The following is a 72,089-nucleotide window of genomic DNA, read 5'->3' on the forward strand; positions in this document are numbered from 1 at the left end:
TACTCTACAATAATATTCTTTTCTTTCATTAGAAACAACAGGAACAACGACAACAGGGTCCACAGTTAGTACCACATCAGGTTAGTAATATAACATTTCTCATCACCAAACTTTACGTTCACCTTCTGCATCTCATTGCTAGATTCTATGAGGTTGAATTGCACATAAAATGTGGAAGAAACAGTTCTATATCCTCTCAATAAAAATTACAAACTCTCAGTGTGCAAATATCAAAATGGTAAATAAATTGATCAGGTGCCCTCTGGAAAAGACTGCACTCTCTACTTTGAAAGCAGCATTGTGCATGGCACAATTGATTGGACACAAAAGTGAAATTTCACTGAGAATGACTTTGCGATAAAATATCTCCTCCCTCCAACTAACATGCTGTGGACATTAACCAACACCAGGATTTCTGAATTTATCACATTTGCAGGTAACTGCTAAATAACTTATTGTCAAAGACTCGGTACATTCATTCCTCAGCGAACCACAACCAACTTCTCAAATGCAGTCATTAAAGGAAAGTCTTTAACCTTCCCTGACCAAGTTTCGTTTCACAGTTCAGCACATGCCCACATAATAAATATCTCATTGGACATCCACTTAAATATCCTGAATAAATTCCTGCACCCACAGATTACATGCTTGCCAAATACCGCTCACGAGATCTTTGACAAAACAAGAATCGACTGGTCTCTCAATATAACCTGATTGCATGTTCTTCAATAGATCTTCAAATTGTCAAATCAGTCTAAATACTCTTTCTTGACTTAAAACAAAACTGACAACTTGCTCTTGTAACTTAAGATTCCTGCTTGAGTTGAAACACAATTGTACTTCTTCTCCAGGGACAGCACCAACAACAACATCTGGTACAACAGCGTCCACAGCAAGTTCCACCACAGGTAAAGAAAGTCATTTCAGTAAAGAACACAACATTTTTGGACAATGTGTGGATACCTGCACTACATTTTACCTCAGTTCCATTGCTTCATTTTTACCACTGTAGCTCCAAATAAAGGCAAACAATTCTTCCCTCATTTGGCTCTGTATTTTGGACATAAGCCCTCTAAATAATATTGGATACTGACAGTAAATTAATGATCTGTCAATGACTTCGAGACATTCTGCTGCAACAACCAACACTTGTTTGCTGTGATTGAGTATTATATCCTTTTTTCTTATTACTAACACAACCAATCACATCAACAACAGGAACCACAGTCAGTCCCATATCAGGTGAGGAATATCATTCGCAAACCATTCCTTTCTACTTCAGAACTTGTCTGCTGGATATCACAACATTACATTAAATCCACATTTGGGAACAGTAGGTGATAGTGCTTCTGACTACAATTACAACACATTACTGCCAAAACACTGGAATACCTTATGAATTCAGCAGGGCTTGAGGGATTGCACTGCCCTCAGTATTCTTCAAATAAGCACTGAGCATGACAGTATTTGGTGGACACGAAAATTAAATGATAGGGCCTGTGACGTTTCAGTGCAGTAGTTTCTCGGACTTCAAAACATGCTGTAGATCTTAAATAACTGTGAGATTTCTGAATATAAAGTCAACGAAGAGCTGGAGCATTCTTTTATCACAAAATGCTCATCCAAACTGGCAGACTCAGTTATTGAAAAAGAAAATTTATCCTGCTTTTACCAAATTGCCTTCATACGTTCCTACCGGGCCATGTAATAAATACATTATTCAAATTCAAGGAAAGTTTTCCAAACCTATTCATATACTCATAGATGACATAAATATTGTGTATTAGATCAATGGCAAAACAGGAATCGATTTCTCCCTTACAATAATCTAGCTAAGGTTTCCAGAACAGCAACTGAAAAATTAATATTTGTTGATTTATATTCTGAGCTTCCTGATCCAGCTGAAATACATTCTACTTCTTCCATAGGAACAACATCACCAACAACTGTGTCCACCACCACTTCCACAACAGGTAAGGAATATTCCTCAAGTAAATATCAACTAATTTAAGATAATGATTTGATATGTCTCCAACAGCTAACCCCTAGTTTACGATCTTCTTTCATACCATTTGCTCTCTGTATACAGATTTCAGTCTCTCCGATTATAGCTCAAAATTACCAGACCAAGATATTGTGAAAACTGAAAAACCATTGAATAAATATGAAGTATATTCGTTGCTATTATTCTCTATCTTAGATGCTGGCAGCAGCAACACTGAAAGTTTGCCTAACATACTCTACAATAATATTCTTTTCTTTCATTAGAAACAACGGGAACAACGACAACAGGGTCCACAGTTAGTACCACATCAGGTTAGTAATATAACATTTCTCATCACCAAACTTTACATTCACCTTCTGCATCTCATTGCTAGATTCTATGAGGTTGAATTGCACATAAAATGTGGAAGAAACAGTTCTATATCCTCTCAATAAAAATTACAAACTCTCAGTGTGCAAATATCAAAATGGTAAATAAATTGATCAGGTGCCCTCTGGAAAAGACTGCACTCTCTACTTTGAAAGCAGCATTGTGCATGGCACAATTGATTGGACACAAAAGTGAAATTTCACTGAGAATGACTTTGCGATAAAATATCTCCTCCCTCCAACTAACATGCTGTGGACATTAACCAACACCAGGATTTCTGAATTTATCACATTTGCAGGTAACTGCTAAATAACTTATTGTCAAAGACTCGGTACATTCATTCCTCAGCGAACCACAACCAACTTCTCAAATGCAGTCATTAAAGGAAAGTCTTTAACCTTCCCTGACCAAGTTTCGTTTCACAGTTCAGCACATGCCCACATAATAAATATCTCATTGGACATCCACTTAAATATCCTGAATAAATTCCTGCACCCACAGATTACATGCTTGCCAAATACCGCTCACGAGATCTTTGACAAAACAAGAATCGACTGGTCTCTCAATATAACCTGATTGCATGTTCTTCAATAGATCTTCAAATTGTCAAATCAGTCTAAATACTCTTTCTTGACTTAAAACAAAACTGACAACTTGCTCTTGTAACTTAAGATTCCTGCTTGAGTTGAAACACAATTGTACTTCTTCTCCAGGGACAGCACCAACAACAACATCTGGTACAACAGCGTCCACAGCAAGTTCCACCACAGGTAAAGAAAGTCATTTCAGTAAAGAACACAACATTTTTGGACAATGTGTGGATACCTGCACTACATTTTACCTCAGTTCCATTGCTTCATTTTTACCACTGTAGCTCCAAATAAAGGCAAACAATTCTTCCCTCATTTGGCTCTGTATTTTGGACATAAGCCCTCTAAATAATATTGGATACTGACAGTAAATTAATGATCTGTCAATGACTTCGAGACATTCTGCTGCAACAACCAACACTTGTTTGCTGTGATTGAGTATTATATCCTTTTTTCTTATTACTAACACAACCAATCACATCAACAACAGGAACCACAGTCAGTCCCATATCAGGTGAGGAATATCATTCGCAAACCATTCCTTTCTACTTCAGAACTTGTCTGCTGGATATCACAACATTACATTAAATCCACATTTGGGAACAGTAGGTGATAGTGCTTCTGACTACAATTACAACACATTACTGCCAAAACACTGGAATACCTTATGAATTCAGCAGGGCTTGAGGGATTGCACTGCCCTCAGTATTCTTCAAATAAGCACTGAGCATGACAGTATTTGGTGGACACGAAAATTAAATGATAGGGCCTGTGACGTTTCAGTGCAGTAGTTTCTCGGACTTCAAAACATGCTGTAGATCTTAAATAACTGTGAGATTTCTGAATATAAAGTCAACGAAGAGCTGGAGCATTCTTTTATCACAAAATGCTCATCCAAACTGGCAGACTCAGTTATTGAAAAAGAAAATTTATCCTGCTTTTACCAAATTGCCTTCATACGTTCCTACCGGGCCATGTAATAAATACATTATTCAAATTCAAGGAAAGTTTTCCAAACCTATTCATATACTCATAGATGACATAAATATTGTGTATTAGATCAATGGCAAAACAGGAATCGATTTCTCCCTTACAATAATCTAGCTAAGGTTTCCAGAACAGCAACTGAAAAATTAATATTTGTTGATTTATATTCTGAGCTTCCTGATCCAGCTGAAATACATTCTACTTCTTCCATAGGAACAACATCACCAACAACTGTGTCCACCACCACTTCCACAACAGGTAAGGAATATTCCTCAAGTAAATATCAACTAATTTAAGATAATGATTTGATATGTCTCCAACAGCTAACCCCTAGTTTACGATCTTCTTTCATACCATTTGCTCTCTGTATACAGATTTCAGTCTCTCCGATTATAGCTCAAAATTACCAGACCAAGATATTGTGAAAACTGAAAAACCATTGAATAAATATGAAGTATATTCGTTGCTGTTATTCTCTATCTTAGATGCTGGCAGCAGCAACACTGAAAGTTTGCCTAACATACTCTACAATAATATTCTTTTCTTTCATTAGAAACAACAGGAACAACGACAACAGGGTCCACAGTTAGTACCACATCAGGTTAGTAATATAACATTTCTCATCACCAAACTTTACGTTCACCTTCTACATCTCATTGCTAGATTCTATGAGGTTGAATTGCACATAAAATGTGGAAGAAACAGTTCTATATCCTCTCAATAAAAATTACAAACTCTCAGTGTGCAAATATCAAAATGGTAAATAAATTGATCAGGTGCCCTCTGGAAAAGACTGCACTCTCTACTTTGAAAGCAGCATTGTGCATGGCACAATTGATTGGACACAAAAGTGAAATTTCACTGAGAATGACTTTGCGATAAAATATCTCCTCCCTCCAACTAACATGCTGTGGACATTAACCAACACCAGGATTTCTGAATTTATCACATTTGCAGGTAACTGCTAAATAACTTATTGTCAAAGACTCGGTACATTCATTCCTCAGCGAACCACAACCAACTTCTCAAATGCAGTCATTAAAGGAAAGTCTTTAACCTTCCCTGACCAAGTTTCGTTTCACAGTTCAGCACATGCCCACATAATAAATATCTCATTGGACATCCACTTAAATATCCTGAATAAATTCCTGCACCCACAGATTACATGCTTGCCAAATACCGCTCACGAGATCTTTGACAAAACAAGAATCGACTGGTCTCTCAATATAACCTGATTGCATGTTCTTCAATAGATCTTCAAATTGTCAAATCAGTCTAAATACTCTTTCTTGACTTAAAACAAAACTGACAACTTGCTCTTGTAACTTAAGATTCCTGCTTGAGTTGAAACACAATTGTACTTCTTCTCCAGGGACAGCACCAACAACAACATCTGGTACAACAGCGTCCACAGCAAGTTCCACCACAGGTAAAGAAAGTCATTTCAGTAAAGAACACAACATTTTTGGACAATGTGTGGATACCTGCACTACATTTTACCTCAGTTCCATTGCTTCATTTTTACCACTGTAGCTCCAAATAAAGGCAAACAATTCTTCCCTCATTTGGCTCTGTATTTTGGACATAAGCCCTCTAAATAATATTGGATACTGACAGTAAATTAATGATCTGTCAATGACTTCGAGACATTCTGCTGCAACAACCAACACTTGTTTGCTGTGATTGAGTATTATATCCTTTTTTCTTATTACTAACACAACCAATCACATCAACAACAGGAACCACAGTCAGTCCCATATCAGGTGAGGAATATCATTCGCAAACCATTCCTTTCTACTTCAGAACTTGTCTGCTGGATATCACAACATTACATTAAATCCACATTTGGGAACAGTAGGTGATAGTGCTTCTGACTACAATTACAACACATTCCTGCCAAAACACTGGAATACCTTATGAATTCAGCAGGGCTTGAGGGATTGCACTGCCCTCAGTATTCTTCAAATAAGCAATGAGCATGACAGTATTTGGTGGACACGAAAATTAAATGATAGGGCCTGTGACGTTTCAGTGCAGTAGTTTCTCGGACTTCAAAACATGCTGTAGATCTTAAATAACTGTGAGATTTCTGAATATAAAGTCAACGAAGAGCTGGAGCATTCTTTTATCACAAAATGCTCATCCAAACTGGCAGACTCAGTTATTGAAAAAGAAAATTTATCCTGCTTTTACCAAATTGCCTTCATACGTTCCTACCGGGCCATGTAATAAATACATTATTCAAATTCAAGGAAAGATTTCCAAACCTATTCATATACTCATAGAAGACATAAATATTGTGTATTAGATCAATGGCAAAACAGGAATCGATTTCTCCCTTACAATAATCTAGCTAAGGTTTCCAGAACAGCAACTGAAAAATTAATATTTGTTGATTTATATTCTGAGCTTCCTGATCCAGCTGAAATACATTCTACTTCTTCCATAGGAACAACATCACCAACAACTGTGTCCACCACCACTTCCACAACAGGTAAGGAATATTCCTCAAGTAAATATCAACTAATTTAAGATAATGATTTGATATGTCTCCAACAGCTAACCCCTAGTTTACGATCTTCTTTCATACCATTTGCTCTCTGTATACAGATTTCAGTCTCTCCGATTATAGCTCAAAATTACCAGACCAAGATATTGTAAAAACTGAAAAACCATTGAATAAATATGAAGTATATTAGTTGCTATTATTCTCTATCTTAGATACTGGCAGCAGCAACACTGAAAGTTTGCCTAACATACTGTACAATAATATTCTTTTCTTTCATTAGAAACAACAGGAACAACGACAACAGGGTCCACAGTTAGTACCACATCAGGTTAGTAATATAACATTTCTGATCACCAAACTTTACGTTCACCTTCTGCATCTCATTGCAAGATTCTATGAGGTTGAATTGCACATAAAATGTGGAAGCAACAGTTCTATATCCTCTCAATAAAAATTACAAACTCCCAGTGTGCAAATATCAAAATGGTAAATAAATTGATCAGGTGCCCTCTGGAAAAGACTGCACTCTCTACTTTGAAAGCAGCATTGTGCATGGCACAATTGATTGGACACAAAAGTGAAATTTCACTGAGAATGACTTTGCGATAAAATATCTTCTCCCTCCAACTAACATGCTGTGGACATTAACCAACACCAAGATTTCTGAATTTATCACATTTGCAGGTAACTGCTAAATAACTTATTGTCAAAGACTCGGTACATTCATTCCTCAGCGAACCACAACCAACTTCTCAAATGCAGTCATTAAAGGAAAGTCTTTAACCTTCCCTGACCAAGTTTCGTTTCACAGTTCAGCACATGCCCACATAATAAATATCTCATTGGACATCCACTTAAATATCCTGAATAAATTCCTGCACCCACAGATTACATGCTTGCCAAATACCGCTCACGAGATCTTTGACAAAACAAGAATCGACTGGTCTCTCAATATAACCTGATTGCATGTTCTTCAATAGATCTTCAAATTGTCAAATCAGTCTAAATACTCTTTCTTGACTTAAAACAAAACTGACAACTTGCTCTTGTAACTTAAGATTCCTGCTTGAGTTGAAACACAATTGTACTTCTTCTCCAGGGACAGCACCAACAACAACATCTGGTACAACAGCGTCCACAGCAAGTTCCACCACAGGTAAAGAAAGTCATTTCAGTAAAGAACACAACATTTTTGGACAATGTGCGGATACCTGCACTACATTTTACCTCAGTTCCATTGCTTCATTTTTACCACTGTAGCTCCAAATAAAGGCAAACAATTCTTCCCTCATTTGGCTCTGTATTTTGGACATAAGCCCTCTAAATAATATTGGATACTGACAGTAAATTAATGATCTGTCAATGACTTCGAGACATTCTGCTGCAACAACCAACACTTGTTTGCTGTGATTGAGTATTATATCCTTTTTTCTTATTACTAATACAATGAATCACATCAACAACAGGAACCACAGTCAGTCCCATATCAGGTGAGGAATATCATTCGCAAACCATTCCTTTCTACTTCAGAACTTGTCTGCTGGATATCACAACATTACATTAAATCCACATTTGGGAACAGTAGGTGATAGTGCTTCTGACTACAATTACAACACATTCCTGCCAAAACACTGGAATACCTTATGAATTCAGCAGGGCTTGAGGGATTGCACTGCCCTCAGTATTCTTCAAATAAGCAATGAGCATGACAGTATTTGGTGGACACGAAAATCAAATGATAGGGCCTGTGACGTTTCAGTGCAGTAGTTTCTCGGACTTCAAAACATGCTGTAGAACTTAAATACCTGTGAGATTTCTGAATATAACAACAACGAAGTGCTGGAGCACTCTTTTATCACAAAATGCTCATCCAAACTGGCAGACTCAGTTATTGAAAAAGAAAATTTATCCTGCTTTTACCAAATTGCCTTCATACGTTCCTACCGGGCCATGTAATAAATACATATTTCAAATTCAAGGAAAGTTTTCCAAACCTATTCATATACTCATAGATGACATAAATATTGTGTATTAGATCAATGGCAAAACAGGAATCGATTTGTCCCTTACAATAATCTAGCTAAGGTTTCCAGAACAGCAACTGAAAAATTAATATTTGTTGATTTATATTCTGAGCTTCCTGATCCAACTGAAATACATTCTACTTCTTCCATAGGAACAACATCACCAACAACTGTGTCCACCACCACTTCCACAACAGGTAAGGAATATTCCTCAAGTAAATATCAACTAATTTAAGATAATGATTTGATATGTCTCCAACAGCTAACCCCTAGTTTACGATCTTCTTTCATACCATTTGCTCTCTGTATACAGATTTCAGTCTCTCCGATTATAGCTCAAAATTACCAGACCAAGATATTGTGAAAACTGAAAAACCATTGAATAAATATGAAGTATATTCGTTGCTATTATTCTCTATCTTAGATGCTGGCAGCAGCAACACTGAAAGTTTGCCTAACATACTCTACAATAATATTCTTTTCTTTCATTAGAAACAACAGGAACAACGACAACAGGGTCCACAGTTAGTACCACATCAGGTTAGTAATATAACATTTCTCATCACCAAACTTTACGTTCACCTTCTGCATCTCATTGCTAGATTCTATGAGGTTGAATTGCACATAAAATGTGGAAGAAACAGTTCTATATCCTCTCAATAAAAATTACAAACTCTCAGTGTGCAAATATCAAAATGGTAAATAAATTGATCAGGTGCCCTCTGGAAAAGACTGCACTCTCTACTTTGAAAGCAGCATTGTGCATGGCACAATTGATTGGACACAAAAGTGAAATTTCACTGAGAATGACTTTGCGATAAAATATCTCCTCCCTCCAACTAACATGCTGTGGACATTAACCAACACCAGGATTTCTGAATTTATCACATTTGCAGGTAACTGCTAAATAACTTATTGTCAAAGACTCGGTACATTCATTCCTCAGCGAACCACAACCAACTTCTCAAATGCAGTCATTAAAGGAAAGTCTTTAACCTTCCCTGACCAAGTTTCGTTTCACAGTTCAGCACATGCCCACATAATAAATATCTCATTGGACATCCACTTAAATATCCTGAATAAATTCCTGCACCCACAGATTACATGCTTGCCAAATACCGCTCACGAGATCTTTGACAAAACAAGAATCGACTGGTCTCTCAATATAACCTGATTGCATGTTCTTCAATAGATCTTCAAATTGTCAAATCAGTCTAAATACTCTTTCTTGACTTAAAACAAAACTGACAACTTGCTCTTGTAACTTAAGATTCCTGCTTGAGTTGAAACACAATTGTACTTCTTCTCCAGGGACAGCACCAACAACAACATCTGGTACAACAGCGTCCACAGCAAGTTCCACCACAGGTAAAGAAAGTCATTTCAGTAAAGAACACAACATTTTTGGACAATGTGTGGATACCTGCACTACATTTTACCTCAGTTCCATTGCTTCATTTTTACCACTGTAGCTCCAAATAAAGGCAAACAATTCTTCCCTCATTTGGCTCTGTATTTTGGACATAAGCCCTCTAAATAATATTGGATACTGACAGTAAATTAATGATCTGTCAATGACTTCGAGACATTCTGCTGCAACAACCAACACTTGTTTGCTGTGATTGAGTATTATATCCTTTTTTCTTATTACTAACACAACCAATCACATCAACAAAAGGAACCACAGTCAGTCCCATATCAGGTGAGGAATATCATTCGCAAACCATTCCTTTCTACTTCAGAACTTGTCTGCTGGATATCACAACATTACATTAAATCCACATTTGGGAACAGTAGGTGATAGTGCTTCTGACTACAATTACAACACATTACTGCCAAAACACTGGAATACCTTATGAATTCAGCAGGGCTTGAGGGATTGCACTGCCCTCAGTATTCTTCAAATAAGCAATGAGCATGACAGTATTTGGTGGACACGAAAATTAAATGATAGGGCCTGTGACGTTTCAGTGCAGTAGTTTCTCGGACTTCAAAACATGCTGTAGATCTTAAATAACTGTGAGATTTCTGAATATAAAGTCAACGAAGAGCTGGAGCATTCTTTTATCACAAAATGCTCATCCAAACTGGCAGACTCAGTTATTGAAAAAGAAAATTTATCCTGCTTTTACCAAATTGCCTTCATACGTTCCTACCGGGCCATGTAATAAATACATTATTCAAATTCAAGGAAAGTTTTCCAAACCTATTCATATACTCATAGATGACATAAATATTGTGTATTAGATCAATGGCAAAACAGGAATCGATTTGTCCCTTACAATAATCTAGCTAAGGTTTCCAGAACAGCAACTGAAAAATTAATATTTGTTGATTTATATTCTGAGCTTCCTGATCCAGCTGAAATACATTCTACTTCTTCCATAGGAACAACATCACCAACAACTGTGTCCACCACCACTTCCACAACAGGTAAGGAATATTCCTCAAGTAAATATCAACTAATTTAAGATAATGATTTGATATGTCTCCAACAGCTAACCCCTAGTTTACGATCTTCTTTCATACCATTTGCTCTCTGTATACAGATTTCAGTCTCTCCGATTATAGCTCAAAATTACCAGACCAAGATATTGTGAAAACTGAAAAACCATTGAATAAATATGAAGTATATTAGTTGCTATTATTCTCTATCTTAGATACTGGCAGCAGCAACACTGAAAGTTTGCCCAACATACTCTACAATAATATTCTTTTCTTTCATTAGAAACAACAGGAACAACGACAACAGGGTCCACAGTTAGTACCACATCAGGTTAGTAATATAACATTTCTCATCACCAAACTTTACGTTCACCTTCTGCATCTCATTGCTAGATTCTATGAGGTTGAATTGCACATAAAATGTGGAAGAAACAGTTCTATATCCTCTCAATAAAAATTACAAACTCTCAGTGTGCAAATATCAAAATGGTAAATAAATTGATCGGGTGTCCTCTGGAAAAGACTGCACTCTCTACTTTGAAAGCAGCATTGTGCATGGCACAATTGATTGGACACAAAAGTGAAATTTCACTGAGAATGACTTTGCGATAAAATATCTTCTCCCTCCAACTAACATGCTGTGGACATTAACCAACACCAAGATTTCTGAATTTATCACATTTGCAGGTAACTGCTAAATAACTTATTGTCAAAGACTCGGTACATTCATTCCTCAGCGAACCACAACCAACTTCGCAAATGCAGTCATTAAAGGAAAGTCTTTAACCTTCCCTGACCAAGTTTCGTTTCACAGTTCAGCACATGCCCACATAATAAATATCTCATTGGACATCCACTTAAATATCCTGAATAAATTCCTGCACCCACAGATTACATGCTTGCCAATTAATGTGCATGAGATCTTTGACAAAACAAGAATCGACTGGTCTCTCAATATAACCTGATTGCATGTTCTTCAATAGATCTTCAAATTGTCAAATCAGTCTAAATACTCTTTCTTGACTTAAAACAAAACTGACAACTTGCTCTTGTAACTTAAGATTCCTGCTTGAGTTGAAACACAATTGTACTTCTTCTCCAGGGACAGCACCAACAACAACATCTGGTACAACAGCGTCCACAGCAAGTTCCACCACAGGTAAAGAAAGTCATTTCAGTAAAGAACACAACATTTTTGGACAATGTGTGGATACCTGCACTACATTTTACCTCAGTGCCATTGCTTCATTTTTACCACTGTAGCTCCAAATAAAGGCAAACAATTCTTCCCTCATTTGGCTCTGTATTTTGGACATAAGCCCTCTAAATAATATTGGATACTGACAGTAAATTAATGATCTGTCAATGACTTCGAGACATTCTGCTGCAACAACCAACACTTGTTTGCTGTGATTGAGTATTATATCCTTTTTTCTTATTACTAACACAACCAATCACATCAACAACAGGAACCACAGTCAGTCCCATATCAGGTGAGGAATATCATTCGCAAACCATTCCTTTCTACTTCAGAACTTGTCTGCTGGATATCACAACATTACATTAAATCCACATTTGGGAACAGTAGGTGATAGTGCTTCTGACTACAATTACAACACATTACTGCCAACACACTGGAATACCTTATGAATTCAGCAGGGCTTGAGGGATTGCACTGCCCTCAGTATTCTTCAAATAAGCAATGAGCATGACAGTATTTGGTGCACACGAAAATCAAATGATAGGGCCTGTGACGTTTCAGTGCAGTAGTTTCTCGGACTTCAAAACATGCTGTAGAACTTAAATACCTGTGAGATTTCTGAATATAACAACAACGAAGTGCTGGAGCATTCTTTTATCACAAAATGCTCATCCAAACTGACAGACTCAGTTATTGAAAAAGAAAATTTATCCTGCTTTTACCAAATTTCCTTCATACGTTCCTACCGGGCCATGTAATAAATACATATTTCAAATTCAAGGAAAGTTTTCCAATCCTATTCATATACTCATAGATGACATAAATATTGTGTATTAGATCAATGGCAAAACAGGAATCGATTTGTCCCTTACAATAATCTAGCTAAGTTTTCCAGAACAGCAACTGAAAAATTAATATTTGTTGATTTATATTCTGAGCTTCCTGATCCAGCTGAAATACATTCTACTTCTTCCATAGGAACAACATCACCAACAACTGTGTCCACCACCACTTCCACAACAGGTAAGGAATATTCCTCAAGTAAATATCAAATAATTTAAGATAATGATTTGATATGTCTCCAACAGCTAACCCCTAGTTTACGATCTTCTTTCATACCATTTGCTCTCTGTATACAGATTTCAGTCTCTCCGATTATAGCTCAAAATTACCAGACCAAGATATTGTGAAAACTGAAAAACCATTGAATAAATATGACGTATATTAGTTGCTATTATTCTCTATCTTAGATACTGGCAGCAGCAACACTGAAAGTTTGCCCAACATACTCTACAATAATATTCTTTTCTTTCATTAGAAACAACAGGAACAACGACAACAGGGTCCACAGCTAGTATCTTATCAGGTTAGTAATATAACATTTCTCATCACCAAACTTTACGTTCACCTTCTGCATCTCATTGCTAGATTATATGAGGTTGAATTGCACATAAAATGTGGAAGTAACAGTTCAATATCCTGCAAAGAAAAATTACAAACTCTCAGGGCCCAAATATCAAAATGGCAAATAAATTGATCAGGTGCCCTCTGGAAAAGACTGCACTCTCTACTTTGAAAGCAGCATTGTGCATGGCACAATTGATTGGACACAAAAATGAAATTTCACTGAGAATGACTTTGCGATAAAATATCTTCTCCCTCCAACTAACATGCTGTGGACATTAACCAACAACAAGATTTCTGAATTTATCACTTTTGCAGGTAACTGCTAAATAACTTATTGTCAAAGACTCGGTACATTCATTCCTCAGCGAACCACAACCAACTTCTCAAATGCAGTCATTAAAGAAAAGTCTTTAACCTTCCCTGACCAAGTTTCATTTCACAGTTCAGCACATGCCCACATAATAAATATCTCATTGGACATCCACTTAAATATCCTGAATAAATTCCGGCACCTACAGATTACATGCTTGCCAAATACCGCTCATGAGATCTTTGACAAAACAAGAATCGACTGGTCTCTCAATATAACCTGATTGCATGTTCTTCAATAGATCTTCAAATTGTCAAATCAGTCTAAATACTCTTTCTTGACTTAAAACAAAACTGACAACTTGCTCCTGTAACTTAAGATTCCTGCTTCAGTTGAAACACAATTGTATTTCTTCTCCAGGGACAGCACCAACAACAACATCTGGTACAACAGCGTCCACAGCAAGTTCCACCACAGGTAAAGAAAGTCATTTCAGTAAAGAACACAACATTTTTGGACAATGTGTGGATACCTGCACTACATTTTACCTCATTTCCATTGCTTCATTTTTACCACTGTAGCTCCAAATAAAAGCAAACAATTCTTCCCTAATTTGGCTCTGTATTTTGGACATAAGCCGTCTAAATAATATTGGGTACTGACAGTAAATTAATGATCTGTCAATGACTTTGAGACATTCTGCTGCAACAACCAACACCTGTTTGCTGTGATTGAGTATTATATCCTTTTTTCTTATTACTAACACAACCAATCACATCAACAACAGGAACCACAGTCAGTCCCATATCAGGTGAGGAATATCATTCGCAAACCATTCCTTTCTACTTCAGAACTTGTCTGCTGGATATCACAACATTACATTAAATCCACATTTGGGAGCAGTAGGTGATAGTGCTTCTGACTACAATTACAACACATTACTGCCAAAACACTGGAATACCTTATGAATTCAGCAGGGCTTGAGGGATTGCACTGCCCTCAGTATTCTTCAAATAAGCAATGAGCATGACAGTATTTGGTGGACACGAAAATTAAATGATAGGGCCAGTGACGTTTCAGGGCAGTAGTTTCTCGGACTTCAAAACATGCTTTAGATCTTAAATAACTGTGAGATTTCTGAATATAACGTCAACGAAGAGCTGGAGCATTCTTTTATCACAAAATGCTCATCCAAACTGACAGACTCAGTTATTGAAAAAGAAAATTTATCCTGTTTTTACCAAATTTCCTTCATACATTCCTACCAGGCCATGTAATAAATACATATTTCAAATTCAAGGAAAATTTTCCAAACCTATTCATATACTCATAGATGACATAAATATTCTGTATTAGATCAATGGCAAAACATGAATCGATTTGTCCCTTACAGTAATCTAGCTAAGGTATCCAGAACAGCAATTGAAAAATTCGTATTTGTTGATTTATATTCTGAGCTTCCTGATCCAGCTGAAATACATTCTACTTCTTCCATAGGAACAACATCACCAACAACTGTGTCCACCACCACTTCCACAACAGGTAAGGAATATTCTTCAAGTAAATATCAACTAATTTAAGTTAATTGTATGATATGTCTCCAACATCTAACCCCTAGTTTACGATCTTCTTTCATACCATTTGCTCTCTGTATACAGATTTCAGTCTCTCCGATTATAGCTCAAAATTACCAGACCAAGATATTGTGAAAACTGAAAAACTATTGAATAAATATGAAGTATATTAGTTGCTATTATTCTCTATCTTAGATACTGGCAGCAGCAACACTGAAAGTTTGCCTACCATACGCTACAATAATATTCTTTTCTTTCATTAGAAACAACAGGAACAACGACAACAGCGTCCACAGTTAGTACCACATCAGGTTAGTAATCTAACATTTGTCATCACCAAACTTTACGTTCACCTTCTGCATCTCATTGCTAGTTATTATGAGGTTGAATTGCACATAAAATGTGGAAGAAACAGTTCTATATCCTGCAAAGAAAAATTACAAACTCTCAGGGCCAAAATATCAAAATGGCAAATAAATTGATCAGGTGCCCTCTGGAAAAGACTGCACTCTCTACTTTGAAAGCAGCATTGTGCATGGCACAATTGATTGGACACAAAAGTGAAATTTCACTGAGAATGACTTGGCGATAAAATATCTTCTCCCTCCAACTAACATGCTGTGGACATTAACCAACAACAAGATTTCTGAATTTATCACATTTGCAGGTAACTGCTAAATAACTTATTGTCAAAGACTCGGTACATTCATTCCTCAGCGAACCACAACCAACTTCTCAAATGCAGTCATTAAAGGAAAGTCTTTAACCTTCCTTGACCAAGTTTCGTTTCACAGTTCAGCACATGCCCAGATAAAAAATATCTCATTGGACTTCCACTTAAATATCCTGAATAAATTCCTGCACCCACAGATTACATGCTTGCCAAATACCGCTCACGAGATCTTTGACAAAACAAGAATCGACTGGTCTCTCAATATAACCTGATTGCATGTTCTTCAATAGATCCTCAAATTGTCAAATCAGTCTAAATACTCTTTCTTGACTTTAAACAAAACTGACAACTTGCTCTTGTAACTTAAGATTACTGCTTGAGTTGAAACGCAATTGTATTTCTTCTCCAGGGACAGCACCAACAACAACAACTGGTACAACAGCGTCCACAGCAAGTTCCACCACAGGTAAAGAAAGTCATTTCAGTAAAGAACACAACATTTTTGGACAATGTGTGGATACCTGCACTACATTTTACCTCAGTTCTATTGCTTCATTTTTACCACTGTAGCTCAAAATAAAGGCAAACAATTCTTCCCTCATTTGGCTCTGTATTTTGGACATAAGCCCTCTAAATAATATTGGATACTGACAGTAAATTAATGATCTGTCATTGACTTCGAGACATTCTGCTGCAACAACCAACACTTGTTTGCTGTGATTGAGTATTATATCCTTTTTTCTTATTACTAACACAACCAATCACATCAACAACATGAACCACAGTCAGTCCCATATCAGGTGAGGAATATCATTCGCAAACCATTCCTTTCTACTTCAGAACTTGTCTGCTGGATATCACAACATTACATTAAATCCACATTTGGGAACAGTAGGTGATAGTGCTTCTGACTACAATTACAACACATTACTGCCAAAACGCTGGAATACCTTATGAATTCAGCAGGGCTTGAGGGATTGCACTGCCCTCAGTATTCTTCAAATAAGCAATGAGCATGACAGTATTTGGTGGACACGAAAATTAAATGATAGGGCCAGTGACGTTTCAGTGCAGTAGTTTCTCGGACTTCAAAGCATGCTGTAGATCTTAAATAACTGTGAGATTTCTGAATATAACGTCAACGAAGAGCTGGAGCATTCTTTTATCACAAAATGCTCATCCAAACTGACAGACTCAGTTATTGAAAAAGAAAATTTATCCTGCTTTTACCAAATTTCCTTCATACGTTCCTATCGGGCCATGTAATTAATACATATTTCAAATTCAAGGAAAATTTTTCAAACCCTATTCATATACTCATAGATGACATAAATATTGTGTATTAGATCAATGGCAAAACATGAATCGATTTGTCCCTTACAATAATCTAGCTAAGGTTTCCAGAACAGCAATTGAAAAATTAATATTTGTTGATTTATATTCTGAGCTTCCTGATCCAGCTGAAATACATTCTACTTCTTCCATAGGAACAACATCACCAACAACTGGAACAACAGTGTCCACCACCACTTCCACAACAGGTAAGAAATATTCTTCAAGTAAATATCAACTAATTTAAGATAATGATTTGATATGTCTCCAACAGCTAAGCCCTAGTTCACGATCTTCTTTCATACCATTTGCTCTCTGTATACAGATTTCAGTCTCTCCGATTATAGCTCAAAATTACCAGACCAAGATATTGTGAAAACTGAAAAACCATTGAATAAATATGAAGTATATTAGTTGCTATTATTCTCTATCTTAGATACTGGCAGCAGCAACACTGAAAGTTTGCCTAACATACTCTACAATAATATTCTTTTCTTTCATTAGAAACAACAGGAACAATGACAACAGGGACTACAGTTAGTACCACATCAGATTAGAAATATAACATTTCTCATCACCAAACTTTACATTCACCTTCTGCATCTCATTGCTAGATTCTATGAGGTTGAATTGCACATAAAATGTGGAAGAAACAGTTCAATATCCTGCAAAGAAAAATTACAAACTCTCAGGGCCCAAATATCAAAATGGCAAATAAATTGATCAGGTGCCCTCTGGAAAAGACTGCACTCTCTACTTTGAAAGCAGCATTGTGCATGGCACAATTGATTGGACACAAAAATGAAATTTCACTGAGAATGACTTTGCGATAAAATATCTTCTCCCTCCAACTAACATGCTGTGGACATTAACCAACAACAAGATTTCTGAATTTATCACTTTTGCAGGTAACTGCTAAATAACTTATTGTCAAAGACTCGGTACATTCATTCCTCAGCGAACCACAACCAACTTCTCAAATGCAGTCATTAAAGGAAAGTCTTTAACCTTCCTTGACCAAGTTTCATTTCACAGTTCAGCACATGCCCACATAATAAATATCTCATTGGACATCCACTTAAATATCCTGAATAAATTCCGGCACCTACAGATTACATGCTTGCCAAATACCGCTCATGAGATCTTTGACAAAACAAGAATCGACTGGTCTCTCAATATAACCTGATTGCATGTTCTTCAATAGATCTTCAAATTGTCAAATCAGTCTAAATACTCTTTCTTGACTTAAAACAAAACTGACAACTTGCTCCTGTAACTTAAGATTCCTGCTTCAGTTGAAACACAATTGTATTTCTTCTCCAGGGACAGCACCAACAACAACATCTGGTACAACAGCATCCACAGCAAGTTCCACCACAGGTAAAGAAAGTCATTTCAGTAAAGAACACAACATTTTTGGACAATGTGTGGATACCTGCACTACATTTTACCTCATTTCCATTGCTTCATTTTTACCACTGTAGCTCCAAATAAAGGCAAACAATTCTTCCCTCATTTGGCTCTGTATTTTGGACATAAGCCCTCTAAATAATATTGGGTACTGACAGTAAATTAATGATCTGTCAATGACTTTGAGACATTCTGCTGCAACAACCAACACCTGTTTGCTGTGATTGAGTATTATATCCTTTTTTCTTATTACTAACACAACCAATCACATCAACAACAGGAACCACAGTCAGTCCCATATCAGGTGAGGAATATCATTCGCAAACCATTCCTTTCTACTTCAGAACTTGTCTGCTGGATATCACAACATTACATTAAATCCACATTTGGGAACAGTAGGTGATAGTGCTTCTGACTACAATTACAACACATTACTGCCAAAACACTGGAATACCTTATGAATTCAGCAGGGCTTGAGGGATTGCACTGCCCTCAGTATTCTTCAAATAAGCAATGAGCATGACAGTATTTGGTGGACACGAAAATTAAATGATAGGGCCAGTGACGTTTCAGGGCAGTAGTTTCTCGGACTTCAAAACATGCTTTAGATCTTAAATAACTGTGAGTTTTCTGAATATAACGTCAACGAAGAGCTGGAGCATTCTTTTATCACAAAATGCTCATCCAAACTGACAGACTCAGTTATTGAAAAAGAAAATTTATCCTGTTTTTACCAAATTTCCTTCATACATTCCTACCGGGCCATGTAATAAATACATATTTCAAATTCAAGGAAAATTTTCCAAACCTATTCATATACTCATAGATGACATAAATATTCTGTATTAGATCAATGGCAAAACATGAATCGATTTGTCCCTTACAGTAATCTAGCTAAGGTTTCCAGAACAGCAATTGAAAAATTCGTATTTGTTGATTTATATTCTGAGCTTCCTGATCCAGCTGAAATACATTCTACTTCTTCCATAGGAACAACATCACCAACAACTGTGTCCACCACCACTTCCACAACAGGTAAGGAATATTCTTCAAGTAAATATCAACTAATTTAAGATAATGATATGATATGTCTCCAACATCTAACCCCTAGTTTACGATCTTCTTTGATACCATTTGCTCTCTGTATACAGATTTCAGTCTCTCCGATTATAGCTCAAAATTACCAGACCAAGATATTGTGAAAACTGAAAAACCATTGAATAAATATGAAGTATATTAGTTGCTATTATTCTCTATCTTAGATACTGGCAGCAGCAACACTGAAAGTTTGCCTACCATACGCTACAATAATATTCTTTTCTTTCATTAGAAACAACAGGAACAACGACAACAGCGTCCACAGTTAGTACCACGTCAGGTTAGTAATATAACATTTGTCATCACCAAACTTTACGTTCACCTTCTGCATCTCATTGCTAGATATTATGAGGTTGAATTGCACATAAAATGTGGAAGAAACAGTTCTATATCCTGCAAAGAAAAATTACAAACTCTCAGGGCCAAAATATCAAAATGGCAAATAAATTGATCAGGTGCCCTCTGGAAAAGATTGCACTCTCTACTTTGAAAGCAGCATTGTGCATGGCACAATTGATTGGACACAAAAGTGAAATTTCACTGAGAATGACTTGGCGATAAAATATCTTCTCCCTCCAACTAACATGCTGTGGACATTAACCAACAACAAGATTTCTGAATTTATCACATTTGCAGGTAACTGCTAAATAACTTATTGTCAAAGACTCGGTACATTCATTCCTCAGCGAACCACAACCAACTTCTCAAATGCAGTCATTAAAGGAAAGTCTTTAACCTTCCTTGACCAAGTTTCGTTTCACAGTTCAGCACATGCCCAGATAAAAAATATCTCATTGGACTTCCACTTAAATATCCTGAATAAATTCCTGCACCCACAGATTACATGCTTGCCAAATACCGCTCACGAGATCTTTGACAAAACAAGAATCGACTGGTCTCTCAATATAACCTGATTGCATGTTCTTCAATAGATCCTCAAATTGTCAAATCAGTCTAAATACTCTTTCTTGACTTTAAACAAAACTGACAACTTGCTCTTGTAACTTAAGATTCCTGCTTGAGTTGAAACGCAATTGTATTTCTTCTCCAGGGACAGCACCAACAACAACAACTGGTACAACAGCGTCCACAGCAAGTTCCACCACAGGTAAAGAAAGTCATTTCAGTAAAGAACACAACATTTTTGGACAATGTGTGGATACCTGCACTACATTTTACCTCAGTTCTATTGCTTCATTTTTACCACTGTAGCTCAAAATAAAGGCAAACAATTCTTCCCTCATTTGGCTCTGTATTTTGGACATAAGCCCTCTAAATAATATTGGATACTGACAGTAAATTAATGATCTGTCATTGACTTCGAGACATTCTGCTGCAACAACCAACACTTGTTTGCTGTGATTGAGTATTATATCCTTTTTTCTTATTACTAACACAACCAATCACATCAACAACATGAACCACAGTCAGTCCCATATCAGGTGAGGAATATCATTCGCAAACCATTCCTTTCTACTTCAGAACTTGTCTGCTGGATATCACAACATTACATTAAATCCACATTTGGGAACAGTAGGTGATAGTGCTTCTGACTACAATTACAACACATTACTGCCAAAACGCTGGAATACCTTATGAATTCAGCAGGGCTTGAGGGATTGCACTGCCCTCAGTATTCTTCAAATAAGCAATGAGCATGACAGTATTTGGTGGACACGAAAATTAAATGATAGGGCCAGTGACGTTTCAGTGCAGTAGTTTCTCGGACTTCAAAGCATGCTGTAGATCTTAAATAACTGTGAGATTTCTGAATATAACGTCAACGAAGAGCTGGAGCATTCTTTTATCACAAAATGCTCATCCAAACTGACAGACTCAGTTATTGAAAAAGAAAATTTATCCTGCTTTTACCAAATTTCCTTCATACGTTCCTATCGGGCCATGTAATTAATACATATTTCAAATTCAAGGAAAATTTTTCAAACCCTATTCATATACTCATAGATGACATAAATATTGTGTATTAGATCAATGGCAAAACATGAATCGATTTGTCCCTTACAATAATCTAGCTAAGGTTTCCAGAACAGCAATTGAAAAATTAATATTTGTTGATTTATATTCTGAGCTTCCTGATCCAGCTGAAATACATTCTACTTCTTCCATAGGAACAACATCACCAACAACTGGAACAACTGTGTCCACCACCACTTCCACAACAGGTAAGAAATATTCTTCAAGTAAATATCAACTAATTTAAGATAATGATTTGATATGTCTCCAACAGCTAAGCCCTAGTTCACGATCTTCTTTCATACCATTTGCTCTCTGTATGCAGATTTCAGTCTCTCCGATTATAGCTCAAAATTACCAGACCAAGATATTGTGAAAACTGAAAAACCATTGAATAAATATGAAGTATATTAGTTGCTATTATTCTCTATCTTAGATACTGGCAGCAGCAACACTGAAAGTTTGCCTAACATACTCTACAATAATATTCTTTTCTTTCATTAGAAACAGCAGGAACAATGACAACAGGGACTACAGTTAGTACCACATCAGATTAGAAATATAACATTTCTCATCACCAAACTTTACATTCACCTTCTGCATCTCATTGCTAGATTCTATGAGGTTGAATTGCACATAAAATGTGGAAGAATCAGTTCTGTATCCTCCAAAGAAAAATTACAAACTCTCAGGGCGCAAATATCAAAATGGCAAATAAATTGATCAGGTGCCCTCTGGAAAAGACGGCACTCTCTAATTTGAAAGCAGCATTGTGCATGGCACAATTGATTAGACACAAAAATGAAATTTCACTGAGAATGACTTTGTGATAAAGTATCTTCTCCCTCCAACTAACATGCTGTGGACATTAACCAACACCAAGATTTCTGAATTTATCACATTTGCAGGTAACTGCTAAATAACTTATTGTCAAAGACTCGGTACATTCATTCCTCACGGAATCACAACCAACTTCACAAATGCAGTCATTAAAGGAAAGTCTTTAACCTTCCCTGACCAAATTTCATTTCACAGTTCAGCACATGCCCACATAATAAATATCTCATTGGACTTCCACTTAAATATTCTGAATAAATTCCTGCACCCACGGATTACATGCTTGCCAATTAATGTGCATGAGATCTTTGACAAAACAAGAATCGACTGGTCTCTCAATATAACCTGATTGCATGTTCTTCAATAGATATTCAAATTGTCAAATCAGTCTAAATACTCTTTCTTGACTTAAAACAAAACTGTCAACTTGCTCTTGTAACTTAAGATTCCTGCTTGAGTTGAAACACAATTGAATTTCTTCTCCAGGAACAGCACCAACAACAACATCTGGTACAACAGCGTCCACAGCAAGTTCCACCACAGGTAAAGAAAGTCATTTCAGTAAAGAACACAACATTTTTGGACAATGTGTGGATACCTGCACTACATTTTACCTCAGTTCTATTGCTTCATTTTTACCACTGTAGCTCCAAATAAAGGCAAACAATTCTTCCCTCATTTGGCTCTGTATTTTGGACATAAGCCCTCTAAATAATATTGGATACTGACAGTAAATTAATGATCTGTCAATGACTTTGAGACATTCTGCTGCAACAACCAACACTTGTTTGCTGTGATTGAGTATTATATCCTTTTTTCATATTGCTAACACCACCAATCACATCAACAACAGGAACCACAGTCAGTCCCATATCAGGTGAGGAATATCATTCGCAAACCATTCCTTTCTACTTCAGAACTTGTCTGCTGGATATCACAACATTACATTAAATCCACATTTGGGAACAGTAGGTGATAGTGCTTCTGACTACAATTACAACACATTACTGCCAAAATACTGGAATACCTTATGAATTCAGCAGGGCTTGAGGGATTGCACTGCCCTCAGGATTCTTCAAACAAGCAATGAGCCTGACAGTATTTGGTGGACACGAAAATTAAATGATAGGGCCAGTGACATTTCAGTCAGTTGTCTCTCGGACTTCAAATCATGTTGTAGATCTTAAATAGCTGTGAGATTTCTGAATATAGCATATTCCCTGATACCTGCTGAATACAACTTTGACTAAGTGCTGCAGCATTCTTTAATCCCAAAATTCTCATCCAAACTGACAGACTCAGTTATAGAAAAAGAATCTTTATCCTGTTTTTACCAAATTTCGGTCTATGTAATAATATAACCTCTTACTGCCAATATATTCAATTAGCTTATGAATTCAGCAGGGCTTGAGGGATTGCACTACCCTCAGTATTCTTCAAAGCAGCAATGAGCACGACAGTACTTTTTTTTGGACATGAAAGCTATCTTTGAAATATGCTGAGGATAGTGAATAACAGATGGATTTCTGAATGTAGCCCATTGCCCAATAACTGCCAAATACTACATCACCTAAGACATGGAACATTCCTTCCTCGGGGAATACACCTCCAAATTTTCAGATCCATTCAAGGAAAGCGAATCTGTATCCTGCTCTTCCCAAAATTCCCCAAATATCTTCTCACTGGTCCATGTAATATATATCGTTTTAGAATTGCAGGAGAATTTTCCAAATATATTTATATACTGACAGACAACATGCTTACTAAATGGTGTGTATTAAAGCATTGACAAAACAGGAATCGATTGGTCCCTTTAAATTATCTGGCTATGGTTTCCTCAGCAGTAATTGATAAATTCAAACCAGTCTGATTCATATTTGCTGATTGATATTTTAAACTTCCTGATCCCACTGAAACACAATGTACTTTTTTTCCAGGAACAACATCATCAACAACTGGTACTACTGTTTCCACCACCAGTTCCACGACAGGTAAGGAATATTCTTCCAGTAAATATAAACTAATTTCAGACAATGACTTGACAGTTCTGCAACAGTACACATCGAGTTGAAAATTTTCTTTGATACCATTTCTGCTGTCTATACAGATTTCAATCTCATACTTCAGCTCAAATTCATCAGACAAAGTATTTGTGAAATCTGAAAAAAAAATTGAGGGAATGTGAAGTATGGCTGGTGGTGTTCTCTGCCTTTGATACAGTCAGAGGTAACAATGAAAATTTGCCGGCCATACTTGACAATAATATTCTTTTCTTTCTTTAGAAACAACACCAATGACAACAACAGAGACCACAGTTAGTACCACATCAGGTTATTTACAACATTTCTCAAAACCAACCATTACCTTCTTCTTCTGCACCTCATTGCTCGAATCAATTATGTTGAATTTCACATAACATGTGGAACCATGTCATAGCACTTTTAAAAACCATTTGCCTCTCCTTCAGCATCTCTCTGCTGGATATAATAACATTGCATTAAATCTAACTTCAGGAATATTTGGTTCTCTTTTTCTGAATTAAATTAGAACCTCTCACTACAAAAATATCAGAATAGCTTATGAAATGACCAGGTGCCTTGCGGGATCACACTACTTGCAGTATTCTCAAAATCAGCTATGAGCATGGCTCACTTTGGTGGACATGAAAACTGAAGTTCAGTCCCAATGACTTTTCAGCACAGTGATCTCTCCATCCTTAAAACATGCTAAAAATATTTAATAACAGGTAGATTTCTGAATATAGCACATTTCCTGATAACTACTGGATACTATAGCGACAATGAGATGGAATGTTCTTTCCTCAGGGAATGCCCCTACAAGTTCTCAGACTGAGTCAGTGAAAGAGAATTTTTGACCTGCTCTTCCCAAAATTCCCTCCACACCTTCTCACCAGTCCACATAATAAATATCTATTCAGAATTCCATTAAAATTAAACTACAGGAACGGTCGGTTATATTTCTTCTCAAAAAATTATTACAAAAACTAAATTTCAGTGCCAATTATTTTTCAGTAAAGAGCCCGCTGTCTCCTAGAAACATGCTGAGGATGTTGAATAACAACTAGATTTCTGAATATAGCGCATTTCCCGGTAACTACTGAAAACTATACTGATGAAGAAATGGAACACTCATTCCTCAGTGAATGCACCTCCAACTTCTCGTACTCAGTCAGTGAAGGAGATTGTTTATCCTTCTGTTCCGAAAATCCGCTTCATACTTTCATACTTGTCCATGTCACTAGTATCCATTTAGAATTTCAGTAAAATATTCTGAATATATTCCAACACCCACAGATGACGTGCTTTCCAAATGGGGTGCAGTTGATCATTGTCAAAACCCTTAATATGATCTGGTTATGTATTCCTCAATCGAACTTGATAAATTCAAGCCAGTCTTATTATTCTTTGCTGACGTACACCAAAAGTAACCCCTTGCTCTTGATACTTAACATTGCTGATTGAGTTGCAACATAATTGTACTTTTTCTCCAGGAACAACATCAACAACAGGTACAACTGTGTCCACCACAAGTTCCACAACAGGTAAGGAAACTCCTTTCAGTAAACATCACAAAAACTTATGACAAGGAGTGGATACCTATAGTAAATGTTACCTCTATTATTATAGTTCAATTTTTAATTTATTAGCTCAAAATAAATGTATAAGATTGTCATATATTTTGGCTCAAAAATATTCAACCAAAGTACTATGGAAATCTTGGTAATGGACTGTAATTAAACTGGGTCTTTGATACATTTTACTGCAACAAGTAACACTTGTTTGCCTCGCTTTTCTTTCATTAGAAACAACACCAACGACATCAACAACAGGGACCACAGTCAGTACTACATCAGGTTAGTAATAATACTACTGCAACCCTGAATAAAATTACAACATTCCACTGGAAAAATTGAGGAAACGCTTCTGCATACCAGGTGCCTTGCAGGACTACACTACCCTCAGTATTTTCAAAAGCAGCAATGAGCAAGGCTCACTTTGGTGGACACGGAAACTAAAATTTCAATGCCAATAACTTTTCAGCAAAATCATCTCTCCATCCTCAAGACATGCTGAAAATAGTTAATAATAGCTAGATTTCTGAATACAGCACATTGTGAAATAACTACTGAATATTATATCGACATAGAGATGGAATGTTCTTTCTTCAGGGAATGCACCTCAATTCTCAGACACAGTCAGTGAAAGCGATTATTTATCCTACTCTTCCCAAAATTACCGTCACACCGGTCCATGTAATAAATATCTACTTAGAACAGCGAAAATTTTCCAAGTATATTCATATACTCATACATGACATGCTAACTAAATGGTGTGTATTAGAACATTGACAGAATAGGTTACTGATTGGTCCCTTAAAATAATTGGGATATAGTTTACTCAATAGTACTCAATAAATTCAAGCCAGCCTGCTTAATATTTGCTGACTCATGTTTTAAGCTTTCTGATCCAGCTGAAACACAATGTACTTTTTCTCCAGGAACAACATCATCAACAACTGGAACAACTGTGTCCACCACCGGTTCCACAACAGGTAAGGAAAATTCTTTCAGTAAATATAAATGATTTTTAAGACAAAGAGTTAACACTTCTAATATAATTAATATTTACCTGCCATACTTAACAACAATATTCTTTTCTTTCATTAGAAACAATACCAACAACATCAACAACAGCTTTTGAACTGAACAGGTGTCTTGCAGGATCACACTGCCCTCAGTATTTTCAAAAGCATCCATGAGCATGGCACACTTTAGTGGACATGAAAACTAAATTTCAGTGCCACTAACTTTTCAGTGACTTTTTCTCTCCTCCAAGGAACATACTGAGGATATTTAATAATTGCTAGGTTTCTGAATATAGCCCATTGCCCAGTAGCTACTGGATGCTATCTGTACAGATAGATGGAACGTTCCTTCCTCACGGATTGCAAACACAGAAATATAGAAAACCTACAGCACAATACATATAGTTTCCACATCCTTGCTGTAGTGAAGCGACCAGAACTGAGCACAGTACTCCAAGTGGGGTCTGACCAGGGTCCTATTATAGCTGTAACATCACCTCTCGTCTCTTGAACTCAATCCCACGTTTGAGGAAGGCCAATACACCATATGCCTTCTTAACCACACAATCAACTTGCGCAGCAGCTTTGAGTACCCTATGGACTCAGACCCAAGATCCCTCTGATCTTCCACACTGCCAAGAGTCCTACAATTAATACTATATTCTGCCATCATATTTGGCCTACCAAAATGAACCACCTCACACTTACCAACTCACAGATGAGTTGAACTCCATCTGCCACACTAATGAAAATGTGTGGATACCTGGAAAATATTTCATTTCTATTATGACACTTTATTTTTTACATACAAGCTACAAATAAATACAAGAGATTGTCAGCAATTTTGACCATAAAATATAAGATTAACATACTTTGAAAGTTTCCAAAATCATTGGACTTGTACAACCAATGATTGGCTGCTGTGGTTGAGCATAATATACTTTTCTTTTTATAAAGAACAACACTGACGACATCAACAACAGGGACCAGTCAGTTCCCCATCAGATTAGTAATAAGACCATAAAGATCATAAGATATAGGAGCTGAATTGGGCTATTGGGCCCATTGAGTCTGCTCCGTCATTTAATTGTGGCGATCCAATTTTGCTCAGAGCCCCATTCCCCTGCCTTCTCCCTGTATCCCTCCATGCCTTGATCAATCAAGAATCTATCAACCTCTGTCTTAAATATACATAAAGACTTGGCCTCCACAGTAGCGTATGGCAAAGAATTCAACAGATTTACCTCCACATCTCTGTTCTAAATGGACGCCCACTATTCTTAAGGCCTCTTCCACATAAGAAACATCCTCTCCTCATCCACTTATCAAGGCTTTTCTTCATTAGATAGATTTCAATGAGGTCACCTCTCATTCTTCTGAATTCTAGATCCCCAGAGCCATCAAATGTTCTTTCAGTCCTGGAATCATTTTCATAAATCTCCTTTGAACCCTCTCTAGTTTCAGCACATCCTTCTAAGAAAAAGGTCCTACACTGTTCATAATACTCCAAGTAAGGCCTCGTCCAGGCTTTATAAAGTGTCAACATTACATCCTTGGTTTTATGTTCTAAAGTGCATGACCATACACTTTCCGACACTGTATTCCATCTGCCATTTCTTCGCCCATTCTCCTAATCTGTCCAAGTGCTCCTATAGCCTCTACGATTTCCTCAAAACAACCTGCTTCTCCACTTACTTTCATATCATCTGCAAACTTTTCAACATAGCTATCCATTCCATCATCCAAATCATTGACATATAATGTAAAAATAATTGCTTCCAACACAGACACCTGTGGAACACCATTAGTCACCAACAGCCAGTCAGAAAGGATCCTTTTATTTGCACTCTTTGTCTCCTGCCAATCAGCCACTGCTTTATCCATGCTGGAATCTTTTCTGTAATACTGCTTTTTATTTCTTCAGTGAATTCCACCAGATTTTTCGGGCAAAATTTTCCCTTAAAGAAACTTTGCTGACTATGACTATGACCTATTTTATCATGTGCCTCCAAGTACCCTGAGCCCTCATACTTAATAATCAGCCTGCTGCCCCAGCACACAACAGCAAACATGATAGTACTGGCCACCACAGACTCGTAGAACATCCTCAGCATCGTCCAGCAGATGTGAAAGGACCTCAGGAAGTAAAGACGGCTCTGACCCTTCTTGTAGACAGCCTCAGTGTCCTTTGACCAGTCCAGTTTATTGTCAATTCGTACCCCCAGGTATTTGTAATCCTCCACCATGTCCACACTGACCCCTTGGATGGAAACAGGGGTCACCGGTGCCTTAGCCCTCCTCAGGTCCACCACCAGCTCCTTAGTCTTTTTCACATTAAGCTGCAGATGATTCTGCTCACACCATGTGACAAAGTTTCCCACCGTAGCCCTGTACTCCGCCTCATCTCCCTTGCTGATGCATCCAACTATGGTAGAGTCATCAGAAAACTTCTGAAGATGGCAAGACTCTGTGCAGTAGTTGAAGTCCGAGGTGTAGATGGTGAAGAGAAAGGGAGACAGGACAGTCCCCTGTGGAGCCCCAGTGCTGCTGACCACTCTGTCTGACACACAGTGTTGCATACTTTCATATTACATCTTTACCTTCTTAATGAATTTTCTGTTGCCTTCTGTTGGTTTTTTAAATCTTCCCAATCCTCTAGTTTTTCACTAATTTTTGCTCTATTATATATGCTCTTATTGGCTTTTATGTTGGCTTTGACTTCTCTTGTTAGCCACAGTTGTGTCATTTTTCCATTAGAACATTTCTTCCTGATTTGGGATGTATATATCCTGCGCCTTCCAAATGGCTTCCAGAAATTCCAGCCATTGCTGTCATCCCTGCCGATGTTCTTTTCCAATCAGTTCTAGCCAACTCCTCTCTCATGGCTCTCTCATTCCCTTTACTCCTCTGTAATACTGATAGATCTAACTTTAGGTTCTCTTCAGATTTCAAGGTGAATTCTATCATATTGTAGTTGAGCCCACTAGAGGATCCAGAATTGTTGATCCTCTAGTGGGCTCAACCACAAGCTGCTCTAAAAATCCAAAAAATCCATCTGTGTACTAACTGCAGACACCCCAAAATATCTCTCTTTTGTTATAGTGTTGAAGGATGGTACCTTGAATATATATAAGTTTGAGTGACAGAACAGATCTGTCCTGGCCTCTACATTAAGTGGCACGGATACATCTTTAATGAAGTACTAAAGCAGGAGTATTCATCTATAGTTTTTTTCCTATGTAGTTTCAATGGGGCCATAATTAGAGTACCTGACACCCATGGAACAAATTATCAGTTGGAAGCCAAATCGTGTACAGTTTTTTATTTCATGAAAACTGATTCTCATATTAGTTGATCCACAATGTCATAGCCCCAGAATGATCCCTAACAAGCTGCAACAAGCAAAACTTGGTTGCTGTGTTTGTGTGTAATATTCAAGAACATCAACTGCAACAACCACACTAGATTTGTAACAACATCTTTCAAACACATTTCCACCTTCAGTATGTCTCTGCTAGGGGTTTGATGATTAACTCTAACTTCAGGAACTGTTGTTTATAGTTTGTTCAAAAAGTTACAACTTCCCACTGTGAAAATTTGGGGATAGCTTATGAATTCAAGAGGTGTCTTGGAGTTCCCACTGCCCACTGACATGGTTAGTGGACAGGGATTTCAGTGCCAATCACTTTTCATAAAACTCTTCTCTCTGTCCTACAGACATCTTGAGAATATCTAATAATAGCTAGAATGTTGAATATATTACATTACCAGATGACTCCTGGTTAATAAATGATAATGAGATTTAAGGTACAAAGGTAGATTGCTTTATCTCCTTCTTATCTAACTCGGTCAATGAAGCAGCATCAGTCCCAACATCAAATTCTCTCCTTCATATCTGTCCATATAACATATTAATTCAGGTTTGCATAAAATGTTCTGAAAATGTTCATATTCTCATGCATCACATCTCCATTAAGTGCTGTATTTCAGATCATTAATGAAACAGAAATCAAGTAGTCCCTGGACATAACCTGGTTAAGGATGCATAACCAAGATTTGATAAATTCAAGCCTGTCCAATTAATATTTGCTGACTCACTCCAAACTGACCCTCTGTTCTTGCAATTTAAGGTTCCTGTATCAGTCGTAACACATGTGTACTTTTTCTCCAGGAACATCACCATCAACAACTGGTACAACCAAGTCCACCAGCGGTTCCACAACAGGTAAGTAAAAATCCTTTCAGTAAATATTAGCAATTAATTTAGATCACTTTGTAGAGATATGCTTTCACTTTGACATGAATGAGTCTTTTTCTGTTAATCAGCGTCAAAAAATGGCAAATTAAATCCACTGTGATTTAATGTTGTAAAGCAATAAAATATGAAAACTAATGGGAGGGGTGTGGTGAATACTTCTTATAGCTACTGTTCCTGACTAGAAGTATCACTGAAATTTATGATTCAAATATTCTGATAAAGATCATCATCTCCTGGATTACATGCTAACTAAATGTGCATCTGAGAGACAGAGAGATTGACATCACAGAAATCCTGTATTTTCCTGGATAAATTCAGGGCACATATGTGAGATCAAAAGTATTAAGCCCAGTTTCTCTTACAAAAACTAACTCATACCAAACCCGACATGCAGTCATGCAATTCAACTGCATTCTGTAAGTGTAAATGCATTTCACTCTTCCACCAAAAACAACACCAACATCAAAAACTCCCACAACTGAGTCAGTCTATCAGTTCTACAACAGGTGAGTCAAATTCCTTTTAGTACACATTGGAATGCCTTATGACAAAGAGCAAGTGTTTCTAACAACAGCAAAATGACTTCATTTTTCCAATATATTTGCATTCTTTATTAACAAACATGCTGTAATCACACACATAACGTTTGCACAGTTTGCTGAAAACAATCGTGACAAATTATGAGTGCAATCTTAAAAATGCTTACAAAGTATGGAGGAAATGTATTGGTGTCTTATTGTTCCCATTGAATCTAATCTCCACCTCCTTTGTCAACAGTTACTACAACTGTCCACACCACTACAGAACCAGAATGTTTCTGTGATACAAATCCACAAAGAAAGGTAAAAATATTCCACCCAATTTTGTAAGTTTGAAGTTTCAGTAAGCTTACACCACAAACATTTTTAAGTGATTAAAATAGGTTTCACGATATAAAGAAAAACATTGTTATATAGCATCTGCAGAATCTCTTGTATAGTAATATGCTGCCTGCTTCTGATCTATTCTTACCCATTGTCTCAAGACTGTTTATACCCTCAGCATACTACTTAATAATGAACTGAGGTTCTGTCCACATTTCTTGCCTATTATTCAAGCTTATTCTCTTATTTATCTCACTTACCTGCACTTATTTCAGCCCATTGCTGCCAAAACTGCCGTACACACATACTTTAAAGCAACTCTTCAATGGTCTTGTTTTTTGGAGTAAGCAAAGATTTTATGAACCTACATATGTGTAGCACCGACATATGCAAATAATCTTACTTCTGCAATGTAATTTGTACAATAGTCCATCATCATAAGCAATCAATAAGTCTGTTAAAATAAAAAAATACCAAAATTATTAGCTGTGATTATCTTGAAATGATCATGCCAAAACATGGCTGATACAAATTCACCACTAATTAATAAAACTTATCACATTTTTGTACAGGATTCTCCTCAATAGCTCTACAGAAACCCAAAGCATTCACCACAGTCAATCCATATTTGTTCTTGAGAACATCTTGTTAGTTTTGATCATAAAATTATATTTAGCATGATGGGGCATTCTATGAATTCAACAATTAACACAAGTGTCCCTTTAATTTTATGTGCCAGTCATCTACTAGAGGACATTGATAACAATAGGATGATAATAAGTATTACTTATGAGTCAGAAAGTCTGCTTTCTTTTCTTCTTACAATATTTTTATTCAGAAGGAAAAAAACAAGATTTACAGAGTGCAACACATAGATGCATCTCAACATAACTTGTGTACATTCATATATTGTAATAAAATTGATCAAAATGTTATAGCATAACACATAAAGGTATACCACTCTGTAATCAAAATTTTAAAGATAAGTCATACATCATAAAATAAATGTTTTATATAAAAAAGTTTGCTTACTGATAATCTTGCTAATAATGGCAGTAAAATTTTACTATTAATATAGCAAATGCAATGCTGACTTCCCAAGAATGACATGAAAATGACTCTCATGGAAGGCTTTTATTTAATTGTATAGTTAGAGCTATCTAACCTAAGCTAACCAAACACATATTTTTCTTTATTGATAGTAAAATAGGTACTTGTTAAAAACTGTTTAAAACTTTACTGATGAATTACTTTACTTTGTATTACTTTCTAGTGTAATGAAATATGGAGGATGAACTGTTCAACCTATACTTGTATCAAAGAAGATACATTCACAGTCGAAAATGTTGCCTGTCAATACACACCGCAGCCAAAATGTAGCAATGGGTTAAACCCAGTTAGAGTCGAAACTGAAGGTGGCTGCTGTTCAGAATGGGATTGTGAATGTAAGCATCTCTTTAACCATTTAAATTCATATTTTCTCATTAAATTGCAAATAGAGCCCATAACTACATTTATAAATGAATCCAAAAATCAATATTTGTTTTAAATTTTAGATATTTGTGATGTATGGGGACAGAGACATTATCGTACATTTGAGGGAATATTCTACAAATTCTTTGAAAATTGTTCGTATGTTCTTGTGGAAGAAGTGGATCCAAAATACGGATTTTCTGTGATCCTTGATAATTACTACTGCAGGACGTCAACGCCTTATTCTTGTGGAAAAACAGTAATTATTAATTATAATGGAAACATCTTACATGTAAATACTGAACAAGAAGTTGAAGTAAGTACCAATATCCCCTCATACAGGTACATTAAATCATTAAAATTATTTTTGTTGATAATTTTCTTCATACAACTGTTCATATTGTGCTGAACAATAACAAAATATATCATACAATTGCTATACTTCCACATGATTTGTCCTCACCTATTTAATACTTCTGAAAATTATGAATGCCAAGAAATTCTATCACAAAAGCACAGAACAAAGTTTCCATAAGCTGTATAGCATGCAATACTTTAATATTGACATTTTATCTACTTCATCCCCTATCAACATAGGTAGGAAAAGGAAGGAGGTCCTGAAAACAGACTACAGGGAGTTAGAAAAGAAGCTGAGAAGTAGGGAATAAGGGTAGTAATCTCAGGATTACTGCCTATGCCACGTGACAGTGAGTATTGGAACAGAGTGAGGTGGAGGATAAAAGTGTGGCTGTGGGACTGGAGCAGGGAACAGGGATTCAGATTTCTGGATCACTGGGACATCTTTTGGGGCAGGCATGACCTCAGAATCAGAATCAGGTTTATTATCACTGGCATGTGACATGAAATTTGTTAACTTAGTAAATAAGGACGGGTTGCACTTGAATCTGAGGGGGATCAATATCCTGGCAGGGAGGTTTGCTAAAGATATTGGAGAGAATTTAAATTAGAATTGCTAGGTGGTGCGAACTGAACTGAAGAGACGGAGGAAGGGGCAGTTGGCTCACAAATAGAGAAAGCTTGGATCAGTACTTGGAGCTATGATTTTGTGGCCATTACAGATACTTGGATGGCTCAGGGGCAGAAATGGCGACTTAGAGTGCCAGGCTTTAGATATTTCAGAACGGACAGGGAGGGAGGAAAAAGCAGTGGGGGCATGGTACTGCTGAACAGAGATAGTGTCCAGGGTGCAGAAAAGGAGGAAGTCATAGAGAGACTGTCTACTGAGTCTCTGTGGGTGGAAGTTAGAAACAGGACAGGGTCAATAACTCTACTGGGTGTTTTTTATAGACCACCCAATAGTAACAGGGACAACGAGGAGCTTATAGGGAGACAGATTCTGGAACAGTACAATAATAGCAGGGTTGTCATGATAGGAGATTTTAATTTCCCCAATATTGGTTGGCATCTCCCTACAGCAAGGGGTTTAGTTGGGGTGGAGTTTGTTAGGTGTGTTCAGGAAGGTTTTCTGATACAATATGTAGGTAAGCCTACAAGAGGAGAGGCTGTACTTGATCTGGTATTGGGAAGTGAACCTGGCCAGGTGTCAGGTCTCTCAGTGGGAGAGCATTTTTGAGATAGTGATCACAATTCTATCTCCTTTACCATAGCATTGGAGAAGGATAGGAGCAGTCAAGTCAGGAAAACACTTAATTGGTGTAAGGGGAAATATGAAGCTATCAGGCAGGAACATGGAAGTATGAATTGGGAGCACATGTTCTCAGGAAAAAGTACGGCAGAAATGTGGCAGAAGTTCAGGGGATATTTGCATGGCGTTCTGCATAGGTACGTTCCAATGAGACAAGGAAAAGACAGTATGGTACAAGACCCGTGGTGTACAAAGGATGTGGAAAATCAAGTCAAGAAGAAAAGCTTACAAAAGTTTCAAAAAACTAGGTAATGATAGAGATCTAGAAAATCACAAGGCTAGCAGGAAGGAGCTTAAGAATGAAATTAGGAGAGCCAGAAGGGGCCATGGAAAGGCCTTGTCAAGCAGGATTAACCGAAATCCCAAAGGCATTCTACAAGTATATAAAGACCATGAGTGGAAAAGTGTGTATGGAACCAGAGGAGGTAGCAGAGGTACTTAATGAATAATTTGCTTCAGTATTCACTACGGAAAAGGACCTTGGCGATTGTAGGGATGACTTACAGCGGACTGAAAAGCTTGAGCATTAAGAAAGAAAGAGGATGTGCAGGAGCTTTTGAAAAGGATCAAGTTGGACGAGATGTACCCCAGGCTACTGTGAGAGGCAAAGGAGGAGATTTGCATCATCAGTGGGGATGGGAGAAGTTCCAGAAGATTGGGTTGTTCCCTTATTCAAGAAAGGGAGTAGAGATAGCCCAGGAAATTATAAACCAGTGATTCTTACTTTAGTGCTTGGTAAGTTGATAGAGAAGATCCTGAGGGGCAGGATTTATGAACATTTGGAGAGGCATAATATGATTTAGAATAGTCAGCATGGCTTTGTCAAAGGCAAGTCATGCCTTACGAGCCTGATTGAATTTTTTGAGGATGTGACTAAACACATTGATGAAGGTAGAGCAGTAGATGTAGTGTATATGGATTTCAGCAAAGCATTTGATAAGGTGCCCCAGGTAAGCCTTATTGAAAAAGTAAGGGGACCTTGTTTTGTGGATCCAGAATTGGCTTGCCCACAGAAGGCAAAGAGTGGTTGTAGATGGGTCATATTCTGCATGGAGGTCAGTGACCAGTGATGTGCCTCAGGGATCTGTTCTGGGACCCCTTCTCTTCATGATTTTTATAAATGACCTGGATAAGGAAGTGGAAGGATGGGTTAGTAAATTTGCTGATAACACAATAGTTGGGGGTGTTGTGGATAGTGTGGAGGGCTGTCAGAGGTTACAGCGGGACATCCATGGGATGCAAAACTGGTCTGAGAAGTGGCTGATGGAGTTCAACCCAGATAAGTGTGAGGTGGTCCATTTTGGTAGGCCAAATATGATAGCAGAATATAGTATTAGTATTAGGACTCTTGGCAGTGTGGAGGACTAGAGGGATCTTGGGGTCTGTGTCCATAGGCCACTCAAAGCTGCTGCGCAGGTTGACTCTGTGGTTAAGAAGGCATATGGTGTATTGGCCTTCATCAACCATGGGACTGAGTTCAAGAGCCAAGAGGTAATGTTACAGCTACATAGGACCCTGGTCAGACCACACTTGGAGTACTGTGCTCAATTCTGTTCACCTCACTACAGCAAGGATGTGGAAACTATAGAAAGGGTGCAGAGGATATTTACAAGGATGTTGCCTGGATTGAGGAGGTTGAGTAAACTTGGTCTTTTCTCCTTGGAGTGACGGAGGATGAAAGGTTACTTGATAGAGGTGTATAAGATTATGAGAGGCATTGATCGTGTGGATAGTCAGAGCTTTTCCCAGGGCTGAAATGGCTAACATGAGAGGGCACAGTTTTAAGGTACTTGGAAGAAGGTACATAGGAGGTGTCAGGGGTAAGTATCTTACGCAGAGACTGGTGAGTGTGTGGAATGGGCTACCAGCAATGGTGGTGGAGGCAGATACAATAGGGTCTTTAAGACACTCTTGGATAGGTACATGGAGCTTAGAAAAATAGAGGTCTATGGGTAACTCTAGGCAATTTCTAAAGTAGGTACATATTCAGCGCAGCTTTCTTTTCTGAAGGGCCTGTATTATGTTGAAGGTTTTCTATGTTCTATGTTCTATATCATCTTTCAATCTCTTCTATGCAATCTTTTCCAGTACTCTTAATCTTGTCTAAACATTAAACATCAAATAACATCCCTGAACTTCTGTCCCCATACTTTTCAGTCTTTTCAGCCATCCAGTGTTTCCTAGTCATTGTCTGGGTCAATTCCTGTCTTCTGTGTCCTTCAACCAGATCTTCCCTTCTCCACCACGCCAAGCACCCAAATTTAATTAATCTTTCTCAACTACCCATCAAAGCATAAACTGGGTCAATTTTTGTCACTTTCATCACCAGTAAATCAGAATGAGTGAAACTTTCTCTCCTCAAATTCTCCATTGCCAAAAATGTTATTCTGCTGATTAGAACAATTTCTCTGTACTTATGTTGTCAAAATAATTCATGAACTTCGATATCAACCCAAACTGAACAATCTTATTACTGAAAGAGTCTTACAATCCAATTATGCTCTTGATGCAGGGCTATCATGCAGCCTGTCATAACTCCCCAAAGTTTTCATTAGTCAGTCTACAATCCCTACACAATTGATCAATTAATGGTCATGGATCTGCTAAGCTGTACCTAGCAGAAAAAGAAACAGGATCTGAGGAACACAACCTTAAGTTCCTTGTTGTAATATTAAAGATGATTTCCTAGATTACCAGAAACATTCTAAATATCTCAGTGCATGCTCTTCAAGAGGTGGCATGATCAGAATTGAACAGTAAACTCTAATTCAGGCCTAAACTATGTCCTGCACAGGTTCAACATAACTTCCTTTCTTCTGTACTTGTTATTATTTTTGAATTCCAAGATCCTAAATGAACAAGTCATTGTCAATTTCAAGCTTTTATGCACAGGCACACCTAAGATTGCATTCCTGCAGACCACAATATTGTACAAATTATCTCTCAACTGCCTCACCTTATTTTTTCTGCCCTCTACATCATATCATCCTTCTACTAAAAAAATTCATCTGGCATTTGTCCACTTATTTTGCCAGCCTAACAATGTCTTGCTGCTATTTGTTGTTATCCTCCTCATTGTTTACCATATCACCAATTGTCATCCTCAAATTTGGAAATCTTAACCTGTGCAACCATTTCTAAATTATCAATAAAGATGAATGAAAACAATGTATTACTTTTTAATCCAAAGACAACTAATTATCACCATTATTACTATGCTATTTGCTCTTAAGCCTATTGATCTATCCAAGTTGCTTATGACTCAAATTTCACATTTCTTAATTTGGCTGAAAAGCCTTTTGTGTGCAACTTTATGAATGTCTTCTGAAAATTAATAAAGATTATATCCAGTCCATCCCTTTCATCAACTTTCTCCACTGCATCATCAAAAAATACTCAGGTAATCAAAAGCAATTTGCTTTTACTTCATCAGCACTGGCTTATCTTAATTCAAGTGCCTGAAGTGCCTTTGATATTTTCACTGTCTACTGGTACTAAAATGTACTCATAGCTGAGGTTAAACTGAATGGCCTCTTGTATCTTGCATCCTTTAAGCAACTTGTGATGAGCTGATTTTCATAACATTAATTCATATTCCTATAGTACGTGTTGAGTTTTGTAAGAGGGAGCAGTTGTAAAGAAGGGAAAGCTAACAGACAATTTCACTGATCTGGATGAATTATTACAATAGCTTTGCTCTAAAAAGTCCAAAGCTCAACAGCTAGCAAGTGCAGAGCAAACAAACTAACCCTCTGTATATGAATGGTATTATGTGAGACAGAGCCACTTCAAGCAGCTTTTCAAAAAAGGTGGAAATGTTAATTTCATTAAAATCTTAAAATATTAACAAATAATTAAATACGTTAAAGTAATATAAAATAGTTCTAACACCATACTTCCATTTATTTTCTTCCTCAGGTAAGAGTCGTTATTTAAATAAATGAGGCTATCATACAGCAGCCTGCTCTGATATTAGATTGAATAACTGGACACAAAGTGCACCTGACCCTCTTTTCAGCATGCTCAGCTAGTTATAGAGTTCAGTCAGATTAGTTGGCACCTGATCTTGCCTTGATATACACTTAAAAGTTGGTCAAACATGTGTAAAGGTCTGAGTTAAGATGACTTAGAAATGGTTAACAGTCACCCAATCCTTTTTTCAGTCCACTTATTTTGAGTCCCTACTGGGTGAGGTGTCTGCTTGCAACTAGAAAATCAAAACCAGGCATTAAATTTACAGGACCTTTGTTTTTACTATTGCAAGGGAGACTTAAACTGTTGATAAAATTACCTTCAATCAAATCTGATCCCCTTTACTATTGAGACTATCACATTCTGTTCAGAAATGCTATAGATCACGAGCCATAAAGTTTTAATTATTATTTCTTTGACATAATCTTGTAATAATTTTCTTTTGCAGGGCTTTTAAATTTTTTTCAAGTATTTCCATTTACTTTTTGCAGGAGATGCTCAATGGAGAAGCCTTGCAATTACCACATAATGCCAAAGGATTTAACATTTCAAAACAGGGTGTCAATGTACACATTTATATTCCAAATATTCGAACCACTATTATAGTCAAGAAAAACCATATCACGATTAAAGTATCAGAAAAACTTTTCCTCCACAAACTACAAGGGCACTGCGGTATGTAATATAATGTTGTTAATAACAATATAACTATATAAACTTAATCAATTGTAGTACCCTTTTAATTGGTTAGTAGAGAAGTTATACAACATCCATAGGCTCCTTTTACGTCATAAAACTTTATGAGCCAGATTTGTTGATCTATTTATGGTGGTATATTTATGATACATAGATGACAATATAAACATGGCAATTATTATGATTATACATTATTTTTAATAATTTACCTTCAATATAGAAACATTGAAAAACCTACAGCACAATAAAGGCCTTTTGACCCACAAAATTGTGCCGAACATGTCCCTACCTTAGAAATTACTAGATTAGATTTATAGATTTTATTTCGTATACTTCATCCTCTATAGACATTGTGAAAGAAAATACAGATTTAAAACATGTGCTAATACTTTGCTTAGTGGGGACCAACACCCTCAAAAAAGCGATGCCTCAGGAAATCAGTTTCCATCATTACTTAACAGCACTTTTCAGGACAGGCCCTATTCTCATTACTACCATTGAGAGGAAGTATGGTAGTCTGAAGATCCACATTCAACATCATTGAAACAGGTTCTTTCCCTCTGCCGTCAGATTTCTGAACAAATCATGAACTTTGGGTCTGTTAAAGATGCCAGGGCCTAGGACATCTTGGATCACGTCCTCAGCATTCTTAAGTGGAAGGGTGAACAACTATGTTGGTATCAATGACATAATTAGGGATGATGACAAGGTTCTGCAAAGTAAGTTCAGGGAGTTAGGTAATACAAACAAAATGCTGGAGAAACTCAGCAGGCCAGGCATCATCTGTTGAAAAGAGTAAACAGTCGATGCATCGGGACTGCATAAAAAGAGATGAGAACTTAGAGTAAGAAAGTGGAGCAGAGCGGAGGAAGAAGTACAAGGTAGTAGATGATAGGTGAGGGAGAGGGGGTGAAGTAAACAGCTGGGAAATCAATTGATGAAAGAGATAAAGGGCGGGAGAAGGAGGAATCTGACTGGAGAGGACAGAGGACCATGGAAGAAAGGGAAGGGGGAGGAGCAACAGAGACAGGTGATGGGCAGGTTAGGAGATAAGGAGAGAAAGGGAAATGAGAATGGGGAATGATGAAGGGGGGTGCAGCAATTACCAGAAGTTCAAGAAATCAAGGTTCATACTGTCAGGTTGGAGGCTACCCAGAAATATGAGGAGTTGCTCCTCCAACCTGAATATGGTCTCATCACGATAGTAGAGGAGGCTGTGGACTGACATGTCGGAATGGGAATGGGAAGTAAAACTGAAATGGGTAGCCACTGGGAGATTCAACTTTTTCTAGTAGTCAGAGTGTAGGTGCTCAGTAAAGCAGTTTCCCAACCTATGTTGGATCTCAATGGTATACAGGACGCCACACCAGAAGCACCAGATACAGTAGATAACTTTAAAAAAAACTCACATGTGAAGTGTTGCCTCACCTGGAAGGACTTTTTGCGGCCCTGAACGGTAGTGAGGGAGAAGGAGTAGGGGCAGGTGTGATACTTGCAAGGGTAAGTATCAGAAGGGAGATTAGTGGGGACGGACAAATGGACAAGGGAGTCACAAAGTGAGCAATTCCTGCAGAAAGCAAAAAATGGTGGGAAAGATGTGCTTAGTGTGTCCTTTGGGGATGGCAGGAATCATGAGAATTATGTGCTGGATTTGGAGGCTGGTGGGGTGGTAGGTGAGGAGAAGAGAAACTCTGTCCCTGTTGGGGTGGTGGATGGATGAGATGAGAGCTGCCATGTGTGAAATGGAAGAGTGCAGGTGAGACAGTGTTGATGGTGGAAGAAGGAAAGCCCCATTCTTTGAAGAAGGAGAACATCACATTAGTTCTGGAGTGAACCGTCTTATCCTGAGAGCAGATGTGGTAAAGATAAAGGGCAGCAAGTTAGTTCACCCTGATATATTTCCATCATGAACTTGTCAAGAAGTGTGGAACTTACACTTCTAGATTTACATGCAGTTTCCAAATGATTTCATGGTTTGAAAATGATAAAAGTTCACTAAGGACTTGCCCAAATTTGCCAACAAATTTGTTCCTTAATTGTTTTGTTATTAAGTCATAGAATTTGCTGATTAAAACAAACTATTTCCATTTCATAGGTTCTGTTTCTAAAAATAAAACTGATGAATGTATGAGGCGGAATGGAAAGGTGGAGCCCAGTTACTGTTGTTCTGAAACAGCATATGAATGGAAAGTCAGTTCTGGAAATAATCAACACTGTACAGATGTACCTACATATAAGCCTTGTATCCCAACAACTACTCCACCTCCATCATGTGAATACGGGGCAGAAGTGTGTGATTTCATTATGGAAGAGTATGTAACATTCTGTCACTTCTTGAAAAAACAAGCATAGCTTTAGCTAATATAATTATACATAAATGCTTTCACTTTTTAAAAAAGTATCGCATTATTTTTTTAATTTAACCCAACTCTTTATTAAATTCAATTCTGCTGGTTATATGTTAATTGTTTCCACTTGCCTTGGTTTCTGATTAGCTGAATAACTCATTTAACAATCTTCATTGCAGCTCTGAAGTACAGTCAGAATTTGCCAACCGCAAAATATTTTCATTGGTATGGTATTCTATAGGAAAGGTATCTAGAATTGCAGAGTATTCCTTAAAAAGAGAACTTGAAGATTTTAATATTATCCCTGATATCTAGAAGTACATAGTTAATCTGTGAATCATTTATTTAAATTTTACTGATACAAACCACCATAATTAAATTTAAGTAAATGTTGAGGCACTATACACCTGAAAGAAAAAGTTTAATCAAAACCTTGAACTAATATCATCTCAGTCTGGTCTACCATCAGTAAATGAAGTTGATGTTCATACAAGACTATTGACAGATATTGACAAATGGTCTTCAGGTCAATGTGTTTAGAAAATTATAAATATAATCTAGTTATTAAAATTCAGAAATCCCTTGAGACATAGTGTCGATAAGAAATTATAAGTTAGTTTTAAAACTCCACCTGTCAATATAAACCAAGTTCTCACTAATAACGATATCCAGAAAACATCTTCCTTTATCATTCTGGCTGAAGGAACATATGAGGATAAGGGATAATTTCACTGCTTTCTTTGAAAGTATTATCATTTCATTCTATTTTTCTATTTGAAAGATCAAATGACTTTACCCTCTCATTCAAAAAGTACCATCTTCAACAGCCCAGTATTTTGCAGTAATAAACTATAACTTAAACCTACATTATTGTGCTCAAGTCAAGTTTAAATTGAGCTTTCTCCTTTTGGCTTTGAGGCAAGAATGTCACCAAGTAAGCTGTGACAGAAACTCATGAAATGTTGCTTGTGATTTCACATCATACGATGTGTTGAGTTCCTATTTATCAATTCTTTTATAGTCCAATGTTTGAAAACCAGCAGAAAAAGTATGCCTTCAACACCAGTCCCTTACACCATAATTTTTTTTACTGCAGAATTTTGAAGATTCATTGGAAATAAAATTATTTTGCTTCTCTGTGCATAACTTTTTGTACAACTTGTTTTATATCTGAATTTAGCAATTCATTCTCAACTTGCCGAAGTCTTGATGTTCTTACTCCCTATGTCGACGCATGTCGGTACGATAACTGCCGAAAGAATAAAACAGATTGCTCCAGCGTGGAGGCAGCTGCCATAAGATGTAATGCAGTTGGATCATGTGTTGACTGGAGACAATCTACAAATGGATTATGCAGTGAGTAATGTGAAGCTATACAGTTATGATTAAGGAATAAACTATGGTTATAGACTAAATTATAAAAGTAAAAATAATTTTAGATTAAATACAAAACCAGTGGGTTTAAATAATTTCATTCTTTAATTAAGATCAGAATTATTTCAGTAGCCAGAAAAATGCAGTGGTATTGATTTATTATGATTTTAAAATGAGAGAACTTGATTTAATTAGTAGACAATAATCCTATTTTCCTTTTGCTCATCCTCTTCTAAGATTGTACCCAATTTAGCCACAAAACGTGTGCTTTCCCTGCTGAGATCTGAATTTGGCAAACTTATGAATTCAGCTCAATGAATCCATAAATTTGGTTCACACTACCAGTAGGATCTTGTGCGATCTTACAGCCCTGTCCAAAAACAGATGGTGGAAATCTTTATGCTCATGGCATTTTCTTGCTGACCTTACCAATTAAAAATAAAATGGTGAGGAGATTTTAGGAACAAGCTAGCAGATCCTTCAGTCACCAGACAACACAGGAGTTAATTTATACACTTCATTACTTATTGCCATCACTTGCATCTTTCACCTTTCCTCTGCTACGCAAACATGGAATCAATTTCCTATAGTAAGAAAAAAATATGAATTAAGTTGTGCAAATAGGAATAAAATTATTGTTATTTGTGAATAGTTACATTAAAGCTTTAGGAAAAAATATTGGCGTTAATGAATAAGTATATGCTGTCACTTTCAGGAATTAATTCCTATATATTATATCTGTCACAAGCAACATTAAATAGCAATAATAAGCTGAAAATCACAAAATTAATTTTAATGACCATTTTTCTTGTCATTAAGTCATGAGGAAATTTGTAATCAACTTTGAATCTAGTGAATGGAGGAAAGTATGTTTTTGATCACCAGCAATAAATGTGAATCCAGTCATTGGTCACCAGTTGTCCTTTCATATGCCTGCTAATTTTAATGGCACTGGATATCCAGAGGTGAAAACAAAGCCCATTTTCCCCCACAAAGTAATTTCAGTTGCAACTAATATTCTGTGCAAACAGTAAATTTATTACCCTCTGAGTTTTTATTAAACCACCCAGGCTAGCTTGAAATATAAGTAGATAATTTGAATGATTCTGTGCCTAATATTACTCCTTTCCTTTCAGACTACAACTGTCGACCTGGTTTTGTCTATAAAGCCTGTGCCACCTCTAATCACAATTATTGTCAAAACAAGTAAGTATTTTGTAATACATTACCCATTGCCCAGATCCACTTCATAGTACTTGTCTGACATGTTTGTAATATTTGTGCTTGTTTTAAAGCATTCTTTCCTATAACATTGAATAATGCAACAGATATCCATATTTATTTTCAGCATGATGAAAACTGGAAAGGCGTTTAATAAGCCTGTTGAAGGTTGCTTCTGTCCAGGGGGAATGATGCTGTCTGAAGACAAAATCCACTGTGTTTACTCATGTATTACAAGTGAGTTAACTTCCCACACAAAAAGACTTATAACGTACATAAACACTTTCCACAACTGGGAAAGGTAACACATATTTAATAAATTGTGTATATTTCTTTTCTCTAGGGTGTATAGACTCCTCAGGAAAAATAAGAAATGTGAGTGTATGAAAAACTTTCTATATTTTACTGAAACCCTTATCTTAAGTAAAATCATTCCACATAGTAACAATATCTTGTTAGTATCATGAGCAGAATTTCACAAGGGAATGGTGTATTTTGATTCAGATGGTTGAAACTCATTACATCTCTACTCAATATCTTTAATTTTCTGGATTTATTGTTTTAAAGCCATGGTATATTTTTAGAGCCTCAAAAATGTACTCTGGTGTAATGTTGTTATTTAGTAATAGTGCAGTACAATAATTGTGCAACATAACTTTGAGTTCTATAGCATAAAGATTTCTATTTGGTTCATTATTTTCCCACTGGCTTTTCAAAAGTACTGAATACTCTGACTATTTTTCAAATTATCTCTGAAAATCATGCCCTGAATTTCAGCTTGGTGCTGATAATGCAGACATTTTTGTTTCTCATGCACGTGATTATATATTTAATAAGTGCTAGTACCTGGATCAGGGAATTTTCATAAGCTTTTGTACTTCTCTTTTTGTCAAAAGGCAAGAGAGTGCGGCAAACATTTGTCAAGAAGAGGACACAGTCAGCATTTTCAGTTCCCCTACCAATCAAATTACCAAAGGGTTGTTTATTTCATAACCCTGGCACTGAGGCTGCTCAGAACATCAGTTTGTTGACAATGGGATGCAGACCAGATCTTTTCAAGGCCATAGTAAAAGTTCTCTTCGACCTCCTCTCTAGCTCTTGCACTGCGACATTAGTTTGCCAAAGGGCATGAGATGTTTGCTAATCACAGAGGAAAAAAAAATCCTTGAGACACCAGACAAACTAATAACAGTATTAATTTTCCAGTTTGATGCTCCACCCCCTCATTCCTCATTCTTCAGTTTGTCCATACCTGTTAAATCTTCCACAGCTTAGTGATGTCAATAATGTTTCTGTGTTCTTGGGCAATTAGACCATAAGACCCCAAGACTACAAGACAGAAGAGCAGAATTAGGCCATTCAGTCCATCGAGTCTGCTTCACCATTCCATCAAGGCTGATTCTGGATCCCCTCAAACTCATACAACTGCTTTCTCGCCATATCCTTTGATGCCCTACCTGATAAGGAAATTATCAACTTCCGCCTTAAATATACACACAGACTTGGCCTCCACCGTAGTCTGCAGCAGGGCATTCCACAGATTTACTACTCTCTGGCTTAAAAAAAAATCCTCCTTACCTGTCTTCTATAGGGTCACCCCTCAATTTTGAAGCTGTGCCCTCTAGTTCTGGATACCCCACCATAGGTAAAATTCTCTCCACATCCACCCTATCTAGTTCTTTCAACATTCAGGAGGTTTCAATGAGATCCCCACACATTCTACTAAATTCCAGTGAGTACAGGCCCAAAGCTGCCAAATGCTCCTCATATGTTAACCCCTTCATTACTGGAATCATCCTCGTGAACCTCCTCTGTATTCTCTCCAATGACAACACATCTTCCCTGAGATATAGGACCCAAAACTGTTCATAATACTCCAAGAGTGGCCTGACTAGTGTCTTATAAAGGCTCAGCATTATCTCCTTGCTTTTATATTCTATTCGCCTTGAAATAAATAACAACATTGCATTTGCCTTCTTTACAACAGACAACCTGTAAATTAACCTTCTGGGAGTCTTGCAAAAGGATTCCTAAGTTCCTCTGCACCTCTGATGCTTGAACCTTCTCCCCATTTAGATAATAGTCTGCACTTTGTTCCTTTTACCAAAATGCATTATCAGACATTTCCCAAAACTGTATTCCATCTGCCACTTCTTTTCCCCATTCTTCCAGTTTGTCTAAGTCATGCTTCAATCACATTGTTTCCTCAGCATAACCTACCCACACCACCCCCCCACCGCATATCTTTGTATCATCGCAAACTTTGCCACAAAGCCATCAATTCTGTTATCTGAATCATTAACAAACACCCAGAACACGGACTCTGTAGACATACCTCTATTCTCTCAAGATTTAAATAAGAAATAAGGCATGAACTCATCTACTTACTTTGCCTCCATCTTTTCTCACTGAAGCCTTATTGAGCCAAAGCCTTAGTTCTGCCTCAGACTACTCCAATAACTGTTCGCGCAATGAGGCACTACCTCTGTTTAATAGCAACTGTCAAAAACCTTTGCTGGACCTGCCTGAGGATGCTCCTGTGCGTCTGCGCAGTACTCCAATCAATGACTCCTTGCTAAAAAAGCTTGCTAATTTTTCAAGCCCTTTGTCAAACCTGTGCAGGAATGCTCCTGTTGCATCTACACAGTATTCCAATCAATGATTTGTGAGGTCTCCTGAAAAAGACTAAGATTAGCATTTGAAACTTTACAAAACGTCAAATTTCACCTAAGATCTACAAATATTAATCAGGAACAGAAGGCTAATTTTGTCTTTCTATCTCAAGGCAATTAATTTATTGATCTGACTTAATAAATCAGCTGAAGTTGACTTCCTCGGCAAATAATATTGCCACATGTAACATATATTTACAGCTATAACACACTCTGATATTCTTTGGGAAGAGCTTCTATCCATTTGACTTGACAAGCACTTTTGTGCTGATACTTCTGCTTTTTGTTACCAGGATGGAGAAGAATGGGCTGATCCCAATAATACATGTAAATACTACAGATGTTCAAAAGGCCTATTAATAGAGATGCAAAGAACATGCTCTTCTTATCCCACCTGTGATGAGGTTTGTACAAATTTTAATTGTAACAGATTCCCTGCATCACAATGTACATTCACACTAAATACTGATTTGCTTTTTTCACGTCAACTTAATTCACCAACGGATGATCAGCTTTTCAAAATAATTCAGAACATTGAGTTTTGGGTATTGGGACATTAACTATTATGTTCTATTCAACTACACAATGCAATTTATAACTTAGGGCTTCTCTTCAATCTTCCTCCAATGCTTCAGATGTGTATTTCATGAGTTCATTCCTACAGGACTGGACTTTCAAAAAAGTCCTGCTTCTACATGATCTAAAGAAGGACCTCTGGTCCTAGGAACCTGATTTAATTTATTTGTTTACCTACTCTCCTTAAGGTACATCCCTTCCTCATCAACACCTCCCCCATCACCCAGTGACCAAAGAAAAGTTCTTATTTATTCTAGTGGAAACTTCAATTCAATGACACTTTATTTATAATTGTTGCTTGTTTGGATTTTCTATGTAATTCACACATTAAAACATATTTTAACAATGAAATAACATATTACAATTGGTATTTAAATATTATGTATACCACAGTAACAATTCAATATTTCTTCTACTTAGTCTGAGAAAGAATGGGATGACTATAACTGCTGCTATGACTGTCCTCCAGAAGGTAAGTAGTTACATTTTGAATACTGGAGTATATTTTCAAACTATTTATCCTCCATGGAAAATTTGTAACTTCCACCTTCTCCTGATCTGAATGTGTCCTTTCTCATATACACACTTCCTATGTGAACCAATCTGCAATGTGGCATTTACTTAGAGGAGGCGAGGTAGTGATTGATATTTTTAACTTCCTATGATCCACCTGAGGGTAATGGTGCCTGCTCTGGAAAGCAATATGCTGGAACACTCAGCTCTTTGATCTGTAGTGTTCTTAAGAAAGGAATAAATACTTTGCAGAGTACTCAGTAGAGTTCTACATACTGATTTAAAGAAAATCTGAATGCTGAATTTTTGACATTAATCTTACATAGGACTGATGCATTTAGCCCCCAATCCATTTCACTGTGGAACAATCAAATAAATTGCAACACGCTCATGATACACACATTGCTGGTTGTAAGTCCTGTGCGAGTATAGAATGACATTTCCACATTCCTACTGATTTCTTAACCAAGGCGTGCAATCTAACAATATACAAAATTGTATTGTATATCAGTATAAAATAAACAGATCTTCCATTATTCAATTATCGTCTGTGCACATTTGCTAACGTCTGCTGAATCTGATGACAATAACAATTATATTTGTTGTTTTAAAAAAAGGACACTCTGTCTCACATGCAACTTTTCTGTCATTTCATAACATTGAATGATAGTGAAAATCTCCGTTGTCCTAATTTCCATGTTTTTCAACAGTACTACGATGTAAAGTTAAAAACAAAACACTTACAATCAACAAGGATAATTGTACAGCAACAGTTAACTTGAATTCATGTGAAGGAAACTGCAGTTCATATTCCATGTAAGTAATTTTAATAATCTTGTGATAGCTTAAATACAATTATGTCTCTAAAAAACAGCAAGAAGTGTTGAGAAAGTACGACCACATAGTAAACTCTGGAATGGTGCTTACTAGAAGGTGTGTTCCTCTTTTAACATTACTGCATCTTCCCACTTTACTAATAAAACAAGCAACTCATCCTTGACTGAGGTAGGAGAAAGGATGATCCAGGAAAATGGACAGACAATGGCAAAGAAGATATGGAAGACCATAATCTTGCTTTATATATCACCTATGCCAGTGACTGGCAAGCTGGAAAACAAGTGGTGATATCTCTTGGGCATTGCCAGAAAATCTGCAAAAATTCTTGTATGAACTGTGAGCCAAGTAACGGCAACTTGATGACGATGAGAACACATAAAATTTTATTAATGGACAGGATGCTAACTTTATACAGATGAAATTTTTTGCAATCTTTTTTCTTTGAGTATTTGCAATTGTTTTGTTTAAATAATCATTAATTAGTTAAAATAACATTGTTGTTAGGTCTGTAATCCCATGACAGCTTTCTGCTATTGTTACATTTGTATGTGTAATTAAAATACGTATAATATTGTAAGATAATATATCACACTAATTTAATTACTCTATTGTGATCTTATTATATTTTAGGTTTGATTATACACTAAATAACATGAAGCACAAGTGTGAGTGCTGCCGAGAACAAACAACTGAAACAAAAGAAGTAACATTGGATTGTGATGATGGATCGAATAAACCATACACCTACATTTCTGCCAAGACATGCACCTGCTCTATCTGTGAAAATAGTACAATTTGAAATGAAACTTTAAGCTCTTTTCTCATTTTTACTTTCTAACTTTTGATGCTTTTTAGGCAAATAATACTTGGTGATGATTGAAAAATGTTTGCTAACATCTATTCCTATCCACGAGTTTCTTCACATCATATTTTTGTTTTATTCAATTGAAAACTGAAGTAAAATATTTTCTGCATGAGATTCAGTGTTATTTGTCTTGAAATTTTCTTTAAATTAAAACTACATCAAGAGCAGAATGCAATTTGCTTCCATATTAAACTTCCCTGCTTTACATCCCAATGACAGTGCAATAACTCCAGACTACTGCATTCAAATAGAGCAACCCATTAAATGTAACATATCACAAGGTTTACTCAAGATTTTCAAATTATGTGCTTCAGTTTCCCTTCATACCCTTATATAGCAAATTGAAAAATGATCATTCACTGGCAGGGAAGAACCCCTCTGAGAAACTCAGGAAGTTTCTTGAATCTAAAACTTGCTCAATATACTATACACCAGTTTCCTCAAATGCACCTGCTATTTGTTTTCAGTAGTAGGTATTGGACTCCTTCTCAGATTTGAATTCCAAATTCGTGGCTTTTCCAGATAACAGATAATCTTGCATGCAATATAGACAGGTTAAATTCACTTAATAGGGGTGGCTATTGCATAGCACCTGGTTGGCAGAGGAGATGCTTGCCACATTTCAGGCCATGTTTCATAAATACTTCTTTTTCTGTAATAGATAGAAATTACAGTGTCACAATAGCATTACAAGTACAAAGATATACACATATTAGAAGAAAAAAACAAAAACAAGTTACCTTAAGAACAAGATGTACAGGATTTACAAATCAAAGATTTCAAGATTTACAAGTTCACACTGATAAGATGGTAGTGCAAGAATTACCATAATATACAGTAATGTATGCACTGAGGACTTGTAACTAAAAGTCAATCTTCTGTACAGCCTACACTCATCATCTATGATTGAATGACTGATAAAATAGTTGAAGATAAATGTTTCCAGGGCACGGTCCTGAGGATTTCATGCACTGCCATCCTTACCATCAATTATTGTGCTTGATGGCTGTTATAATTCTTGTCAATGAGAGATTTCTTTTTGATTCTCATTGACCGGATCCTTTACTGATCTTGGTTTGATGGTGTTTTGAGTCATTGTCAGTCACTCTTGGCTCACCTCTGAAATTTGAATTTGTCTTTCTTTTTGTTCTTCTTTGAATCAACACTGCTTGCCAATAGGAGCAGAGTGGCTCTGGTGAATATCAAACATAAAATTATTGAGTAAATGTGGCTTGACAGTACAATATTTGACACCTTCCATCAATCTACTCATGATTGAAAGTGAACAGAAGAACTGGTAGTTTGACAACTTGCTTCTTTTACCTGCCCTTATATTGGGCATAACTGTGAAGGTTTCTACCTGTGCATAGATAGAAATAAAGGAGATGGAAGAGGAAATAGAGGATAATAGGGAAAGAGAAGTAAAATATGTTGGGATGGACAAATAAAAATAAAGTAGAAGGCATAAAGGGTAAAGAAGGACAGAAAAGTCAGGGACTATGCTGTATATCAGTCAGGCTGAGAGCACACAAGAATCAGCAAGGACAGCATAGACTGAGAGAAGGGAAAGACATCAGAAGACAGTGTTACGTACCCCGTAACTGGGTCACTTACCAGCAAAGATAGAGAGGTCCGCTGAAGTCTGATGGTACTATATTTAAACGTTTTTATTTATAAAGGGGCACAAAAGTAAGGTTAATACAAACATTCAGATAATCTACGTCGTCACTACTCAATCTAAAGCGCGGGTATAGTAATAATCATCAATAAGAAGTGGCTCTATCGTTTTGTCTAGGGGTAAAAATATTGTCCGATGGAAATATAAAAGTCTCGCAAGTTCATGCAGGCTTTAGCATTTTGGGGACCACTGGGTTTCACTTGTTAGAGAGAGAGAGAGAGATTTTTGGTGAGAAAAGAAACTTGCCCAATCTTTAGGATGCAAACCGTTGAATCGGGAACGTGGGTTCCCCGTTGTTAGTTCGAAATCCTTTTCGGTGTTATCAGCCACCCGTTCCCCAGGCCAGGGGAACGGACCACATGTGGCTTCCGAATAGCTTCCCGTTATCACGGGAGCAATGAGCGATGGTGTCTCCTTCTGGTGCGTCGCTAGGGGACTGCTGCCTGCAGCCCCTCTTTTATCTTGACTTGCAGGGTTGTAGATGTCAATCAAGGTGGGGTGATACAATCCCCACCCCACATTGCCCGAGGGTGTACATGTAGCCCTGATAGCTGGCACGTAGCATAGGGTCACAATCCACAAAGGTGTCTCCAAGAAACAATGGTCAAATCCGTTGCGTTGTCTTTCTGAGGATTCTCTCTCATTTCCTGGGTCCAAGACCTGAATTAATAGTGATCTTGCGATTCTCAGGAAGGAGGGGGCTGGGATCTTAACACCTCCCCTCTTAAAAAAACGTTTTTACCAGCGGTTAAAACGGAGTGGTACAGAGTCTGACAGGATTTTAGAATCTAACACAATACAAAAGCTTTTCTTTTAACTACAGAGCCATACAGTTATACATTTAATTCAGCATCTAGATAAACAATCCGCTAGCACATTATCACTCCCCTTAATGTGCTGTATCTTAATATCGAATTCTTGCAGTATCAGACTCCAGCTCAATAACCTCCTGTTTTTATTTTTCATATTGGCCAGGAATACCAACGGGTTGTGATCGGTATAGACCACTAGGGGTTTTTGCGCTGGACAAATGTACGCTTCGAAATGTTGTATCGCCAGCACAAGTGCCAACAATTCCTTTTCCATGGTAGAGTAATTCCTCTGGAGTACACTGAACTTCCGAGAGAAATATGCTACCGGGTGCTCCACTCCATTCCCTGCTTGCTGTAAGAGGACCGCTCCTGCAGCCTCATCGCTGGCGTCCATTGCCAAGGAGAAGGGTGCTAACAAATCGGGTGCTTTTAACACAGGGTGATGGCACAATATGGCTTTTAACTTTTCAAAAGCATTCTGACAAGAATGACCCCACTTAAATATTTCCTCCTTCCGTAGGAGTTTTGTAAGGGGGAGCGCAATGTCCGCGAAATTTTTACAGAATTTCCGATAGTATCCCACCATGCCCAAAAACCTCCTCAGGGCCCTTTTATTGTAGGGTACAGGGACCTCAGAAATAGCCCGGACCTTCACCTGCACAGGGGCCAACTGCCCTTCTCCCACCACATACCCCAGATAGGTGATCGTGGCATGACCAAATTAACTCTTTGCGAGGTTTACTGTAAGGTGGGCTGCCGACATTTGGGTAAACAGATTTTCTACAACCTCCAGGTGCTCCCCCCAAGTGTCATTCCAAACTACCACGTCGTCAAGATAAGCCTTGGTGTGGGTTAACCCCTTTATCACAGCGTCTATCATCCGCTGAAATGTCCCTGGTGCATTGTTCATCCCAAACAGCATAACGTTGTACTCATACAACCCGGATGGGGTGACAAAGGCTGAAATCTCTCGAGCCCGGTCCGTTAAAGGAACGCACCAGTACCCCTTTAGCAAGTCAATTTTTGTGATGTACCTCGCCTTCCCCACTTGATCAATGCAACCATCCACCCGGGGGATAGAGTAAGCATCTGTCTGGGTGACCGCGTTGACCTTCCGGTAATCGGTACAGAATCTTATGGTACCATCCGGTTTTGGGACAACCACACAAGGAGAAGCCCACGTGGAAGAGGATTCACGGATTAGCCCAGCAGCTAGCATATGTTCAATCTCCTTTCCTACTAGCTGGCTCTTTTCAGAATTCATCCGATAAGGGGCCTGTTTTATAGGCTGGGTTGAGGTAACTATCACATCATGTTTCGTCCCACTACACCTTCGGGGAACATCTGGGCATAAGTCTGCATGCCGGTTAATGAGCTGTATTATCTGCTCCCGCTGTTCAGGCTAACTTTATCTGCAAGGCTTGCCAGTACGATAGAGTTCTCCAATCTGGTGGGGACTATACCTATCTTTTCAAACCGCTCTGGTCCCTCCTTACCACCCCCCTCTACCTCATCGGTTTTCATAGCCGCACCGACCACCACGGGGGTGGTTTCATGGTACCTTTTCATCATGTTCACGTGAACTAATTGGGTCGGCTTTCGCCGGTCGGGGGTTTCAATCACGTAATTCAGCGAGTCTATTTTCTTACGTACTGTATATGGTCCTTGAAACCTCGCCTGCAGGGGGTGGGTAACTACCGGAAATAGGACCAAAACCTGGTCGCCTACGTGAAACTCTCGTTCTCTCGCTCTCAAGTTATACCACTGACTCATTTTTTCCTGGGAGTCTTTAAGGTTTTCTTTTGCCAAGGCGCATACTTTATGCAGCCTTTCCCGGAATTTCAGAACATAGTCAATCACACTGACTTGAATGGTCGGGCTAGACCACTTTCCTTTTAGGAGGGTTAGAGGTCCCCTGGGCCTGTGACCGAAAACGAGCTCAAGCGGACTGAACCCCAGTGAGCACTGGACTGTATCCCTTACGGCAAATAACAAAAGGGGTAAAGCCTCATCCCAGTCTCGAACGTTCTCCTGACAATAAGTTTTAAGCATGGTCTTTAGTGTAGCGTGGAACCTTTCCAACGCTCCTTGGGATTCCGGGTGGTACGCAGAGTCTAGAATTTGTTTGACCCCTAGCTGAGTCATCATCTGCCGAAATGCGCTAGACGTGAATGTACTCCCCTGATCTGATTGTATCTCCTTGGGCAGCCCCACTGTGGTAAAGAATTTAATGAGGGCCTTCACCACCACAGAGGTCCTAATATTACCCAGAGGCACAGCCTCTGGAAATCGTGTAGCGGCACACATCAGGGTCATGATATACTGCTGCCCACTCGCAGTTTTAGGTAAGGGTCCCACAAAATCCACAATGATTTGGGAGAAAGGCTCCTCGCATGCGGGGATGGGTCGGAGGGGTGCCTTAGGGATAACTTGGTTCAGCTTACCCACCACTTGGCATGTATGACATCTTTTACAATACTCAGTAATATCTTTTCTCAGGTTTGGAAAATAGAACTCTCTCTGAACCCGATCCACTGTCTTCGTTATTCCCAAATGCCCACCTAAAGGTCCCTTATGAGCTAAGTTCAAAATTTTGTCCCGATACACTTTCGGAACTACTATCTGATGTACCACCGCCCAGTCCTCATCGACCGGTACCGCGGGGGCCTCCATTTCCTCATCAACACCCCCTCCTTCAGGTAGTAACCCTCGGGCTATGTCTCAACCTCGGTCTCAGAAAGAACCGACTCTCTCAAGGCTATCAGCTCTGCGTCACCTTCCTGTTCCCGTACAAACTCTCTTCTTGCTAAGGGCAGGTCTACCTCCCCCCGTTTATTCTCTCCTCCCTCCCTACTCTCCGGTTTACCTTCCTCTGACCCTCGCTGGTACAGTGTCAGTAAAAACGTTTCGGCCAAATCAAAACTGGCCAGATTTAAACTGCTCTCAGTCTCAGCTGCCTTTTTCGACATGCTGCGAGTGATCGCGCATGCGGGATAGATCTTAGGATCTGAGGGAGGGGCCTCAACCCTCGCAGGCTGGGTTGTCAGCTTCACGGCCGCACCCATCTTCCCACCCGCTAGGTCGTTACCCAGAAGGACGTCCACGCCTTCCCCCGGCAACTCCGGCAGGACCCCCAGTTCCACTGGTCCCGACACCAACTCACAATCTAGAAGGACCCTATGCAAAGGCACCACTTCGGTCCATTTTCCTATGCCTCTCAGGGCTACCTCTCCCATCTGAGGTCCGAACTCTAACACTTTACTGCTAATCAATGATAGCTCAGCCCCACTGTCTCTCCAGATCCGTACTGGAATTTGTGGGCCTCCCTCCTCCACAGACACGGTTCCTTCGGAACCAAACGTCTCACGCCCCTCCTGTACTCCAGCTACCGGGGGCCCTCTCGCTGATTTTCTGATCGACGCAATACAGCCTATAGTGATAGCTGCTTTCCCTTGTTCTGGCTCCTTCCTCGGAGCGGGGCATTTAGATGCAATATGTCCCACCTTTCCACAATTAAAACAGGTCAAACCAGGAAAACTCCAGGTTTCCGGCCTATTATCCTCACTTTTTCTGCTAGCTCCCGGCTGAGTTTCTCCCTTAGCCAGCGGGCTTTCCCTACCGTTCCCACGGTCTCTTGGGTAACTTTTTGGCGAGGAAAACTTTGACCTGTGGGTTAGGGCATATTCATCTGCGAACCTAGCAATTTCTGAGATGGACTTATTCGGCTTCTCATTCAAATACATCCGGATCTCCTCCGGAACACAACCTTTAAATTCCGCAATCAAAAATAACTCCCTGAGACGCCCATGATCCTCGCCCACCGTTTTTGCGGTGCACCAACGGTCCAAGAGCACCCCCTTCTCATGGGCAAACTCGGTATACGTCTGATTCCACCCTTTCCGTAAATTTCTGAACCTTTGTCTATATGCTTCAGGTACTAGCTCGTAACCCCGGAGAATGGCCACCTTTACTTGGTCATAATTCTCTTCCCCTTCCGTGGGCAACGCCGCATATACCCGCTGTGCCTTCCCTCTTAACACACTTTGTAACAACGCCACCCACTGTGCTTTCGGCCACTTCTGATTCACTGCCACCTTTTCAAAAAGCAAGAAATAACTATCAACATCCGTCTCCTCGAACTGAGGTACTAACCTCAACGCCCAACTAACATCAAACCCCTCCGCTCGGTCTAGCCCTTGATCTCTTCGCTCTTGCCTTAACTTCTCCATCTCCAAGTCATGTTTCCTCTGTTTCTCTGCTTCCTCATACTCTCTCTCCTTCTTGGCTCTTTCCTTTTCTTTCTCAGCTCTCTCCCTCACAGCTCGGTCCTGCTCCCTTTTCACCTCTAACTCCTTTAGTTGGAACGCCTGCTCCCTTTCTCTCTCAGCCCTCTGTTTCTCTTTTTCAGCTGCTTCAAGCTGCTTTACTTTGATTTCATGTTCCAACCTTAATTTCTCCAACTCTAACTGATCCGTCCCACTCGCTAGTACCTTTTCAGGGATATTTTCCAACTCCTCCACTGTAAACACCTTCTTCTCAATGTAATACTGAGTTATGGCCCTTCACACCTCCTGCTTTTTCATTGACGACCTCACCTCTGTGAGGCTTAACCCCTTCGCCAAATTTACCAAGTCTGATTTGGTGGCCGTCTCTAGCGCCCACAGAGTTGGGTTTCCCATAAATTCCTCCACGTCCATCTTTGCTGGCTTCCCGTCTGGCTACCCGCGCAACCAGACCCACGTTTGGACTTAAGCCCGATTCACTGGCCCTCCAATTTGGTATCAAATCTCGAGACGAGGCCCCCACGTTGTTATGTACCCCGTAACTGGGTCACTTACCAGCAAAGATAGAGAGGTCCGCTGAAGTCTGATGGTACTATTTTTAAACGTTTTTATTTATAAAGGGGCACAAAAGTAAGGTTAATACAAACATTCAGATAATCTACGTCGTCACTACTCAATCTAAAGTGCGGGTATAGTAATAATCATCAATAAGAAGTGGCCCTATCGTTTTGTCTAGGGGTAAAAATATTGTCCGATGGAAATATAAAAGTCTCGCAAGTTCATGCAGGCTTTAGCCTTTTGGGGACCGCTGGGTTTCACTTGTTGGAGAGAGAGAGAGATTTTTGGTGAGAAAAGAAACTTGCCCAATCTTTAGGATGCAAACCGTTGAATCGGGAACGTGGGTTCCCCGTTGTTAGTTCGAAGTCCTTTTCGGTGTTATCAGCCACCCATTCCCCAGGCCAGGGGAAACGGACCACACGTGGCTTCCGAATAGCTTCCTGTTATCACGGGAGCGATGAGCGATGGTGTCTCCTTCTGGTGCGTCGCTAGGGGACTGCCCCCTGCAGCCCCTCTTTTATTTTGACTTGCAGGGTTGTAGATGTCAATCAAGGTGGGGTGATACAATCCCCACCCCACATTGCCCGAGGGTGTACACGTAGCCCTGATAGCTGGCACGTAGCATAGGGTCGCAATCCACAAAGGTGTCTCCAAGAAACAATGGTCAAATCCGATGCGTTGTCTTTCTGAGGATTCTCTCTCATTTCCTGGGTCCAAGACCCGAATTAATAGTGATCTTGCGATTCTCAGGAAGGAGGGGGCTGGGATCATAACAACAGAAAGGACTAAAATAATTTTCTTAAGTTCAGGATAGGAAGGTTTGTGGAGAGAAAATGAAACATTAAGAGTATGTTGTAATTTGTAAATTAAGTGGCTCTCAAGTATTTCAGATTGATCTTTTTCTACCTCGCCATGCAAACACAAAGTGAGGGAACGCTGATCAAAGGTGCTCCTACAACCTCTCTCCTCATGCTTGACTGTCGTCTCTCATCAGAAGCCCTTCAAATCTCCTTCAAATCTGCCATCCCCTTTCTTCAAAAAACAACCCTTAAACTATTTGTATATTATTGTCTCATCATCAACTTCCCTTTCCTCTCATGTTAGTGAATTGCTGTCACCTTTCAGATAAATAAAGTATCATTCTTGGAGTAGTATCTGTCAATCTCTGTAATTGGATTTTCATCAAGTTATCTCAGGGAGTTACTTGACAGTTATGAAATTACAAACGACAATGGTAAATCATGTCCCTGCATCTCTATCAGCATGGTTTTTTTCACAAAGATAATCAGAGTCCTATTTGTCAAATATTTTTGATAGTCAGAAGCTTTCTAAATCATTTCCAAACAACTAAATTGCTATTGGCAGTGGTTTATTATTGCCACATACCAAGATGCAGTGATAAGCTTGTCTTGCATACTGTTCATACAGATCAAATCATTACACATTGCATTGAGGTGGAACAAGATAAACAACAACAATGCAGAATAAATTGTAAAAACTATAGAGAAAGTAGTGGTTGGCATCTGTCTGTCTCAAAAGACAAGGGATGATCATCATCATCACAAGCCTGGGCAAAAGGTATGTAGATCCTGAGATGCCTAGTCATCAAGATCCTCCTCTCGGCCTCACCAGTTTCCAAAGGAAAGCTTATGAAGCAATATGTTTGGCACCAGCTTGGCTGCAGGAGCTGCTGGAAGGAAGTTCAATGATGTCCAGCTGCCTTAGGGGCTCTACTCAGGATTTACAGTCTAGGTTTACTCCTATGGCCTTCGTCTTTCCCAAAGCTGCCCACAAGGCAGTAGGGCTATTTACCTATCGCTGGGGATCTGGTTCAAAGCACCAGGGCATGTCCACACACTGGTGAGCCTGCAAGCAACACGTGCTTGGGACAGACATACTCCCCGTCTTCTATAGTGCAGCCTGAGTCCGAAAGGAGTTCAGTTTCTGTGTGTCGCCAGAGAGGAGGCTCTATGTGTGGCTTGCTGTTGAAGAGGTTATGTACTGGTAAGGAGAGACTTACAAAATCAGCTCTCCTTTTTGCAAGACTACTAGCCAGTGGTGAAGCTGAAAGTGAGAGTGACAAACACTGCCCACTACACTACCACACCAGACACCTAACACCAACAATTTTGACACCACAGAGAAAGTGTAGTGCAGATAAACAATACAGTGAAAGAACATAACAAGGTAGATTGTGAGGTCAAGAGTCCATCTTATTGTACAAGAGGTCCCTTCAAAAGTCTGATAACAGCAAGATAGAGCTGTCCTTGAGCCTAGTGGTACATTTTGCTGACACTGGGGAAAAGGTTGTTTCATGACACCATGTTACTAATTTCTCTATCTCCTTCCTGTATTCCAACTCCTTATTTGAGATTTGAGAGGTGGTATCATGTGCAAATCTGTAGACAGAGTTACAGCAGTCACAAGCGTACAGGAAATAGAGCAGGAGGCTTAGGACACCACCTTGTGGAGCACCCGTGTTCAGAATAATTGTAGCACAGCTGTTGCTGACTATATTTACTGATTGCAGACTATTGGTCAGGAAAGAAGGATCCAGGTGCAGAAGGAAGTCTTCTGGAATTGAGAATTTGGTGATGAGAAGAGAGCAGCTGTTCACTTATATAACTTAAACATCATTAAACCATGGTGCTGTCTAGAGGTAATCTGAATCCTATACAAACAAGGAAGGTAAGTATGATGGAGACACGTTTTCTGTATATCCACCTATTTCCTTTGCCTTGTTTGAACACCCAAGTCAGGTCAAGTTCATCATTATTTAACTATATACAAATGAGGCAAAGTTTCTCCAAACCAGGGTGTTAAGCATTGTAGTATACATAATACATAATTACTTAGGAAAGTAAGGATTAAATCTACAGATAGATTACACATGAATAAACAGACTAAAGTGCATAAATTAAATACTGTAAAGTACAGAACATAGTAACCAGTGACTCTTTGAATGCAATCCAGCAGGAGTTCAGAAGTCTAATGAACTGAGGGAAGAAACTGTTACCCACCCTGACTGGTCTTGTTTTTAATACACTGGACTCTGCTGCTGATAGTGGATGGGTGGGATCCTCAATAATACTAGGGGCCCTGTGTACATTTGACCTTTATCAGTGGAGATGAATCAGTGATTCACAACCACTACCTCATATTCAGCCCACCGCATTCAATGTTCGTTGTGTCATCTCTTCCAAATGGAGAAAATAAAGATCACTTTGCAGAACATGATGTTCAGTTCTCAACAATGACTAAGCTTCCAGTTACAAATAGAAAGACAGAGCAGTTACCTAAAGTTGGTTAATTCAGTAATGAGTCTTGCAGATGGTAATAAGTCCAAAAGATGAGGTGTTGTCTTCAAGTTCATACTCGGCCTCATTGTTACAGTGCGGAAGTACAGAGACTGAGAGATGAGAGTGAAATTGTGATGGTAGACAACCAGAAGCCTAGGGTAATTTCCTAATATGAGTTCCACTACCTTTTGACACCATGGACCACTTTTATACCTGGAGAGCCAGATATTGCTGATGAATTACATCTCCAAATTCCAAATACCTCACAGTCTTTAGTCAATCGAGGAAGAAATTATTTGAAAATCAGGACACCAGATCTGACACAATGCCCATGTCTACCTTGCAATGGTCACTCTTGCCTTCCTGTATGCTTCTGAGACCTGAACTTAACTAGGTCTGTATTACACCGGACAACAAATTTTTTCAAAAGTGTTGCTTCCTCAGAATTGTTTTTGTTTATGATAGACTGCTTGAAGATGAACACAAATATAATTTCAGACTACTTGTATCACATAGGAATTTGGAGAAACAATGAATTAACTTTTATTGAATATAATGTGTTTAATTGCATAATGGTGCTGATGCTTTGCCATAGTTCAACTAAGTTAAATATATTTTGTTGATGATTTTCATTTGTACTCAGTGTCTGAGGCTTCTCGCTTAAGTGTCCAACAATAATTCACCAACATTGATGGATTCTAGTTGCCTTGGTATCTTTTCTCCATGACCACGATATCCTGGTGAAATCTTTCACCATGCTCTTCAATAACAGCACCAAGATTTGCAGGGAAGAAGTCTAAATGGGAATGCAGAAAATGAATCTTTCGTGACATGTTGCATTTCATGGTTTTATATGCTTGAAGCACGTTGTCAACTGGCTGCATGTAGTTTGGTACTCTGTAGATGCCGAGAAAATTTTCAACAACTTCCTTGAATGCCTTCCATATGATTTTTTCCGGTCCCACCAGAAATTCTTCAAATTTCCTGTCATTGATGACCTGTTTGATTTTTGGACCAACAAAAATGCTTCCCTTGATCTTGGCATCAGTTATTCTGGAAAGCATCTGTCTCAAATATCAAAATCCTTCAAAGAAATTTTTGTGCCTGGCGATAGCAAATTCCATCCTTACAGTCCTGAACCCAATAATTATTACTAAAACCTGTCCTGCCTCACAGCAGCTGCACCGCCTAAGCATGCCCAAGCATGCCTGGACAAGATAGGAAACTTTCCAGCTTACATTGTAGGGAACGTCTTAATTGACTTGAATTATGAATTGAAATAATAAACATAAGTTTATTAAAAAATGGTGCGTGATAGGGAAATTTCATGGTGATTTTCATGATCAGTAGCCCAAAATACATAAGATACACCTAAAGGTATTCAGGAAGCAAAACCTTTTTTGTCCAGTGTTATTAATCCTAATAGCTTTGGGGACTTCAATTAAACCTCATTCTTGGTCTCCATTGTTCCAAGAAATTATGACACAAACAAGTTCTTCAGCCCCTCTAAATTATGCTGGCCTGGTCTTCTTGCTAGTCCCATCTATCTACCTACACCAAAACGATAACCTTCCATACCCATCTCATCCATGTACCTATCCAAATATATCTTAAGTGGTACAATTGAATACACAGTTACAATTTCTCCTGACAGCTTATCCCACACTTGCACCACTCTCTGATGGAAGAAGTTCCCTCAGACTCTCTTCAAATATTTTAGCTTTCATCCTAAACCTATGACCCACATCAGGGAATTGACTTCTCAAGAGATATGGTTTGTAAGGTGATGCAACCGTGAGATATTCCCTAACGTATCAGACAAAGAGGTAAGATATTGGAGGTTTGTGAATTGGCTGACATCAAACCAGAAACACTGGCTAGATTATTTTACGCGACTGTGACCCAGTTCAAGGAAGCTTGCAAACTAAACTGATATTGCCATTCAGCAAATCAAACATGCACACAGGTACAATTGCTCAGTCAACAGTTGAGATAATTGTGTACTCAGAGTTAGCCCTCACAAAGTTAATTTTGATTCTCTGAAAATTAATTTTGATTTGTCTCTAAAACATAAAGCAGCACAACGTTAAAAGGCCTTTCAGCTCACAATATTGTGCAAAATTGAATAGGTTATTAATCAAATGCCCACCTAAACTAATTCCTTCCACCTGCATAAGGTCCAAATATTTCCACTTCCTGTATATTCCTGTGCCTGTCTAAGAGTCTCTTGAATGCCCTCAGGGTATGTGCTTCACCAACATCGCAGGCAGCACATTCCAAGCACCTTTTGTGTAAAACAACTTTTCCTTTCTCACCTTAAATGCATACTCTTTGGTATGAGACATATCAACCCTGGGGGAAAAGCCCTGTCTACTGAATCTGCCCCTTTCATAATCTTATAAACCTCTATCAGATCTCAGCCTCTGCCTCTCTAGAGAAAACAGCACAATTTTATCCATACTCTGCTTATAGCACATGCTCTCTCTCATCCAGGCAGCATCCTGGAGTATATCCAACCTCTGGACCTGCAGCATCAGGTCCAAGAACAGTTATTGTCCCTTAACCATCAGGCTCTTGAACAAGAGGGGATAACATCACTCACCTTCCCTCACACAATCAGTGAACTGTTCCCCCAAACTTTGGTCTCACTTTCAAGAACTCTTCCTCTCATGTTCTCAATATTTATTACTTACTAGACAATGGGGTTACCCGTTGGGGCACCTTTTGAGAGAAGGGTAGTGCAGTCTGATGTGACCAGAATGAATATTAAATTTTCCTGAATGCTATTGGTATTGCTTTGCTTTGGAAATTGAAGAGGAAAACCTTAGTTTATTAAAGAAGAACGATGCATAGCAAGGCAAATATAGTTCCTTCTCGTTTACCAAAGGACATTTTTGATGGCATCATTTCTGACACTCTTGTGCCTCTCGTTGTCATTCTGGAGACGTGCAGTCCTTTCATCCGCTGTCTCTTCATCTCTTCTGCGGATTTTTCTTTGTCTCTGATCTTGAGACATGCATTTCTCTACTCCTTTGTCTCTTCCTCTCTCCTCTTCCTGTGCCTGTTTTTGTCATTCTGGAGACGTGCAGCCCTTTCATCCCTTGTCTCTTCTTCTCTCATCTTTTTTGTCCTGACTCTTTGATCCTGGAGTCGTGCGGACCTGGCCTCATCCAATTCTTGTTCTCTCCCTCTCCTTGCCACTTCCCAAACAACGTCTGGCATCATCTCTTGACCATAATGTCCCCCTTCTCTTTCCACATGGCATAATTAGGCTGACCATATTTTTTTGCTGGATAGAAGATACGAAGCAGTAATACCAAAGCCTCCAGGATGCTGATTATTCTTGATGATGTGGTTGGCGCTCTCCTAAACGGACGTGATATAGTCACTGCTGTACGTTGACTGCAGCAAAGGGTTTGATGGGTGTCTCGAAGTACGTCATTACAACAAGATTTAAATATCTCTTATTGATGGGTGGCAGTTAGATCTGTCCCAATCCTGCACATGCTGATGGTGATTAGCAGAATGTGACCGCTGTAATAGAACTGCCCTGCCCTTTTGCTCTGGTTGGTGTCGCCCCTGTGAGCATCGTTAGTCGCTTCTGAGGTTGGCCGTGCGCATGCGTCGTGGTGTCGCATTGCAGTTTCCACCATGGCTGACATCAGCGCTCGAGTGTAAGTGGGGCTGTTGATTTTGGTGAGTGAGCAATTTTATACAAATATATAACCCTGAACTTTGCCTGCATTCTGTAAGCCAGTGCATTTGAAGTCGATTTAGCCAAAAATAGTGCCGCTGTAATGCACCATTTGCACTAATTGGAGGTCACAAACAGACAAACAAACAGCATGAGAGTTTTAGTAGTATATAGATTTCTTTTTAATTTTTATTTATTTTTGTATTTGCACAGCTTTTTGCCTTTTGCACACTGGTTGTTTATCCATCCTGCTGGGTGTGGTCTTCCACTGACTCGATTGCGTTTCTTGTATATATTGTGAATGCCATCAACAAAATGAATCACAGGGTGATATATGGTGACATATATGAACTTTAATAATAAGTTTACTTTGAACTTTGGGACGATCTACCATGAGATTTTCCAGGAGAAATGGTTGCTTTTCATGGATAAAGACTTTTATATCAATAGCATCAGTAGCTCTCCAATGACTTAGCTCACAGTCACGACATTGATTTTATAAGCCTGCAAATGTCACCATGCTTCCAGCACCAACATAGAATACACAAAACTGACTAACCCTTACTAACACGAATGCCCTTGGAAACATGCGAGGTAATCGGAGTACCTGGAGGAAACCCACGTGATCATGGAGAGAACAGAAAAACGCAGCACAGACAGTGGCATGCATTGAAGATTGATCACTGGCATTGTAAAGTGTAATGCTAATAACTATGCTACTGTTAATCAGAATCAGAATCAGGTTTAAATATTATAAGACCATTCAATCCATCGAGTCTGTTCTGCCATTCCATCTTGGTGAGTACAGGCCATTAAATGCTCTTCATATGTTCATTCCCTTTCATTCCTGGAATTTTCAGGAACTTTCTCTGGTCTCTTTCCAATGCCCGTGCATTTTTTTCTTAGATGAGCCCAAAACAGCTCATAACACCCTAAGTGTAGTCTGACCAATGCCTTATAGAGCCTCAGCATTACATCCTTGCTTTTATACTCCAGTCCTCTTGAACTGAGTATGAACATTGTATGTGCCTTCCTTACCACCAACTCAACCTATAAGTTAACTTTTCGGGATTATACAAGAGCACCCATAAATCCGTTTCCAGCTTTGATTTTTTAATTTTCTCATCATTTTGAAAATAATCTACACCTTTAGTCCTTTTACCAAAGTGCATGACCATACACTTCTCTATACTATATTCCATCCACCACTTCTTTGCCAGAAACATTAACTGCTCGTTTCCACGGATGCTGCCTGACCTGCCAAGTTCCTCCAGCATGTTGTATGTGTTGCTTTGACCACAGCATCTGCAGTGTACTTTGTGGTTAGAAATCACATCAACAATATCTGTGCATAAGAAAACGGATGAATAAATTCAGACCACATTGATTTTAATGAATGGTGTATCTACAGCACCATCTCTATTCCCTGCCTGCCCATCACCTCGTGTGGTGCTCCTCCTCCTTCCCTTTCTTCCATGGACTAGTGCTAAAAATTTTCTTTTACTTCAGCCCTTTACCTTTTCCATTTATCACCTACCAGCTCCTTACTTTGTCCCCCCTTCCTACTCCACCCACCCACCTTCCCTCTCACCTACCTGTTTGTACTCTTTCCCATCTTCCCCCCACCTCACTTTTTTATTCTGGCTTCTTCTCCCTTCCTTTCCAATCCTGATGAAGGATCCTGGCCCAGAACTTACTGTTTCTTCCCCTCAATAGATGTCAACTGACTTACTGAGTTCCTTCAGTATTTTGTGTGTGCTGCTGGGAATTTCCAGAATTTCTTTTGTTTGCTAATCATATCTCTTAAGGAGCATCCTGCTGTAAACCAATAACTTCAGACAGTGGTGCTAACTCATGCAGCTGTATTCTGATTACTGTTAGCAGGTTATACTTTGAAATAGTTTATGAAGACTGTCTTTTTTGTGTTAATGTCTATTAACTCCTTTACTCCAGATTGTTGCATGCCTAACAATCCCTCACAGTAGTTTAAGTATAGTGAATTAACAGATGATTTGGCAAATTGTCAGAACAATATTTTGTGAAACTTTGAGAGTCTAAGGGTTGGGACAGGTTACAGTTCATAGATAAGTGGTCCTTATTTGACCAAGATGTCTTAAAGTTAATTTTCAAAAATAGTGGGATATTTCATCATAAATGTGAATGTCATTCTACCTATATGCTGATTGTACCAGCAGTTTGCCAAATGCAACATAAACTCTAACTTCTTTCTATTTCACATAAAATTAACACTAACTATTCTCTTAAAATGAAACTATCAAAGAAGGTAGTCATTCAACTTGACCATTCTCTGCTAATAGCCTGATACTTAATGAACATCGAGGAGATACAATACAATAATTTAGAACTTCTGGCACAAAAGTGAGGAAGAAATACCTCAATATTTACCCGCCATTTCTTTACACAAAATCTGTTGATAAATCATGCAATGGTGCAGAATCAAGTAATCAAAATATAATTAGGCATAAGACATGCAGAAAAATGATTAGCTCCTGCAGGCAAATTCACAAGGAAACAGATCCTGGAGATTATTTTGAGAAAAGGCTGAAAATAGGTGTTCAGCAGATACTCCCCTTGAATAAATTTGATTAAGGTTGATTTGCACTAATTGCTGGTTTCATGGTTTAAGAATGCATTCATATGTTAAACAAAAGATTATGCATAGGTAAACACTGACAAGTAATAACTTTCATGTAGTGGCAAGTATACTCACTGCAGTGTGATACAGAATTGGATAGGGAGCGTTCGGGATTCAAAGTGGTCTTCCGGTGCAGCAATGGAGTGTTTGGTGGAAGAATTATTCAAGAGAGAATTTACTGTACTGGTGAGGAGAAAGAAGGACACACAGCTAAGGACTACAACTGGCTTGGTATGAGATGGCAGCCAGAAGAACTTCTTCCTGTGCTCAATTTTATAAGTTTTGTCATGACCTGACACAAATTTTAAAGTAAAATGCAATGAAAACAAGAGCACCAATAACTGCATCGTAACTTAATCTCTACCAAATTGATACCAAAGGCATCAATGCTGGGGAAGCTAGTGCCCATGATGAAGTTGGCTGAGTTAGCATCTTCCTGCAACTTTTTCCAGTCCTGTGCAGTGACTCTCCATATGAGACGTTGATACAATTTGTTAGAGTGGTCTCCACAGTACATCTGTAGAAATTTGCTAGTCTTTGACGGCATATCAAATCTGCTCAAATTCTGAATTAAATATAGCTGCTGTTGTGTCGTCTTTGTAATTGTATCATTAAGTTGCACCCAGAATAGATTTTCAGAGGTGGTGTCACCCAGCAACATGAAGCTGCTCACCCTTTCCACTGTTGACCCCTATATGAGGACTGGTGTTTGTTCCTTCAACTTCCCTTTTCTGAGATCCACAATTAATTCTTTTGTTTTACAGACGTTGATTGCAAGGTTTTTGTTATGATACCAGTCAACCAGCCAAACTAACTTGCTCCTGTATAACTCCCTGCCACCATCTGAAATTCTGACAACAGTAGCTGTGCCACTGCTAAGTTTATAGTCATCATTTGAGCTGTGCCACGTTACACTTTCATAGAAACATAGGAAACCTACAGCACAATACAGGTCCTTCGGCCAGCCCACAATGCTGTGCCAAACATATACTTACTTTAGAAATGACCTAGGGTTATCCATAGCCCTCTAAGCTCCTTGTACCTATCTAGGAGTCTCTTAAAAGACCCTATCATATCCGCCTCCCCCACCATCACTGGCAGCCTATTCCACGCACTTACCACCCTCTGTGTAAAAAACTTACCCCTACATCTCCTCTGTACCTACTTCCAAGCACCTTAAAACTGTGCCCTCTCATGTTAGCCATTTCAGCCCTGGGAAAAAGCCTCTGACTATCCACACAGTCACTACCTCACACCCTTTCAAGGGTGTGGAGAGTGTAGAGTGTTGAATTCTTTGCATTTGGACTATATAAGTACTTAGTACACATGCACAGTCTCCCTGTAATGCAAGTGCGCACTTGTGGAGGGAGGGGAATTATGGGATATAAAGGTGGCGGCACTCAGCTATTGGAGGGAGACATTGAAAGTAAAGTTGCTTAAACAAACAAAAAATATGTCCTTGTTGTTTGGGCATTAACACTGGTAGCAGAGGATGGCTTCCAATTATACGATCCTGCCAGCATTTGATGAGAGCAAAGTTTACAAAAGCTGGAAAAATGAAATTGGAATATAGGCTCATGCTACAGAACTGGAGAAGACAAAGCAAACCTTGGCTGTTGCGTTGTGACTTTCAGGAACACCAAGTGAGACTGCAATGGGAATTTTGGTGGAAGACTTGAACAAAGATGACAGTATGAATACGCTAATAAATACTTGACTGTTTTTTTGAAGGAAGAAAAGGATTGGATTTATGAGACATATTCAGACTTCGACAAAATATATAGAAATAATTCTAGAAGTATGACTGATTACATTACTGATTTTGAACAAAGGTACATTCATATGTGTAAATACAAAATGGAACTCCCTGAATTGTTAGATACTGCATGTCTAGACATAAAGGGCAGACAGCTGGTTAACTGCATGCACAAACCTACATTTGCATCTATGCAATCAACACAGAAAAGGATTTTTGGAGAAAAGGCCACTAAAACAATAATCGGAATTGGTATGAGTCAGGAAACAGCATACTTCACTGAGCAGAAACATGAGTATAGCAAGCGTAGATCCCAGAGGGGTACCATTACCTGGCACAAATCCAATAAACAAGTACGGTAGGAGACCAAAATGTCCGGTATGTCAAAGTATTTACCACTGGGCAAGAAAATGTCCACACAGAACTGAATAAGTTAGGCTACCTGAAGAAAAATAGCAAATCTAAAGATGTAGAAGAGTGTCATATCACATTGCTCGGAAATGAACTACTTACTAATGCAGAGATTTTCATGATAGAATCTCTGGGATCTGCAGTTATTGATACAGCATGGACACACGTAGTGTGTGGTGAAAAATGGCTTAAAAGCTATGCAAGTGAACTGAACCAGAATGAAGTGCAGAAATTAATGAACACGGATATAGTTAGCAACTAAACATTCAAATTCGGAGTTGAAAAGATTGTACATTCCACCAAGATTTAAAATTCCAATAAAAATAGGGCAGACAAAATGCTACATTGAAACGGAGGTGGTACCAGTGAAACTTCCATTACTCTTGAGTAAATCTTTCCTAAAGAAAGCAGGAACAGTGCTGGATATGGAAAATGACCAAACAATGATGTTTCATCAGCCAGTGTCTCTTAAGCTCACCAGCTCTGAATATTACTCTGAATATTCCAGATAAAGACACAACTGAGAAACCAATGTGAGAATGAAGTATTAACTGTCACACAAAACATGACCATAGGTGAGAAATGCAAAGTGTTGCTCAAACTTCACAAGCTGTTTGGACACGCTTCAATTGATAGACTTCAGAATCTGCTCAGAAGCTCAGCAAACAAAGATGCAGATTATTTTTCTATTCTAAAGCAGATAATTGACAGCTTTGAGAAGTGCCAAAAGTTTGGAAAGTGTAAGCCCGAGCCTGCAGTTGATTTGCCACTACCATCTGAATAGAATGAAACAGAAGCCGTAAGCCTACATGAACTGGAGCAAGGAGTGTGGTATCTCCAATTCATTGCGTTCACATGTTTCAGTGCTGGTAGCATCGTAAATACGACAAGCCCTGGACTGGGCCCTTATGACGAAGAATACCATGCACAATGCACATGGCTATAGTCCATATCAATTGGTGTTGGGAAGAATCCAAACCTTCCCTCTGTACTGATTGTCAGACCACCTACTCTGGAGGGCACTACACAGAGTGAATGGGTTGGGAAACATATTTCAGCACTGCATGCATCAAGGAAGGCTTTCACTGAAGCAGAGTGTTCAGACAGAATTCGAAGAGCACTGAGGGCACAGGTCCTTCCTACAAATGACAAATATGAAACAGAGAACAAAGTGTATTACAAAAGAGCAGACTGTACAGAATGGAAAGGTCATGGAGTTGTCATTGGTCAGGACGGGGTTGTGGTATTCATGAGACATGGGGGTACATACGTGAGAATACATTATTCCAGACTACATAAAGCAGAAACTGAAGACCATCAGAACTCCGTTGAGAATGACACAAAAAGTGAAAATCACTTACCTGGCACATGGTCACATAGCATAGTTAGAGATGAGGAGAATGCAGCTAAGTACCCAACAGTGGTACAGACTGTACTGAAAAAAGTGCAGTTGGGGACTCAACTAACTTGCCTGTACAGAAATTAACACAAGTACAAAAACAACATAGAAGTTTCAGTCTTAAAATAGGACAAACTGGGAGATTTGTTGACCAAAACACTGGTATTTCATAAAAAGCAGAAGTCTTAGGGTGAGCAAGCAAAGCCACTGTGAGAAACAAAAGTTGGTACTTAAATTCCCTCAAACCAGTTATGGTCACTGCTACTGCAGGGTCAGTTGACGTGTCATACATAGACAGACTTCATATTGAATCAAGTATAGATCAGGCTGGATCATCTGAGAAATATCAAGATGAAGATACCCTATTAACCAGAGAGGTGTCATTAGAATCTGCAAAACAGATGAAATCAGAAGTTGGGGAAATAATGGAGTGTTTGAGGAAGCTAGAGACATTGGTCAAAAGACAGTGTCTAAAAGATGAATGTGCATCCTGAAAGAAATCCCGACCTGAATTATAACAAAAGCTCATCTGGTGGCTAGAGGTTTTGAGGAACTGAACATAGAAGAACTCTGAAAAGACTAACCAACATGTGCATCTGAATGTCTCCGACTACTTCTCTCAGTGATATATCAAAAACATTGGCAGACGCATTGCATGGACATAAAATCTACATTCTTACAAGGAATGGAGCTGTCATGTGACATTTATATTAAACCCCTTCCTGAAGCCAGAAGGGAAGGAACACTGTGGAAACTCAAAAGGTGTGTGTATGGTCTAGCAAATGCATCACTCTACTGGTATAAAAAGGACAAGGAAATAATGTTGAAAACAGGTGGAAAGATGTCACAAGTGGATCCA

At 38.5% G+C, this 72,089-nt stretch overlaps 1 protein-coding gene across 1 annotated transcript; it reads left to right on the forward strand.

Moving 5' to 3' along the window:
• The first annotated feature begins 16,036 nt into the window (after positions 1-16,036).
• Positions 16,037-50,762, forward strand: LOC140738193 (mucin-2-like). The gene is made up of 28 exons (XM_073065304.1): positions 16,037-16,088; positions 16,504-16,560; positions 17,441-17,635; positions 18,750-18,806; positions 19,686-19,871; positions 19,988-20,067; positions 20,167-20,214; positions 20,986-21,042; positions 22,024-22,117; positions 23,232-23,288; positions 24,683-24,736; positions 26,257-26,307; positions 26,569-26,619; positions 27,264-27,317; positions 31,522-31,575; positions 32,386-32,450; positions 33,745-33,916; positions 34,028-34,260; positions 40,074-40,257; positions 42,374-42,590; positions 43,807-43,982; positions 45,137-45,206; positions 45,349-45,458; positions 45,565-45,596; positions 48,187-48,297; positions 48,890-48,941; positions 49,693-49,798; positions 50,450-50,762. Exons 1-28 carry the CDS (start codon positions 16,037-16,039, stop codon positions 50,616-50,618), a joined length of 2,844 nt encoding a protein of 947 aa, XP_072921405.1. The 3' UTR covers positions 50,619-50,762.
• The last annotated feature ends 21,327 nt before the right edge of the window (positions 50,763-72,089 follow it).

This window comes from Hemitrygon akajei, chromosome 14 (genome assembly GCF_048418815.1).
Source record: "Hemitrygon akajei chromosome 14, sHemAka1.3, whole genome shotgun sequence".
NCBI lineage: Eukaryota > Metazoa > Chordata > Chondrichthyes > Myliobatiformes > Dasyatidae > Hemitrygon > Hemitrygon akajei.

Excerpts from the sequence above, each read along its gene's own strand:
- LOC140738193 (XM_073065304.1), top strand. The coding sequence starts at position 16,037 with ATGCTGTGGACATTAACCAACAACAAGATTTCTGAATTTATCACATTT. Across the intron at positions 32,451-33,744 it reads ATACAAATCCACAAAGAAAG|TGTAATGAAATATGGAGGAT; the intron begins GTAAAAATATTC and ends ATTACTTTCTAG. Across the intron at positions 42,591-43,806 it reads TGTGATTTCATTATGGAAGA|CAATTCATTCTCAACTTGCC; the intron begins GTATGTAACATT and ends ATCTGAATTTAG.